Source organism: Caloenas nicobarica, chromosome 28, assembly GCF_036013445.1.
Source record: "Caloenas nicobarica isolate bCalNic1 chromosome 28, bCalNic1.hap1, whole genome shotgun sequence".
NCBI lineage: Eukaryota > Metazoa > Chordata > Aves > Columbiformes > Columbidae > Caloenas > Caloenas nicobarica.
Window position 1 is genome coordinate 2,998,772 of NC_088272.1, and position 70,843 is coordinate 3,069,614.

General features: G+C 50.7%; 4 protein-coding genes across 4 annotated transcripts; 2 read left to right on the forward strand and 2 right to left on the reverse strand.

Annotated features, from left to right (window-relative positions):
- The first annotated feature begins 1,593 nt into the window (after positions 1 to 1,593).
- LOC135999312 (olfactory receptor 14J1-like) lies at positions 1,594 to 7,562 on the forward strand. Its single transcript, XM_065652872.1, has 3 exons — positions 1,594 to 1,608; positions 4,763 to 4,778; positions 6,565 to 7,562. The coding sequence occupies exons 1-3, from the start codon at positions 1,594 to 1,596 to the stop codon at positions 7,560 to 7,562; spliced, it is 1,029 nt and encodes a 342-aa protein (XP_065508944.1).
- A 15,778-nt stretch (positions 7,563 to 23,340) lies between these two features.
- LOC135999376 (olfactory receptor 14C36-like) lies at positions 23,341 to 24,276 on the forward strand. The gene has a single exon (XM_065652932.1). The coding sequence runs from the start codon at positions 23,341 to 23,343 to the stop codon at positions 24,274 to 24,276; it is 936 nt and encodes a 311-aa protein (XP_065509004.1).
- A 3,619-nt stretch (positions 24,277 to 27,895) lies between these two features.
- Positions 27,896 to 28,879, reverse strand: LOC135999534 (olfactory receptor 6E1-like). Its single transcript, XM_065653104.1, has one exon. It carries the CDS (start codon positions 28,877 to 28,879, stop codon positions 27,896 to 27,898), a length of 984 nt encoding a protein of 327 aa, XP_065509176.1.
- A 25,483-nt stretch (positions 28,880 to 54,362) lies between these two features.
- LOC135999559 (olfactory receptor 6E1-like) lies at positions 54,363 to 55,310 on the reverse strand. The gene has a single exon (XM_065653126.1). The coding sequence runs from the start codon at positions 55,308 to 55,310 to the stop codon at positions 54,363 to 54,365; it is 948 nt and encodes a 315-aa protein (XP_065509198.1).
- Positions 55,311 to 70,843: the final 15,533 nt, after the last annotated feature.

The following is a 70,843-nucleotide window of genomic DNA, read 5'->3' on the forward strand; positions in this document are numbered from 1 at the left end:
CTGTGGCACCTGAGATTCCCAGGAACACCCACCTCTTGGTCCAGAGTTGTGTGATTCCTCTTGCGGTGTCCTGGCCTGTCTCCTCACTCAAGTGGTGCTTTAGGCACCCACTTTTCTGACACATTCAGTCTTTATCAGGAGATTCTCTAGATCAATATTTATTGGAGATTGTTGATATCAGCTGTTCTGGAAATGAGGGCATTGGGAGGGGGACAGAAATATAAGAAATTTGGCTTAATTAGTATTTGTTATGGAAATGCTCTCTGTTTGGCTACAGTTCTGAAATCTCTCTAATCATCCACACCAGACCTGAAGCCTTTAGCAAAGTGCTGCAGAGAGCCTTGGCTTGTAAGCGCATTTTGGCTGTTAATGAGCCCTCTGCTGCCATGGTCCTGAACTGCAGCTACTGAAAGAATTAACAAACTCCTAATGAAGTGAAAGGCAGAAACAAACCCCAAGTTTCTGAGGGCGTTTGGGACCCCACGAGGGGCCATCGCTGACACAAGCAGTCCCTGTCCCTGGAGGCTGCTGAAGGAAAAGCCTGGAGACAATGGTCAGAGGTGGTAAAGGCGATGTGGAGGTGGCTCTGGTGCCCTGTCAGCCCTTCATGGTTGTTTAGCATCAGAATGGCCAAGCCCTGACCCCCAGGGCCTGGCAAAGGAGACCCTTTCAGTCAAATGTTTCTCAAGGCTCTGCCTGTGGTCACTGGGAGGGTATTTGTGTTTTGGGTGTGGGTTTGGTGCCAAGTGCTGTTGCTTTATCCACAGGGCTCTAGTTTTCTGAGGGTTTGGCAATGCCTGTGAGGTTCCCCAAGCCCATGCAGCTTCTTTCATAGACCTGGCAATGGTCACCAATCACCTGAGCTGTCCTGGTCCCAAACTTGCTTGAATCTGGTCTTTGGATCCATGCCCCAGCACTGAAAGCACACGTTCCTTCTTCTGCTGCCCTAAAATAAAAAAGAAAAATCAATCTATTCCACATTAGCACGATCAGCCAATGGTCTTTAGGTCTTCTTCTTCAACACACTTACTGCTACGCATAGACCCCTCTCTTCCTGCACTCCCATGTGTCTCACAAACCTTTCACTCTTGTCCTCCAGTAATGGGCCAACACTCCAGGAGGTTGGTGCTTCCTCCGGGCCCATGGATGATTCCTGAGGACCATCCAAGCATGGGCAGTGCAAGAGAGGAGCAGAGCAAGGTCAGCTCATGGGCCATGCCTGAGCACAGCCCCCCCAGCAGCAGCCATTCCCATCTCCCAGGCACAGCCATGCCCACAGCATGCAAATGTCGCTGCCATATATGATTAGCCCAAGAGAAGGCTGCCTTCTTTCCATAACCCCCTAAAAATCTTCCTCCTATTCCCCCTCCACCCACAAACATCAACCACATTCCACTTGCGGGGTTAAACATGGTTGTAAGGATTTGCTGAAGTCACCAGCCATCACCCTTCTCTACCTCACATCCCCTGACCCTCCCACACCACACATGGCCGCTCACTGCTGCTCAGGGCCTCTCACTATCAAGAAGAGGCCTTGAGCTTCTTGGTTTTTCCTGGTGCTTGTTATAAACTTCCTCACTCCCTCCAGAGCTCATGGGGAGCTCTCTTGTTCACGACAGGACCTTTGTAACCAACTCTTACAAAACGGTTGTCTTTCTGTGATCATCTGTGCAGAAGGAGTGATCACAGGAAAGCACCAAATATGTCAAATCCGATGCCCAGTGAAATGCAACAAAACCTTGTTGAGCCACCCCATTAGCTGTATTTTTCCAGCAAGGAGTTTCTCCTGAGAAAGTGATCCAGCCTCTGCCACTCTGCAGAGGCACATGAGCAGTGTCCATGCACCTGGGGACACAAAGGGTGACTTTTGCAAGACCACGCTTTATCTGAACCACTTAGATATGTACTTATGGATGGGGTATCAAGCCTTACAGTGCAGCAGAGACTGGAGTTCTGAGCTCCCTTTATCCACCCTGTTTGACACCATGTAAAATGAAAAGTTGGGTTTGATTCTCTTCACAGCCTGAAGGCCCACATGGGTCAGGAGACAAGCCAGGATACCCAACAAGGAATCACATGCTCTGCACTTAGAGTTCAGGTGTTCCCAGGAATCTCAGGAATGCCAATTGCTGGGTGCAAGGAGCTGGTCAAGAGCCTCATCTCCATTTCTGTAACGATGGCTTTGCTGCCTGGCTGATGTGCAGACTCTGTACATGGATGCTGACACCTGTTGAGCAACCTGCTCTGAAAGGATGAACGAGGTGGCCTGTTCTTTCTGGAAGGGTGTTAGGACAGCCAAAAAGAAGAACTTGGGTTGGGGCAAATGAAAAGGGATGCAAAAGTTGTGGTCAGGGCTGTTTAGGGTTACTTGTAAAGCAGCCCTGCACCTCATGTGAATTATTTCTGTTGTCAGGGAAAACCTGAGAGTTTAGTCTATTTTGAAAGCTGAAGGGTAAGGAAGGACAGCATCATTCAGGCTGGAAAGGACCTTGGAACGTGTCTTGACCAACCTCCTGCTCAAAGCAGGCTCAGACCAGATTACTCAGGGCTTTATCCAAACACATCTTGGACACTTTCTGGGACACTGTAAGTGCGCACTCCCGGGAAACAGCTTCCAGGGCTTGACTGTCCTCATGACTGGAAAGTTTCTCCCTTTATCTAGAGCCTTTCTAAGTCCAAGCATTCAGATTGGTTTTTACCCATCTACTTACACACTGACACAGATCATAATAGCCTACCTTGGACACAAGAATATTGTGGGGGATGATGCTGAATGCCTTGCTGACTTCCAGGTAACAGACCACCACTGCTCTCCCCACGTCCAGCAACCCTGTCCTTTCCTCACAGAAAGCAAAGAGGATGGACAGGCACAACCTGCCCTGGGTAAACCCCGTCACCTTCTCTTTCACACACCCAGAAGTGGGGTCTCAGTGGACATGCACAGCCCTTAGTTCCCCCGCTCACCCACTGGCCATTTTGAAAAGTGCACACACTGTGTGAGAGCTGCCAGTGGTCAGGGAGTCCCCCCAGTCTCCATGAGCTTTCCAAGAAGGTGGAGAGTGGCCTCACTGTGACATGGTCCTGCTGTCTCAGCTCCTGGGATGCTGCCCCTCCTGTCCCATAGACTGGAAAGGATTGTGTTAGTTCCAGTGACCCCTGACTTGATCCCCATCCATTGCTGGTGGTTCTGCCTCCAGTGACAGAGGCCTGGGAGAGCTGGCTGGTGAAGATGGAGGACCAGAGACACAGAGAATATCACTTCTCTCCCTTATTGAATTCATCAGTAACTACAAGTTGTTTGTTTCTCCTTTAACTGTTCCTGCAGTAGGAACAGCTCATTATGGGGTCCTTGAATTGCCTTACAGGTCTAGACTGAATTTTGCTCTGGCCTGTTGCTGTGCTTGGAGGCTTCTGTCCTTGCAGACCAGATGAACTAAGTTCTGCCACCCTGCCTTGGCAGTTTATTCCATTCGTGTCACAGCTCTGTCTCCAACACTGATAGCTCCAGCTCAGCCAGTCAGGTCCCTGGCTGAGGACATTGCCTCACATCTGGGCTGAACCACCCCAGCTGTGGCACCAGGAAACCACTGACCTGCCCCATGGAAACCTGGTACCAACTGTCCAAGACTCCATGCGTGCAAAGGCTTTGCTTCAGAGCACTAACATGACATGGCCAAAGATTGCTGAATGTCTCTCTAGACCTAGGAGTATAAACCCAGAATATAATGCCTAAATTCATTCCGGGGAACATATTCCTCCCCCAGTTTGGAAAAATTAGATCCTTTGCTGTAACATTCCTGGTGTCCTGCCTAATAATGGGACAAGAAAAGGTGATTCCCATACCAATTTATTTTTTAATACAAAGAACACAATGCTGGCAAGAAGTGTCACTGCTGAAGAGAGAGAATCAACATCACTGATTACTTGAGGTTGTTTCAAAGGATGTGCCCCTGGAGCCCCAGGGACAGCTGGAGGGAGCCCAGAGGGGACAGAGGAAAGGACATCATGGGCTGCTCCTGTGCTGCTGAGCTGGGCTGGGCTCCTGGGACAGAGGGAGCTCATGGCAAGCGGCAGCGCTGCAGAGAGACAGCTCTGCCCAGGAGCAGCTCCTCTGCAAAGCGCAGCAGGGCTGAGGGCTCTGCCTGCAGCACCGAGGGCAGAGGAGCCAGGGTGACAGGGGAAACGCAGTCTGGGGTGGGAGGACAGATGAGAGCTCACTTGGAGAATAATCCTCACAGCCCTTAGCATGTTAAGTTTCTGGCTCCAGGGCAATGCAGTTGCAGTTCCTGGAAAGATCTAAAGCTGGTACCTCTTACAGTTTATGAGACTTTTCAGGAGGGCTCTCTCAGTGTCTCTAATATTGAGGAGGATGTTCCCCAGAGCAGGGCTTCCCTGCTGCACCATCGGAGGGACAGGACATGATGGCTTCTTTCTCCCAGGGATGGTTGTAGAGATGTGCATCTGTAGAGCAGGGTCCCTGCACCCCAGGGCTGTGCCGGGGCAGGGACTCTGCCGCCTGCCACGGTCAGCGCTCAGCCTGCCCGGGGAGATCCCCACGGTGCTGTGGAGAGAAGCTGTGGGGGAAGTAGTGACCCCTATCAGGGCAGGAAAGGTGCTTGTGCTGTGGAGAGGCTGCTGTGTGGGTCAGGGCTCCTCACAGCTCCAGATCACCCACAGGAGTTTTCCAAGGGGATGCCCCAAGGACAAGATCAATGCAAGGATTAGCAGACAGATAAGGAGCTTTCCTGAGCCTGCCTTTCAGTTTCTTATCCCAAGGGGTGGGGTGTGCAGTAAAGGATAAAATGAAAATGAGCCCTCATGCTTAAACAAGTCATTGAGACTCCTGAACTGCAAATTTGAGTGATGAGTACGTCTGCCAGAAGGCTGATAACATCCCTTCACCATCCCTCTGCCTATGGACAGCACTTGCATCACCTTTGCTGCACCCCTCAGCCTTTATCTGACTTGTCCTATTTCCCAGCCTGCAAACAGGAAGATGCCCCAAGGCAGTGCCCTGTGAACAGGCAGGATCTGTAGGGCCAGCCTGAGGGCACAGAGCATGGGATGATCTGTGAGCACTAACAGGGAAGAGACATGGACAGTGAAACACCTCCCAGGAGGAAAATCTCCAGACAGCAGAGATGTGATAAGGGAAGAAGAAACCAAAACCAGAAATGTTGTGGGAGGGAGAATTCAGAAATCTTTGTATGATCCCCTGCAGTGCAGATGCCTCCTGTGAGCAGCCCCCTCACCTCCTCTCCCACCCAGCAAAGCCTCTGCCCTCAGGGCCGGGGGCTCCAAGGCATGAAGCAGCTCCTGTGCAGCCAGAGCTCCAGTTCCCTCTGCAGAGCACAGGGGCTGAGAGCAGCTGCCCGGCAATGCTGGTGTGTGGGAGGTGGCTGCACAGCTGGGGAAGGGTGACGCTGTCTGAGTGCCCGGCTGCCTCTGCCCTGGCCTCTCTCACACCCACCCTCACCGCAGTTTCCTTCTTGCTCCACTGCTCTGGGTCACTGCTGGTGTGATCTGGTTCTTGCTGTCAGGCTCTCTGGGGATGGGAGTTTCAGCTGCAGAGTCACAGCCTGATCTTGTGGGTCCTTTCCTGCAGCTGTGTCCATGGGAACACGTGTCCCAGCTTTGCTCTGACCTGTGGGGCTGTGGGCAATGCAGTGTGTGGGGCTGGGGAATGAGCTGAGTCTCCCTGAATCAAATGCCATCGTCAGGACACTTGGCTGTCTCATTGAGGTTTTCTTCCAATCCTGTCCTATAGCAGCTTTGTGTTATCTGAAACCCCTATGGAGAAACAGAGAGATGCTGTGACAGATAAAATGCTGTTGAGTTTGTGAAATGAGCCGTGTGTATCCTGGGCTAGAAGTGGAGAGCTGCAACCTTTAGGAGAGGGTGAGACATGTCATGGTCTGAGGTGGATCCCTCTGCTCTCAGCAATGCCTGGTGGCTTTTCAGGGTAACATGGCAGTGTGATCAGCCTCCATCTCAGAAAGGTGCCAGCCCAGGGCAGCTGGAGCAAGACAGAGGGACAGAGCAGCTGCCCTCACTCTGCACTGACCCACAGGCATCCTCTGGTCTCGCAGGACTCGCTCTGTTCTCCCTGAGTGCAGCAGAAATGCTGAGGGTTTCTGACACCCAACAACACTCTCCAGGGGAGTTGAATGATTGGACTAGATGATCTTTCAAGGTCCCTTCCAATCCCTAATATTCTGTGATTCTGTGAAGCTGTCAAAACCCCAAGCATTTCTAACTTCATTTTACCATCCTGTTCCATTCTCTGTGACAGTGCAGATGCTGACAGTCCCTTCTGCACCAGGAACGGGTCCATCTGACACAGCTGAATCCCAGGACTGGACCCTGTTCCCCCATTCCCATGACCCCTGCTGCAGAGCAGGGCTGACTCCTGGGCAGCCAGCGGGCACAGGCCCTGCTCCTCACGGCACCTCCAGCCAGCAGCACCCAGGGCTCAGCCACGGACCCGAAGGAAGGTCTGGAAAAGGACAAGGGGTGTGGAGCAGGGGGAAGGCATATGTGAAATGGCTTTGATTTTGCTTAGAGAAGTCTCCCCTAACGTGTCGCTTTTATTCCCTCTTGTGACAGTGCCCCATGCCCAGAGACAGCAAATGTCCAACAGCAGCTCCATCACCCAGTTCCTCCTCCTGGCGTTCACAGACACACGGGAGCTGCAGCTCTTGCACTTCTGGCTCTTCCTGGGCATCTACCTGGCTGCCCTCCTGGGCAACGGCCTCATCATCACCACCATAGCCTGTGACCAGCACCTCCACACCCCCATGTACTTCTTCCTGCTCAACCTCGCCCTCCTCGACCTGGGCTCCATCTCCATCACTGTCCCCAAATCCATGGCCAACTCCCTCTGGGACACAAGGGCCATCTCCTACACAGGATGTGCTGTACAGCTCTTTTTGTTTACATTCTTGATAGAAGCAGAGTATTATATACTCACCATCATGTCCTACGACCGCTACGTTGCCATCTGCAAACCCCTGCACTACGGGACCCTCCTGGGCAGCAGAGCTTGTGTCCACATGGCAGCAGCTGCCTGGGCCACTGGGTTTCTCAGTGCTCTGCTGCACACGGCCAATACATTTTCACTGCCACTGTGCAAGGGCAATGCCCTGGACCAGTTCTTCTGTGAAATCCCCCAGATCCTCAAGCTCTCCTGCTCAGATGCCTACCTCAGGGAACTTGGACTTATTGTGGTTAGTGCCTGTTTAGTTTTTATGTGTTTTGTGTTCATCGTGCTGTCCTATGTGCAGATCTTGAGGGCTGTGCTGAGGATCCCCTCTGAGCAGGGACGGCACAAAGCCTTTGCCACGTGCCTCCCTCACCTGGCCGTGGTCTCCCTGTTTGTCAGCACTGCCATGTTTGCCTACCTGAAGCCTCCCTCCATCTCCTCCCCATCCCTGGACCTGGTGGTGTCTGTTCTGTACTCAGTGGTGCCTCCAGCAGTGAACCCCCTCATCTACAGCATGAGGAACCAGGAGCTCAAGGATGCCCTGTGGAAACTCATATCTTACTGTTTTCTGAAACAATAAACTGCCCATCTGCTTCTGAATAGGAATTGTAATGTAACTAATTAGAGATACAGCCTGTCATCTGTATTATATGTTATTGATTGTTTTTTTATTGTGATAATGTTGTCATCCCCTTTCTAATTCTCTGTCTGCTTTTCTTTCATAACCACTAGTGTAAATCAGGAGCCATGCTCTCTTTCCCTTTAAACAAAATAAATGTGTCTGTAGTGACTTGTTTTTCATTATATCCTTCCTGCAAGGCCTGTTTGGTGCTGCAGGGACAGTTCCTGTGTGCATGGGAGGAGGGGAAAAGAGTCCAGCCTGGCAGCACTGCCAGGGAGCAGCAGCGCTTGGCCTTCCAGAGCTGTTCTCGTTCCACTCCCACACTCTCCTTCTCATCCCTTGTGTTGGTGCAAGGCCTGAGTGCTCTGGCAGCCTGGTCACCGTCCTGCTGTGTGTCAGTCCTGTGAGCGCAGGCAGGGACAGGCCATGGGCACTGCTGTGACAGAGCTGGCCTCTGTAACAGTACTTCTATAAAGAAGAGTGATCTCCTCAGGGCAGTGGCGGAAGGCTTAGGTCTTCTTACAAACCTTCTCTCAAAAACTTGCCTACGAAAATGGCCACAGATGCAAACACCAGTGTACAGCTGCACAGTGTGTGTGTGCAGGGCTGGGCACACAGCAGTGTCCTCTCACAGCCAGGCCTCCTGCCAGAGACCTGCAGGACCAGCAGAGCAGGGGCTGGGCTGTGCCCCTGTGCAATGGACACCCTGAGGAAGCTGCCCCAGGGCATCGTCATGCACTGGCCCCTCACAACCACCATTGCCAGCCCTGGCCTCTCACCCACAGAGGGACACGGAATGAGTAGGTCAGAAATCCCTGTTTGCATTGTAGACATCAGATGTGAGCACACACATCATGTATGTGATGTGACATAAACGCAAGTGAGCACAAACACTATCAACTATTCCTTGAGGTTCCATGAAGGCCTGTGGCACAGTGAGGTCTTGAGGTCACTTCATGGTAGGAAGAACACCCCATAGGAAATCACCCGAATGCAGCACTGGGATGTTCTTCCTTGAACTGAGGTCCCCGTGTCCATTCCTCATGACGTGGGACATCTCAGATGAGTGCAGAGCAGGGTGACACACCACAGGGCTGAGGTGCCTCCCATCCCTCGGGAGTGACAACAGGAGGCCAGAGTGACACTGTGACTCCTGCCTCTGTGTGCGAAAGGGACAGACTCTGTCTCTGAACATCCCTGGGTGCATAAGGAGCCCACGAGGCCGGCTCAGATGTGGACACCTGACAGAACCTGACATTTCTGTGTGTGACTCCAGGAACAAAACCCACTGGCCCAGGCAGATCAATCTCACGTGCTCCTGTCTGCTATGTCATCCTTACCTGTGAGTCTGAATTGTGGTCTGAAACCTGCCAGAGCAATCAGAGGGGTTCTGAGGTCCTTGGAAAAGGCAGTTGTCAAACCTGTCTTCAAGAAGGGCAGCAATGAGAACTGTGGGTTAGCGAGAGCTGTTGCCTGGGCCTGAGGCCTGTATGCTAGCTTGTTGCAAAATCGAGTGTTGCAATAGACAAGGAACGCAGCGTGCCCAGACAAGGCCCAGGAACAAGGAATTTGTGGTTATCAGCAAACGCCTACGCCCAAGGACAAAGAATAACCCGTGACCACAGGTGGCCGACTGATAGTCGCGGGAACATCTCCTAATCAACAAACTCTGTTTAAATAGTCTATTGTTTAAATAGTCTTGCTAGTCTTGCGCATGTGCTAGAATGATTAGCCAGTCACCTTAAGACACGCTTAACTTAGAACATATAAATGTATGTGTGTTAGCTCAATAAATCGGACATCTTGCTTGCATCAAGCTGCGTCCCCGTCTCTCAATCGCGACAAATTGGTGACCCCGACGTGATCGCCTACGGTGAGACCGCCGAGGAATGAAGAACCGCCTATCTGGTGGCAGGTCGCGAGTCCCGCAGGACGTTGAATGAGCTGCTGAAAGGAAGCAGGATAAGCCGGCCGGCTACTTAATCCCTCCATCTGGAACGAGAGGTGAGCTGCGGGAAACTAAAGAAATGGGGAATCAAGCGTCTTCCCCTGAGAGAGACGTTTATGAGCTAATGAAAGCGTTGCTTAAAAAGCATGGGAAGAAGACCCTCTCAGGGCAGGATCTTAAGTTAATGCTCAAGTGGGTGCAGGTGAAAATCCCCACAGTAACTGCCTCTTCGATTTTTACACGTGAGCTTTGGGACGATGTGGGGGTTAAATTATGGGATGCGGCTACGGCGGGGGACGAAGAGTCGCAACGTATGCTCCCTAGATGGAGAACTGTTTTTGAGACTGTGAAAGCACAGGAGCAAATGCAACGGGGCTCCTGCGAGGAAGAATCAGCGCCTTCCCAGTTACCCTCTGCCTGTCCCGTAACCTCTCCCGATGCTGCTAATGGGGTGAAGCCTTCTGCGCCACCATTAGCTTGCGCCGCAGGGTATCCCCCTGAAGGTGATCCCTTTGATCCGGGGCCTATCGACCCCGAGAAGGAGCCTGACTTATTTCCCCCTGACCCTCATGATGTTTGGGGAGAAATTAAGCGCCAGGCGTTGAAGGAAGGGGAGCTGGAAGTAGCGAGAACTATAGTCGCTCCTGTAATATATCGGGGGCGGAGGGGGGCCCAATGGGAAGCACTCCTTCTCGGTTATCAAAGAGTTACGCCGTACTGTTACCGAGCACGGGCTATCCTCTCCCTATTTTGCGAGTCTTTTGTCTTCGGTATTTGACACATATGTTATGACCCCACACGATCTGAAGTCTCTTGCGCAGTTGTTATTGACTCCGAATCAGTATACGATGTGGGAATCTCAATGGAGAACAGGATTGCAAACAATTTTGCTGGGGTATGTGGGGCATGCTAATGCTGCTTTAGCTGCGTTGACCATAGAACATCTTACAGGGACGGGACGGTTCTCGGACCCTGTCGCTCAAGCTAGGGATATCCCTCGAGAAGCTTTAGAAGCATTCCGAGAGGAAGCGAAAAGGGCTCTGCTGAAAGTTCCTGATTCAGGCAGACCCCAGAAAGCATTTACTACTATAACCCAAGAACCTCGTGAACCGTATATGCAGTTTATAGATAGATTAAAACAAGCCCTAGAAAGGCAGATTGATAATACGGAAGCCCGAGAAATTCTACTCCTTAAGTTAGCCGTAGAAAATGCTAACGCTGACTGCAAAAAACTCTTAAGGTCTCTCCCGAATCAGAATCCTACCCTAATCGAGATGGTGGAAGCCTGTAACAGGATCGGCACCATGGACCATAAATTTGAGGTTATGGCTGCCGCGTTCGCGGCCATGCGTGGGCAAGTTAACCCCACTCCACCGCCCCGAAACTGTTATGGCTGTGAGAAGCCGGGCCACCTTAAGAAAGATTGCCTCGCTACGAGTGCGAGTGCTTGGAGGCGTCCCCAGATACCCGGGATCTGCCCTAAATGCCAGAAGGGACGGCATTATGCTAATCAATGCCGGTCCAAGTATGACTCTCAGGGACGACCGATACAGGGAAACCGGTCACAGAGCGCAGGGCCGCGGCGCGTGCAGACACAAGTTCCGCGGATGGCACCCCCGCGGGCGCAGGGGGTGGGGGCAGCAGCGTTGCCGACCTCTGCCCAGCAACAGCAGGAAGTGCCGGCTTGGACCTGGCAACCTCCTATGCAGTAACGCTACTTGATTCCTCAGTCCATCTGTTGCCCACTGGTATTGTCGGCCCTTTACCACCCGCAACGCAGGCATTGTTGTTAGGAAGGTCGTCTACGACGCTATCAGGGCTTTTTGTATTACCTGGGGTAATAGATGCTGACAGTTCTCAAGAGATTAAAATCATGGCTTGGACTCCGTTTCCTCCTTGTATTATACCAAAGGGAAGTCGGATTGCACAACTAGTTTTAATGCCCAAAGTTGATAATTCTCTGCCTAGTGACCAGTTAATGCCACAGAGGCAAGGAGCTTTTGGCTCCACAGGAGAACCGCAGATTTTATGGGTCCAATCTATCACGCAGAAACGCCCCACATGTCGATGTACTCTCATTCGTGGGAATCAACGGGTTGTACTGTGCGGAATTATTGACACGGGTGCGGATGTTACTGTCATTTCTCAAGCCAAATGGCCTCTCCAATGGCCCCTAGCAGATGTTTCCCAAGCGTTAGCTGGGATAGGGGGATATGGAGCTAGTCGACAGAGCTTAGAACTAATTCAGATACAGGATGCAAGCGGCCAGACAGCATCTGTCAAACCGTTTGTTTTACCTGTCCCCATGGTTTTGTGGGGGCGTGACGTGTTATCCCAATGGGGTATGTCTCTTCAAACTACCCAGGCACATTTTTAGGTGGGGCCATTGAGGGGCGTGAGACCCTAAAATTAATCTGGAAAACTGAAACTCCTGTTTGGGTCGATCAATGGTCCCTACCTATAGAAAAACTTCACGCCCTCCAAGAACTAGTTGCAGAACAACTATCGAAGGGACATATTGTGTCTTCTAACAGCCCCTGGAATTCGCCGGTTTTTGTTATCAAAAAACACACTGGCAAGTGGCGCCTGCTCCATGACCTCCGGAAAATTAATGACGCTATGGAAAGCATGGGAGCCCTACAACCAGGACTTCCATCACCTACTATGATTCCTCGTGATTGGCATTTAACAGTCATTGACCTTAGAGATTGCTTTTTTAATATTCCCTTGCATCCAGATGATGCCCCTAAATTTGCCTTTTCTGTACCAAGCGTCAACATGCAAGCCCCATTACAAAGGTACCACTGGGTTGTGCTGCCACAAGGAATGAAAAACAGTCCCACAATATGTCAATGGTATGTAGCTAAGATACTTAGTCCAATTAGAACCATGATGCGCCATGTCTTACTGTACCATTATATGGACGACATTCTAGTAGCAGCAGAACACCATGAAGTCATGGAGGAAGCCGTAGCCCTTGTCATGGTTGCCATTAAATCGGCAAACCTCTGTATTGCCCTAGAAAAAGTACAACGGACGCCAACGTGGAAGTACTTAGGGTGGCGCATACGAGCCCAAACTGTGGTTCCTCAGCCTTTACAAATAGCCACAGAGGTAAAAAACTTACATGATGTACAAAAACTGCTAGGAACAATCAATTGGGTCAGACCCTTGCTTGGCATTACTAATGCAGACCTAAGCCCATTATTTGAAATGCTCAAAGGAGGCTCAGATCTCTGTGCCCCACGGAATCTTAATCCTGAGGCTGTTAACGCCCTACAGAAAGTTGCCATGGCAATTACCAACAGACAAGCGCATCGATGGGCACCTGAGTTACCTTTTCAACTCATCATTTTGAATCCTTCACGGCAACCTCATGCGCTGATCTTTCAGTGGGATAGCCAGAAACCGGACCCTTTGCTGATTATTGAATGGATTTTTTTACCCAACCAAGCCACAAAAACTATTTCGACACAGCATGAAATGTTTGCATCCCTTGTCGTCAAAGCTCGACAAAGACTGTTGACTTTAGCAGGAACAGACTTTACCCTTATCTGTCTACCAGTAACAGCTGTTTATTTGCAATGGCTATTACAACAATCGGACGCATTAGGGACAGCTCTAGTCAATTATACGGGCCAACTTACTTCGCATCCACCTTCTCATAAACTGTTACACGCTGATTTTCACCTTCTGCCAATGCCAAAAAGAAGCGATCAGCCTCTACAGGCCTTTACTGTTTTCACAGATGGATCGGGTAGAACCCACAAGTCCGTTATCCTTTGGTGGGACAATAAGTCTGGACATTGGGACTCTGATGTAGAAACTGTACAGGGCTCTCCTCAAATAGCAGAATTGTCAGCCGTGGTTCGCGCCTTCCGGAAATGGTCTATCCCTCTCAATGTAATTACTGATTCTGCTTATGTTGCAGGAATTGTTCAACGAGCAGAAGCCTCAGTGCTCCGTGATGTTTCTCATGCAGTCTTGTTTACCTTGCTACAGGAGCTTGTCTTTCTCTTAGATTCTCGCCATCATTCCTATTTTATTATGCATATTAGATCCCATACCTCTTTACCTGGGTTTATGGCCGAGGGAAACCGACAGGCTGATATGCTTACGCTACCCGTGCAGGTATTACCTGATCGTGTGGCACAAGCTCGACTTAGCCATTCCTTTTTTCATCAAAATGCTGGAGGTTTAAAACGACAATTTAACCTCACCACGCAGCAGGCAAAAAATATTGTTGCCGTGTGTCCTGATTGCCAAAGACATTCTTTTATATCCGTTGCCGGAGGAGTTAACCCAAGAGGGTTACAGAGTCTCCAGCTTTGGCAAACAGACGTTACGCATTTTCCTGAATTTGGTCGTTTGAAGTATATACATTCTTCTATCGACACCTTTTCGGGTGCATTGTTTGCCTCTTGACATGCAGGAGAAAGAGCGCGAGATGTTCAAAGGCACCTGACGCGAGCCTTTGCCACTTTAGGAATACTCTCACAGATTAAAACTGACAATGGCCCTGCCTATGTCTCTTCATCAATAAATTCCTTTTTAAATTCTTGGGGAATCTCACACACCACCGGCATTCCTCACTCCCCCACAGGCCAATCCCTAATAGAGCGCTCGCACCAATCCCTCAAGTGTTTGTTACAAAAACAAAAAGGGGGAGTAGTAGGGACTGCTACTCCAGAAGAGCGATTACAGAAAGCCTTATATGTCTTTAATTTTTTGAATTGTTCTCTGTTGGACAGTAATCCTCCCATAGTTCGACATTTTAGTACAAACACCCTCTTGGAACCCAGAATCAAGCCACCGGTGCTAATTCGGGACCCTGAAACAGGTAAAGTAATGGGACCCTATCCCCTCGTTACATGGGGTAGAGGCTATGCTTGTGTCTCCACAGAAAGAGGCCCCCGTTGGATCCCAGCGAAAAATGTGAGGCCCTTTCGAGAGGCACTACAGCAGCAGCCCTCTGACGACATCTTGAATCCAGATTCTACGCCCGGTGAAGAGGACACCGCCCTCGAATGAACTCTGTTTTAGAAGCTACTAAATGGGAGCTTAAATGCCCCCAGTGTACAAATTGTTACCCATGGATCTGCAGGATTTGTGCTAACTGTGGTAAATCACAGTGGCTGAACCGCCACACGGTGGGACGTTGGTGTCATTATTGTCTTGAAAAAGAGTGGCAAAAAGTAGATAATTTATCTGACCACTCCAGAAGTATCCACCAGCGAATTGCAGAGTTGCGAGAACAACTCCATAAGATAAAAGAAGTGGACGGGTTCGATGGGTGGCTAGCATCCTAGGGTATTTCGGGATGGATGAAAGATTTGTTTAAACAAGGGCTTTCTATCCTTCTAATGATTTGTGTGTTGTTGATAGTAATTCCATGTATATTACAATGTTTGCAAAAATCAATAGGGAACCCTGAAAACCCCTAGTATGGAAATGTTAGTTAGAGAAGATGTTCTTGAGTTAGTTGGTCATCGACCTTGGGATAGCCAAAATGTTAATTAAAACAGAAAGGGGGAGATGTGGGTTAGCGAGAGCTGTTGCCTGGGCCTGAGGCCTGTATGCTAATCGAGTGTTGCAATAGACATGGAACACAACATGCCCGGACAAGGCCCAGGAACAAAGAACTTGTGGTTATCAGCAAACGCCTACGCCCTAGGACAAAGGACAACACGTGACCACAGGTGGCGACTGATAGTCGCGGAAACATCACCTAATCAACAAACTTTGTTTAAGTAGTCTTGCTAGTCTTGCGCATGTGTTAGAGTGATTAGCCAATCACCTTAAGACACGCTTAACTTAGAACATATAAATGTATGTGTGTTAGTTCAATAAATCGGACATCTTGCTTGCATCAAGCTGCGTCCCCGTCTCTCAATCGCGACAAACCCATGGACCACCCAGGCCAGGATGTCCCATCCCTGGACACTTTGGGCCACCAAGACCTAAACTGTCCCATCCCTGGACACTTTGGGACATCCAGGCCTAGATGTCCCATCCCTGGACACTGTGAGGACATCAAGACCCACGATATCCCGTCTCTGGACCCTTTCGGCTACCGAGATCAGGATGTCCCATGTCCAACCATCTTGGGACACCAAGACCAAGATGTCCCATCCCTGGACCACCTGGGCCACCCAGACCCAGGATATCTCATCCGTGGACTCAAATTGTCCCATCTCCAGCCTCCTTGGGCCATCAAGAGCCAAAATTTCCCATCCCTGTATCCTCTGGGCTACGCAGAGCAGGATGTCCCACCCCTGGACCCCTTAGGCCAACGAGACCTAGAATATCCCATCCCCGGACACTTTGGGCCACCCAGGCCAAGATGTCACATCCCTGGACCCTGTGAAGCCATCAAGACTCAGGATGTCCTATTCATGGACACTTTGGGGACACCAAGTCTTATAATGTCCCATCTCCAGCTCCATTGTGCCACCCAGGCCCTGATGTCCCATGTCTGGACCCCTTGGGCCAACCAGAACCTCAACATCTCCCCCAACTTCGTCCCACCTTATGTGGAGAGTATTGAACTCCAAGACCTCAAAACTTCTCCCCAAACTTACCCCCTCCTCACCTGGGGATGTTCAGCCCCAACCATCTCCCTAACTTCACCGCACCTCATCTAGAGGATGTTGGACCCCAAGACCAAACATCTCCCCCAACTTCACACCACCTCACCCGGAGGAGGTTGAACTCCAGCTGAGACCAAACATCTCCTCCAATGTTGTCCCATCTGGGGAATAGTGAACCCAAGACCACAAACACCTCTCCAACTTTGTCCCACCTCATCTAGCCGGTGGAGAACCCCAAGACACCAAACATCTCCCGCAGTGTTGTCCCACGTCATCCAGAGGATGTTGAACCCCAACATCTCACTCAATTTTGTCCCACCTGGAGGATATTGAACCCCAAGACCCCAAACACCTCCTCAACTTCATGCCTTCTTCACCTGGAGGATGTTGAACCCCAACCAAGACTCCAAACATCTTTGCCAACTTTGTCCTACCTCATCTGGAATGTGGAGAACCCAGGACTCCAAAACATCTCCCGCAGTGTTGTCCCACCTGGGGGATGGAGTATCCAAGACCCAACCATCTCCCCCAACTTCATCTCTCCTCATCTAGCCGGTGGAGATCTCCAAGACCCCCAACATCTCCCTCAGTGTTGTCCCACCCGGAGGATGTTGAACCCCAACCAAGACCCGCAAACATCTCCCCAAATTCATCACTCTTCCCCTGGAAGGATGGAGAACCCAAGACATAAACCATCTCCCTCAATGTTCTCCCACCTCACGCTGACAACGTTGAACTCCAAGACTCCAAGATCTCCCCAACTTTGTCCCACCTGGAGGATGTTGAACCCCAACTGAGACCCCCAAACATCTTCCCAACTTCATCCAACCTCATCTGGAGGATGGAAAACACAAGACCCTAACATCTCCCGCGAACTCCTCCTGATTGGTGAGTGGAGGGGGTGGGGTGGGGTGGGGTCTGTGGGTGGGGCCTGCCAGGGGCAGTGGCCACTGCTGCTCTCCCAGGAAGTTCATCTGGATCCATTTTGGGGCCACCAGGAAGTTGGTGTCACCCAACAAGATGTGTGAGCGGGCGGAGGGCCCAGCAGGGGGCATCTAGTTGGCCGGCGTCTACTTGTCCATCATCCATCTGTCCATCCATCTGTCCCTCCACATGGCCATCCCTCCATCTCCTCATCCCACCACCCACCTGACCCTCATTCTCCATCTCCTGGTGTCTCCACCCTCATCTGTCCATCTGTCCATCCCCATCTTCTCACCCACCTCCTGGTCCCTCCATCTCCATCTCCTGGTGTCTCCATCACCTCGTGTCTCTGTCCATCTGTCCATCCCGAGCTCCTCACCCACCACCCACCCGACCCTCCCTCTCTTGGTGTGTCTATCTCCTCACCCATCCATCTCCTCACATCTCCCTCTCCTGGCCTCTCCATCTCACAGAATCACAGAAATCAGGGATTGGAAGGTATAAGAGTCGGTCCGAAGAACAGTACTTGCCCGAACATCACCATCAGGGACTTGGAGAACAGATGCCCCGATAGAAAGAATTGGACAACGACTTGGAGAGAGGCCTGACGAAAAAGGTTCTGTTATACAGGTCTCTCTGACCCGGGGGCTACAGGTAACAATGGCTGCTGTACGGATTCCACCTGCTGCCGCAGCCAGACTTGCCCCCACCTCCTAAAAGGAATTGTGTTCTACAGGTCTCTCCCACCTGGGGACTATAGCTGCTGTGCAGAAGATGGATTTTCACCTGCTGCCTCAGCCATACTTGCCCCCACCTCCTCCCTGCTACTAAGGCCAGTGAAGAAGAGCATGCGCAGAGGCTTGACGAAGGTCTTGAGGTCACCCAATGGACCAGTAAGAGACCCCTGAACCGAGGCGATGGAGGCACAGACGGGTTCTGGGAAGCGAAGCGGGGACTTTTCAGGCCTGCGCAGTTCAGCCTGGATTGCGAAACAAAGGCAGAGATTGGCCTCAATCCATGGGAGCGAAGCGGGGTGAAGAAGCATGAAAGACGATTCCCGAGGGGACATCGTTGAGCTCTCCCCACCAAAGGATCACGGATCACAACGGAGAACCGGCAGGACACTGTACGGGACCTGAGACCATAGGGACACCTTTGGAACTCGTGGTGGTAGCCAACCCTTTTTCCCCCTTTCTTTCCTTTCCTTTTTCTCCACTCTCTCTATCGTGTGCCGCTTTACAATCAAAATAATAAAGTAACACTGTTTGATTGAATTATAACTGCTTGGCATTTTGGTTGCCTTAATTTTGCACTTCAAGATCAAGGTAAATGAACCTTCACGAGTCCATCACCGAATGGACCGTGACAGGCCTGGAGCACAAGTCTTATGAGGAGCAGCTGAGGGACCTGAGGCTGTTTAGCCTGGAAAAAAAGAGACTGAGGGGAGACCTTATCGGTCTCTACAACTACCTGACAGGAGGTTGTAGCGTGGTGGGTGTTGGACTCTTCTCCCAAGTAGCAAGTGATAGGATGAGAGGAAATGGTCTCAAGTTGTGCCAGGGAAGGTTCAGGTTGGATATTAGGAGGCATTTCTCCATGGAAAAAGTTGTGAAGCAGTGGAACAGGCTGCCCAGGGAAGTGGTGGAGTCACCATTCCTGGAGGTGTTTAGAAGACATTTAATTGGGTTTCTTAGGGACATGGTTTAGTGCTAGAGTTGGGTTATGGTTGGACTCCATGATCATGAGGGTCTCTTCCAGCTGAAATTATTCTATAAATCGATTGACAAATCAAATTCAGGGCAGTTATTCCCTTATAGTGCCAGTTACAGGCCTGCAGTGTTACGTGAGGTGCCAAGGCTCTCACACACCCCTACATGCATTGGGCAGGGACAGCGATGGTCCTGTCCAGGGCAGCCATCCCCATCCACAGCGAGTGTGGGACAGACACCCCAGACAGCACTGCAGACAGATTCGGTGCCTTTGTGCAAGAAACTCATTCCCACCTCTGAAGCATCGCAAGATCTGTCCCTTCTCTATCCAGTAGATGTAGGGCAGCCCTGGATAGGAAGCTAGACTGTGCTAGGGAAATTGGAAATTATTTCTTTTTTCTTGAATAAACTCTTGATGGAACCCTGCTATTGCTGCCATTTTAGTGGCCACGTTCTGGGCTCAGGAGAGTTCTGGAGGCCAGGGCCCCTTTTCTTTAGGGGGCACCGGGGGCTCCCCGGGCGAGTGGTCCCTGCCCTGGCTGGAATTGGAGGGAATGCGGCTGCAGCAGTCCAGGAAGAGTCCAGACCTTGAGAAACTTTGGGGTTCCACCATCAGGAATCTCTGAAATTTCAAAAGGAGAAGCGGCCAGTCCTGTATCGGGGCAGGAGAATAACCCCATCCATCAGGACAGAGCAGGACCTGACACGCTGAGCAGGGACCCTGAGGAGAAGGGCCTGGGCACTACAAGGGCCGCCACACAAGCCCGTGCTGCACGCTCACCATGAACACGGCAGCTGCACACGGGGCTGCATGAGGAGGAGCGTGGGGACCCAGACACCTGGAGTTCTCATCCCATTCGGTTCAGCACTGGTGTGACCCCACACACACGGGTGTGTGCCAGTGTGCGGCTCCCAGTTTGGAGAAGCAGGGAGGAACTGGAGAGTGCAGGGCTGTGCCAAGGCAGGGGTCAGGACCTTGTGCACATGGTGTGGGATGCTGAGGGACCTGGGCTGCTCTGGCCCAGCAGCGCTGGGGAGGCTGCAGCAGTGTAGGAGCTGCCTGAGAGTGCTGGAAGGGTGGTTTCAGAGATGGTGGAGGTTTTCTTCATAGTGGGAAACAGCATGAGAAAGAAATAATGGCACACAGTGCAGCTGGGGAGGTCCAGGCTGGACATGAGGAGAAAGGAATGTGAGTGGAAGGGCAGTGCTGTGGTGGAGCAGGTCACCCAGAGGCAGTCTGCATCAGCCCAAGGCTTTGTGCTTCAAGGAACAGCTGGGGAGGATGGAGAGAGATCAGCAAAGGAAGGAAGATGCTCAGACAAGAGCAAGGTGGGGCAGCAGGGGGGATGTCTCCAGCCTGCAGGGAAAGAGGTGCAGGGGATGCCACAGCATAGGACACGCTGTCGTGGAGATGATCAAGGGATGTAAAGAGGCCGAAAGCCCCAACAGACATGAGCTCCTTCTCCCCTTGGCTATGGCTGTTGTCTCCACCTCTGATGCCTGTGAGGAGACACCTTGTCCTTACAGCACAGGGGCCTCATGGCCTCCTTGTCCCCAGCCAGGAACCTGGGAGGTGTGGGACCATAGTCCTGCCCTTGGCCTGGCACAGCCCCACATCACACTGTCCCAGGAAGGGCCCTGGGCAACGTGGGAGGGACAGGATCTGCCTTCCCAGGGCTGGGGGTCAGGGCTTGGCCCTTTGATTAATGAAACACATCCAGGTTTACTGATCATCAGAGAGACCTTCACCTTGCTTGTCCTGACCTGTCATCACTGTCTCCAGTTTTCTTCTCTAACCAGACCCTGGGGTCAGTTCCTCAGTAGTGTTCCTCAGTGGGATGCATTAACATTACAAGAAACTTTGCAGTGTGATTCTGACTTGGACTTCTTGAGAAGTTTCTTCAACTTCCCCTCAGGGCTGATGTTCATGGACTCAGCACCAAACCCACCAGAGGGGTCATTAAAGCGCCTTGGGCTGCTCCTGTGCTGCTGAGCTGGGCTGGGCTCCTGGGACAGAGGGAGCTCATGGCAAGCGGCAGCGCTGCAGAGAGACAGCTCTGCCCAGGAGCAGCTCCTCTGCAAAGCGCAGCAGGGCTGAGGGCTCTGCCTGCAGCACCGAGTGGAGAGGAGCCAGGCAGAGAGAGGGAAACGCAGTCTGAGGTGGGAGGATGCTGAGAATTCAAAGGAGGAATCTTCACTGTCCTTGACATAGCAAATCTCTGGCTACAGGGGAATGAAGCTGCAGTTCCTGGAGGGATCTCCTGAAGCTGGCACGTCATGCAGCAGATAAGATCTGGCAGGATGGCACTGTCCTTTTCTTAGTTGTGAAGGAATATGTGCTCCTCCTAGGGAGAGATTCATTCTACACCATCAGAGACCCAGGACAAGACAGCTCCTTTCTCCTGAATCAGTTGCAGCTGCATGAAGGTGGGTGAGCAGCCAGAGTTGCCCAGAGCTGTCCTGCAGAGCAGGATCCCTGCACCCCAGGGCTGTGCCGGGGCAGGGACTCTCCCGCCTGCCAGGGTCAGCGCTCAGCCTCCCGGGGACATCCCCATAGTGCTGTGGGGAGAAGCTGTGGGTGGAAGGAGTGACCCCTATCAGGGCAGGAAAGGTGCTTCTGCTGTTGAGGGGGTGCTGTGTGGGTCAGTGCTGGACACAGCTCCAGATCACCCCCAGGATTTTTCCAGGTGCATGCCTCAAGCAGAAGGTCAATGCAAGGATTACCAGACAGATAGGGAGCTGTCCTGAGCCTGTCTTTTCAGTTTCCTATCCCAAGGGTTGGGGAATGCAGGAAAGGATAAAATGAAAATGAGTTCACATGCTTAAACAAGTCACTGTGACTCCTGAACTGCAACTCCGATCAATCACTGCATCTTCCAGAATCCTCATTAACATCCCTTCAGCTGCTGCTCTGCCTGTGCACAGCACCAGCATCACATCTGCTGAACCCGTCAGCCTTAGTCTGACCTGTCCTGTTTTCCAACCTGCAAACAGGAAGATGCCCCCAGGCAGTGCCCTGTGAACAGGCAGGATCTGTAGGGCCAGGATGAGGGCACAGAGGGTGGGATGGTCTCTGTGTGCTGACAGGGAAAAGACATGGACAGGGAAACACCTCCCAGGGGGAGAATGTCCAGGCAGCAGGGAACTGATCAGAAATGAGAGGAAACTAAACCTGGAATTGGTATGGGAGGGATAACAGAGAAAACTCTGTATGATCCCCTGCAGTGCAGATGCCTCCTGTGAGCAGCCCCCTCGCCTCCTCTCCCACCCAGCAAAGCCTCTGCCCTCAGGGCCGGGGGCTCCAAGGCATGAAGCAGCTCCTGTGCAGCCAGAGCTCCAGTTCCCTCTGCAGAGCACAGGGGCTGAGAGCAGCTGCCCGGCAATGCTGGTGTGTGGGAGGTGGCTGCACAGCTGGGGAAGGGTGACGCTGTCTGAGTGCCCGGCTGCCTCTGCCCTGGCCTCTCTCACACCCACCCTCACCGCAGTTTCCTTCTTGCTCCACTGCTCTGGGTCACTGCTGTTGTGATCTGGTTCTTGCTGTCAGGCTCTCTGGGGATGGGAGTTTCAGCTGCACAGTCACAGCCTGATCTTGTGGGTCCTTTCCTGCAGCTGTGTCCACGGGAACACGTGTCCCAGCTTTGCTCTGACCTGTGGGGCTGTGGGCAATGCAGTCTGTGGGGCTGGGGAATGAGCTGAGTCTCCTTTAATCAGATGCCATCATTAGGACACTTGGATATCTCCTGGGGGTTTCCATAGATGCTCTGAACTACCCTCCAGGATGCAAACCTGTCCTACAGCATCTGTTTGTTATGTGAAAGCCCCATGGAGGAGCACAGAGATGCTGTGACAGAGAAAATGCTGTTGGGTTTGTGAAATCAGTGGTTTCCGGGATAAACGTGGGATACTGAAACCTTAGGAGAGGGTGAGACATGTTGTGGTCTGAGGTGGGTCCCTCTGCTCTCAGCAGTGCCCAGTGGCTTTTCAGGGTAACATGGCAGTGTGATCAGCCTCCATCTCAGAAAGGTGCCAGCCCAGGGCAGCTGGAGCAAGACAGAGGGACAGAGCAGCTGCCCTCACTCTGCACTGACCCACAGGCATCCTCTGGTCTCGCAGGACTCGCTCTGTTCTCCCTGAGTGCAGCAGAAATGCTGAGGGTTTCTGACACCCAAGAACACTCCCCGGGGTAGGAGGGGACATAGAACTGTAGAAACGCCAAACCTCTCAAACTCAGTTCCTCAGCCCTGCGGGTAGAGATGCTGACAGTCCCTTCTGCACCAGGAGCGGTTCCATCTGACAAAGCTGAACCCCAGGACTGGCCCCTGCCCCACCCCATCACACAGGGTCAGGCTGACTCCTCAAGAGCCCCCGGGCAGAGACCCTGCTCTTCATTGCACACTCATCAAGCACCGACGAGGGCTGCAGACAGGATGTTCTCCTGGAAAAAGAAAAGGGTCTCTTTGTGGGAGGGTCTGTGGGAAATGGCTTTGATTTTTCCCAGACAAGTCTCATGTAAACCGTCACCGTCTTTTCCTCCTTGCACAGGTCCTCATGCCCACAGGCAGCAAATGTCCAACAGCAGCTCCATCACCCAGTTCCTCCTCCTGGCGTTCACAGACACACGGGAGCTGCAGCTCTTGCACTTCTGGCTCTTCCTGGGCATCTACCTGGCTGCCCTCCTGGGCAACGGCCTCATCATCACCACCATAGCCTGTGACCAGCACCTCCACACCCCCATGTACTTCTTCCTCCTCAACCTCGCCCTCCTTGACCTGGGCTCCATCTCCACCATTGTCCCCAACTCCATGGCCAATTCCCTCTGGGACACAAGAGCCATTTCCTCTCAAGGGTGTGCGGCACAGCTATTTTTGTTTCTCTTCTTGATCACAGCAGAGTTGTATCTGCTCACCGTCATGTCGTACGACCGCTACGTTGCCATCTGCAAACCCCTGCACTACGGGACCCTCCTGGGCAGCAGAGCTTGTGTCCACATGGCAGCAGCTGCCTGGGCCACTGGGTTTCTCAATGCTCTGCTGCACACGGCCAATACATTTTCACTGCCACTATGCAAGGGCAATGCCCTGGACCAGTTCTTCTGTGAAATCCCCCAGATTCTCAAGCTCTCCTGCTCAGATGCCTCCCTCAGGGAACTTGGGCTTATTGGGCTTAGTGTCTGTTTAGGATTTGCATGTTTTGTGTTCATCATGCTGTCCTATGTGCAGATCTTGAGGGCCGTGCTGAGGATCCCCTCTGAGCAGGGACGGCACAAAGCCTTTTCCACGTGCCTCCCTCACCTGGCCGTGGTCTCCCTGTTTGTCAGCACTGTTATGATTGCCTATCTGAAGTCCCCTTCCATCTCCTCCCCAAGCCTGGACCTGGTGGTGTCTGTTCTGTACTCAGTGGTGCCTCCAGCAGTGAACCCCCTCATCTACAGCATGAGGAACCAAGAGCTGAAAGTGGCACTGAAGAAGCTGATTCAATCATTTTTCTCTCAGCAGCCGTAAGTTACCCATGTCTCTTCAGAAGTGACTTCCAGCTCATCTCAGGAACCTCCTGGGCATTGAGCATTTTATCTGTGATAACCATGTTTGTCAAGGAATTTCTTCACCCATGGCACTTCTGCAGAGCCATGACTCAGAGGCCTGTCTACCTGTTTCTGGGACCCTGGTACAGCTGGTGTCCTGTGTCACATCTCTGTAATACAGGGTGTTTCAAAAGAATGGACCCATTTTGAAATCACTGTATCTCTGAAACTGGGACCATCTTTTTGAAATACCCCATAAAAGGGGATTTCCTCAGTTTCAGTATTTGGAGCTTGGGCTTTTCTTCCAAAGCTGTGGTCAGCCTGAATACATTTCCCCCACAAGGCCATGCTGCTGTGCTTGGGTTTTTCATGGGCTCAGGGGAGGACACGGGGCAACATGTTACGTCATGGTGCTGCTTTGAGTGTTCATCTGTGGGTGCCCAGTGTTCCTGGAGATGGTGAAGGACCTTCAGTGATCTGCCTTGGACTGCCTCGCTGTGGTTTTCTGGCACCACAGCCTGCTCCCACTGCTCTGTGTTTCAACAGGGGAATAAATGACCCACAGAAACGTATTTCTGCATTCCCCAGCTCAGGGCAGGCTGCTCTGTCACTGCGGTAGCAGGAGCAGCATGAAGAGCTCCTGGGCCAGGAGTCTTGTGCTGGTGAGAGGGGCTGGCACAGGAGGGCTGCCAGCAATGGGTGTAAAGGATCTCTTGAAAACAAGAGCAGGGGACAAAGGGGGACTGGCCTTGCTTCCATCATGCCATGGCTGGCTGATAAGGAGGCTGATCCTTCACGCGGTCCCAATCCATCCATCCATCCATCCATCCATCCATATCAGTACTCCATCTGGGTGAGCTGCCCAACCATGTTTCTCATCCCAATGAGATCATAGAATCATTTAGGTTGGAAGAAACCCTCCAGATCACCGAGTCCAACCATGAACCCAACTCTGGCACTAAACCATGTCCCTAAGAACCTCATCTATATGTCTTTTAATAAACTCCAGGGATGGTGACTCAACCACTCCTTGGGCAGCCTGTTCCAATGCCTCACAAACTCTTCCACGAAGAAATCTTTCCTAATATCCAAACTGAATCTTCCTGGGTGCCACTTCAGGCTGTTTCTTCTCCTTCTACCACTTGCCACATGGGAGAACAGACCAACACCCTCCATGCTACAACCTCCTTTCAGGTAGTTGTAGACAGCGATAAGGTCTCCCCTCAGCCTTCTTTTCTCCAGGCTAAACAGCCCCAGCTCCCTCAACCGCGCTCCATCTGACTTCTTTTCCAGACCCCACCCCAGCTTTGTTGCCCTTCTCTGAACTCACTCCAGCACCTCAAGGTCTTTCTTGTAGGGAGGGGCCCAAAACTCAACACAGGATTTGAGATACGGCCTCACCAGTGCCAAGAACAGAGGGATGATCACTTGCCTGGTCCTGCTGGCCACGCTATTCTTGATGCATGCTGGGACGCTGGTGGCCTTCTTGGCCACCTGGGCACACGCTGGCTCATGTTCAGTCACTGTCCATCAACACCCCCAGGTCCTTTTCCGTTTGGCAGATTTCCAGCCGCTCTTCCCTGAGCCTGTAGTGTTGCGTGGAGGTATTGTGAGCCAACTGCAGGACCCAGCACTCGGCATGAAATTGAACAAGTCCAAGTGCTGGATTGTTCTACCTGGGATAGAGTAACACTGAGTGCAAGTGTAGATTGGGAGAGAGTGGCTGGAGAGCAGCCCTGCAGAAAGGGATCTGGTGTGATGGTTGGCCACAGGGTCAACAGGAGGCAACACTGTCCCCCAGCAGCCAAGACAGTAAACCGCATCCTGGGGTGCATCAAACACAGCACGGCCATGTGGTCAAAGCAGGTGACTATGCTGCTGTATTCAGCGTTGGTGCGGCCTCGCCTTGAGTGCTGTGTGCAGTTCTGGGCCCCACATATTATTACAACAAGGATGTGAAGGTCCTTGAATGCGTCCAGAGGAGAGCAACAAACGTGGTGAAAGGGTTGGAAGGATTGTCCTCTGAGGAGCGGCTGAGGACTTTGGGCTTCTCTAGTTTGGAGAAAAGGAGGCTGAGGGGCGACCTCGTTGCTCTCTACAGCTTCCTGAGGAGGGGACATGGACAGGGAGGTGCTGAGATCTTCTCCCTGGTGTCCAGCGATAGGACATGTGGGAATGGTTCAAAGCTTGGCCAGGGGAGGTTTAGACTGGTTATTAGGAAACATCTCTTTATCAAGGCTGGTCAAACACTGGAACAGACTTCCTAGAGAGGTGGTCAATGCCCCAAGCCTGTCAGTGTTTAAGAGGCCTTTGGACAATGCCCTTGATAACATGATTTATTTTTTGCTCAGCCCTGAATGTGTCAGGTATTTGAACTAGATGATCGTTGTAGGTCCCTTCCAACTGAACTCTTCTAGTCTAGCCCAGTCTATTTTATGTATATACCCGTTCAGGGTGGATTCTTCCAGCAGCGGGGCTCAAACACTCAGTCTGCTCAGTAAACTCTCCAGGACACCGGCCTTGCCAGTTGCAGACACCAGGACACATGAGCCCCCAGGGCCGCAGCCCCATTCCAGATACTGGTACAGACCCCCCCAGTCACACACATGCGCGCACACTCTTATGTCCAGTCACTCTGGTCTCTCAGTTGCTGGCACCAATGACATACAGGCTGTCTGACCCCCTGGTCCTGCTCCAGTTGATACACTCACACCCCCACGCTCACACGTTCACGCAGAGAAGAGATTTGCTCACATAGCAAAGACTTAGAAATTCAGTTTAATGAGAAGATAGGACAGACTGCACTGGTTGGGGTCCTTCTCCAAACTTCCCATGGTAAGTCCTGTGTAATCCAAAGATGCTCTTCCCCTGCATCCCACCATGTGTCCTGCACCCCTAGGCAACAATCCCATTAGTCTAAATGGTGATCCAGAGAGCTGCTCTCAGTGGCTCCTCTTGATGGGCTTCACACCTGGACAATGAGGCTGAGGGCTCTCCCAGGGTAGCCTTGGGACAAGATGTTCATTCCCCAGAGCCTGTAATTTGGGTTCCCACTTGCCAATGAGCCTCTGTGCTCTTCTTGGTTTTGGAGATGGGCTCCTGATGAGCTGGTGGCTCCCCAGTGATGGGGCTGAGAGCAGCTGGGGCAGGGTATTAACTGAATTACTCCTCCTGCCATTGTTAGTGCCTTCTTTGTGTGTGCAGAGGAGTTTTTTATCACTTAACACAATGCAACGAGATAGGACAAGAGGAAACGGCCTCAAGTTGCACCAGGGGAGGTTTAGATTGGATATTAGGAAAAAATTCTTCCTGGAAAGGGTTGTTGGGCATTGGAACAGGCTGCCCAGGGCAGTGGGGGAGTCACCATCCCTGAAGGTGTTTAAAAGGTGTTTAGACGAGGTTCTCAGGGACACGATTAAGTGCTAGAATTGGGTTGTGGTTGGACTCGATGAACCTGAGGGTCTTTCCCAACTGAAAGGATTCTATGATTCTATCAATCTCCTGAGGTATCTCTGTCTGGAGGTTACATACCTATGCATTGGTATTATTTAACATATGATAGCAGATCACTGGAATTGCTGTCCAGAAATGCCTCATGATTAGGGGAAAAGCTGTGTTCTTGTACGGGCAACGGCTTCATTCAGGGCCAGTATCACAGTCTTGTTTCTGAGACTGTAGATGAATGGATTTAAGAAGGGGTACAGAACGGTGTTCAGCAATGCTACAAATCTGCTGTTCTCCAAGGAAACACCTACTGAAGGACACACGTAGAGAGCAATGCAGCTCCCGTATGCAATTGCCAAGGTGGTGAGATGGGAAGAACATACGGAAAAAGCTTTTTTCCTCCCAGAGGCTGCTGGAAGATGTAGAATACAGAAAAGGATGCACATGTAAAATGCCAGAGTTAAACATAAGGAACCCAGAATGACAAATGATAAGAAAACAGAGTCTATTTTCCAAAGCAGGCTGGTGTCAGAGCAGGACAGTTTGAATAAGGGGGAGTTGTCACAGAAAAAGTGGTGGATCTCATTTGAGCCACAGAAAGTCAGCTGGGAGAGGATGACCAGGCGGTAACTGAAGAGTGTGAAGCCTGTGACCCAAGTAGCAACAACCAGGTGGATGCAGAGCTGAGGCTTCATGATGGCAGCATAATGCAAAGGTTGGCAGATGGCAACATAGCGGTCAAAGGACATGACAACAAGTAGAACAAACTCTGTACAGCCCAGGGCAAAATAGAAATAGGATTGGGCAAAGCAGCTGCTTAGTGAGATTGTTCTCCTCCCAGAACCCAGGATAACAACCAACTTGATGCTTGTGGAGGATGTAAACCAGATTTCCAGGAAGGCCAGATTGCCAATGAAAAAGTACATGGGGGTTTGAAGGCGGTGATCCGCATACACGAGGAAAGTGATGGTGGCGTTGCCCATCACTGTTGTCAGGTATATGAGCAGAAAGACCAGAGAGAGTAAGAGCTGTAGTCTTTGATCAAGCCCTGAGAAACCCTCTAGGATGAACTTGGTAACTGCAGTTTCATTTTCTGGTCCCACGTTGAATTTCAGTTCGTCATGCCGAGACAGGAACATGGCAAAAAACAAGTGTGATAATTCCACAGTCTGGGCGAAAGGCTCCCCAAAACTCTCTGCTTCTTTCCTTTCTTGCAGTCTTCCTATAGTACACAGATAGAGGACTTCAAGCACTTCTCATACCCTGATTTTTCTGTATCAAATTTCATTTGGAGTTCTCAGAGAATTTGTTGTCTTCTTTCTACCTTTTTCAAACACTTGTAAAGAATTCTTCCTTCATGACAGAGGATTTTAAAGTCTGTTAGCGATTTTATCCCATTCCTGGCAAATTCCAAATTCACGCAGGTCTTTTCCAAACATCTGTCACACCTATGTGCCTAAGTCATCTCTTTTATTGCACAAATGCCAAACTATTACATCAAATCAAGTCAAATCAAATCAAATCAAATCACATCAAATCAAATCAAATGTATGTTGAAAGCTTTTCTTTCTACTTTTCAGTACTTGCCTTTTTGGACTAGGAATCCTTGAGTATCTATTGATTTCAGAATAAGCAGTATCAAGCATCTCTTTCGTAATCCCGTGCTTTCTTCCACAGCTTTGTGCTCTTTGTTTCTTCAGGAAAGGGGAGGGGAGGGCAGAATAGGGACTAAGTATAACTCATCTTCTTTAGTACTCTAAATAATGACTGAAATTTGTTATGGTTCCACCCGGTCTCATCTGACATCCATCTGCACCGAAATGCAGTTACTTCCAAACAGTTGCTCATCGCTATTACTATCAAATGTCCTGACCTAAGTGCAGACCAGGAGAATAGTGACTGGAAGAGATCTGTAACTTTTCTTTTGTGTGCCAGCTATAGGTTGGGAGGACCCAGCCTTGAGAGTTTTCTCCTCTCTCCATTGATTATACAGGGAGCCTTGGGAAAACAAATTCTCACAGGCACCTGTTGTGAAGCAGGTGAAACTCACTATTCAAGTCTCAAATCTCCCATTCCTAAACTTATTTTGTTTTTTAAATCAAACTACACATGTAGGAGAAAGAAGGACAAAAAAATCCCACATATACAATAAAGACTGGTGTTTATCCCTTCATCTTTCCATTTGTTTTCAGACATAGAAAGGAGTAGAGCAGATGGCTCCAAAACCAGAATAATTCAAAATGCAAGGGGAGAAGAGGGAGAGGAGGAGATGGTGGGTTTGAGGCGGTGAAACAAAGTTGTGTGGGTGTGCAAGCAGAGCTCTTCAGTCATTAGTCACCTGGGTGCTCCAAGGACTTTCCCATCTCATCGTCCACAGAGACAGCAGCAGAAACTGGTCTGAGACAATGGATCAACTTGAAACCAAGTGATTGAGTTCAGTCAACCTCCTCCAATACCATCCACCTCCAAAATAAGCAAAAATTAGTCACCTTCAAATTAAATGTTGGCCTGACTTGTGTGGGATTTCTCCAGGTGGGTTTCCAGACAGTGCTGGAGACGGGCAGATCCTGCTGTGCCTGGGCCTGTTTCCTGTGCATACAGGTAGTTATTAACATCCTGGGTGAAGAACCTGACTGTTTCAGAGATCCCTGTAGCAGTTTCTCATGCAAAACTGAATAAAATTGAGTAAACAGTAATTACTTAACTTGCTTGCACATGCCAGAGAGGATGTGCAGGACAACAGGCTGGCCAATTATAAGAACTCAGCAGAACTGTTGTACGGGGAGCCTCACTTGACCCAGTTCAAGACACTCTTGCAAAGATCCTTGCAAAGGAGTCTCTCTCAATCTATGGTATTCCATAATTCAATTAATCTTTTCCTCAGAGAGCTCTTCAAAGAATAGGCAAGGAAGTAAATGAGACAGAGGAAAAGAATTAGAGATACAAAATGTGCCAATGCAAATTAAGAAGATCCTCTGAACAGTGTTTCTCAACTCAAACCATTGGTAGGCAATGTATTTTGGGAAATGGCTGCATAAAAACATTCACATAGAGATACAGTGTTTAATTAGCTTGCTGACACTTGCCCATGGTACTGTCAAAACAAACTAACTGACTATGAAGAGTTTCACAGAAATTAGTTTAAAAATACTAGCAGTTGTGGAAAGGAAGACTTTTTCAGCTATTACATAGAAGTCTTTTCTGCAGAGGGCTCAACTATTCCCTGAAGTCTCCGTTCAGGGGTTGATTCAGTTGTTTGCACAGAGGTGGCCACTGCCTCCAACATACCCTGGGGCAGCTGAAGCACCATGTGAGACTGGGAAAAGTCTCCCCGGACCTATGGCAGCTGTTCTGGAGCACGAGCTGGTAGGCGTGAGCTGAGGTAGGGGACCTTAGGGGTGGTGCAGGGCTGCTGGGTGGGCTGAGCAGGGACCTCAGCAGCACAGCAGCCCATTGTGTCCCGTTGGATGCTGCTGTGAGGTCACTTCTGTCACAGGAACTGGCTGACCAGCAGCGGGAAGGCAAATACTCAGAGGTCATGAAGGCCATCAGAAAGCTGCTCCCAAGATGATGACAGATTTGGGAAGGTCAAGGGGAACTGGGACAAGAGAGACTGGAGATGTGGGGGAGGAAAGAATGGCTTGGCCAACAGAGACGAAAGATTTGGAGAGTTTCAGGTAATGGTGATGCTGCCGTGACATTGACTGTGAAAACATTCATGTTAGGCCCTTACCTGTGTTCTAAGCAGTAATCTTAAACTTTAACTTTACCCCTAAATGCTAGTCCTCACCCTGACAGTAATGCACTACTTTAAACCCAAACCTCAAAATTTACCTCTAAGCCAAATCTCAAGCCCATAACCCCTCATTCTTAGTCTTATGCTTTTACTCACTTTAATCCCTACCCTGTATCCCTAACCTTAAATTACCAGCCTTAACATTAGGCCTCACCACAACCCTAAAAAAACCGCCTAACTCACAAAGATAGCTCATACCCTTAACACTAACCACACACCTAAGCAGATTGCCAGATGCCTAAATCCTAACCCGGAACAGCGAGCTCTAATCCTTAATCCCTGAATTGAACACCTCATCCCCAAAGCTCTCATTGCCGTGCTCAACCCCCATCACCTCCAACCCCTCTCCCTACCCTACTTCAGCAGTTTGGCCCCTTGGGGCAAGCCAGGGTTATTCTGGAGCAGCCACGGGGCATCTGAAGAGGGATGTGAGGTTACAGGTTCCTGACCAGGTGTCAGGCCCAAGGAGGAGATGGGCAGGATTGCTGGGACCAGGTCTATGGTGCCTCAGGGACTCATGGGCCAGCAAGGGGCACACGGCTGTGAGGTCACTTCCACCTGAGTACCTGTCAGGCCAGCTTCAGGCACATGACTGGTCTATGTGCGTGTCCTTGAAGCTGTGCCTAAGGAATTGAAAAGCCACCAACATGCACGTACCTTGAATGTTGTTTGCAAGGTCTCTGCTGCCGTAGCGCCTTGCAGGACTGGCATGGACATGCACCTGGCAGTCAGAGAAAGACCACCAGCAGGTGCATGGGCTTGGCGGGTGACAATAATTTTACTTTTATCTGCAGCAGGCACATGCCTTTAGTCTTGTCCAGCAAGCTGAAAGGCCAACAGCAGGCGTGTGGCTTGGAAGATCATGGTGAGGATACTTCTTTCTGGTCAGCTGAGAGACCACAAGCAGGCTGACGGGCTGGGTCAAAGACTTTAAGGGTGGATTCTGAGATCATGGAACTTTGCTTGATAATGGGAAAGAGCAGAAGAAAGAGAGAAACTGCTGCAAAGTGCTGCTTGGAATGTGGAGACGGGGCACGACGAGATAAAAATGTCACTTGAGGGCTGCACTGTGGTGCAAGAGGTCACCCAGAGGGAGTCTGCGATCAGCCCGTGGCTTTGTGTTTCACGGAACAGCCAGGGAGGGTGGAAAGACATCGGTGAAGCATGGAAATGCCATGGCGAGAGCAAGGTGGGGAAGAGATGGGTGTCTACAGCCATGGGGAGAGAGGGGCAGGTGTGGGACAGTGGTGGTGGAGATGGCCAAGGGCTCTGGTAGGGCTGGAAGGCACCCACAGAACAGAGATCTCTGTCCACTTGGCCATGGCAGTTGTCTCTGCCACAGACCTGCGAGGATGCACGTCCTCATGGCACAGGGGCCTCATCGCAGCCCCACAGGGAGGTGTCAGGCTGTTGTTCTTCACTCAGCATCACACCCACATCCCACTGCCCCAGGAAGAGCCACGCAGGAGGGACAGGATCTGCCTTGCCAGGGGCTGGGCTGAGGGCTTGGCCTTTCTGCCTCATAAATCGAACCAAAGGTTTTCTCAGCATCAGAACCGTCTGTACGTGAGCTTTGCCTATCTGCCATCGTGGCCTCCAAGTATCTGCTCTAACGACTCCATCAGGAGAGTTTGTTGGCAATTGCCGTCAGTTGGGCCAAGTAACGCTCCCAGACACTTTGGCATTTGCTTCTGACTTTACGTCCTTGAGAGGTTTTGTCAGTCTCCTCTCAGTATCTGAGGTTCATGGACTCAGCACCAAATGCACCATGGGGCTCATAGAAGTGGAGGAAGCCCTAAGGATCCGTATCTCTACCATGATGTTTTTAAAGTCTTCAAGACTTGTACAGTAAATTAGAGAGCTCTTAGGAGTCTAGTTAAAGATTTCTATAAGCACTTAATAATTGTTATTTTCATATTTAAGGAAATTTTAATTATCTTTCAGTTTATGGAAGAGATGATACCAGCATTTTCTAACTGATATTGATCCAGGCTGTCTCCTAAGGAGGTCTGGACACATTGGAAAAGTAGTCCCTTGAGGTCTGACACTGTGTGGACAACCTTGCTCCTCACCTCCCAACACCACTATTTCTGTCATCGGACCTTAAAGCCCCTTTCCATGAATTTCCACCTGCTCTCATTAGAGAACTGGCTACAAACAGGCACAAAAAGGTTTTGCTTGGTTTTGAACACACAAATTCAAATGTGATTAGATCATCAAAAAGATAAAACACAGGCCTCAGCTCTATGCCAAGTCCAAGCTGGCTCCAATGGGTTCCACCTTCCAGAAGGGAGAACCATGCAATAAATATTTTTGAGAGATAGATAGGAAATTATAAATAGAAACACAATTAAAAGACATGGTGCATTTCTTCAGGCCAGGAGGAAATAACCGGAATGTGAGGGAGATGAAACACACGGAGTAAGAGATAGAGTACTGGTGATGCAAAGACAAGGAAAAATCAATATTTCTTCTCCTGCTGTTAATACACATCCTGAAAAATTCTCAGTTAGAAATCAAGGGAAAAGCTCAGACATTTTACTGAATGTACTCAATCATTTAAGTTGATTTAAAGGTTCTCATAAGATTTGAAATTTCTCAGGATTGCAGTCACTGTCCAGCCATGAGCACAGAACCTGCAGGAGACCAGAGGCCCTTGGGAGCTGCAGGCGGAGTTCCATCTGAACTGGGGGAGCCACCAGTGATGCCACTGAAGTCCCAGAGGACCTGGACAATGGCATCCAAACTATCAAACTTGAGTACAAACGGAGAAAACCTGAGACCATTGGGGAAAAAGTAACTGATGATAGTTGTGAACTGGGGAAGAGAGTCGGGCAGAGAAAGGGAGGGATCAAGGTGGACTGTGGAAGAAGCAGCCTGTGGAAGAGTGGGGAGGAGAGGGATTCGAGGGACCAGCTGCCCGTGGGGAGGTGGCTGGTCAGTGCTGGTCTGGCCAAACCCCCTGCCTCATCACCATGGTCTGTCCTGCTTATTAGGCTGGTTTCAGTTGGGGTAGAGTTACTTATCTTCATAGTCACTTGTACGGGGCTGTGTGTTAAATCTGTGATGGAAACAGTGTTGATCACAGCCCAATATTTCAGTCATTGCTGAGCAGTGCTTGCACAGTATCAAGGTCTTTTAAGCTCCTCACGCTGAGAAGTGAGAGGAGGCAGGGGGTGTCCAAGAAATTGAGAGGAGACGCAGCTGGGACAGCTGACCCCAACTGACCAAAGGGGTCTTCCATACCATATGTAGTCATGCTCAGCAATAAAATCTGGGAGGAGAAGGGAGGGGAGAACACTCAGAGTGATGGCGTTTGTCTTCCCAAGTAACTGCTCTGTGTGATGGAGCCCTGATTTTCTGGAGATGGCTGAACACCCACCTGTGAACGCAAAGCAGCGGGTGAATTCCTCATTTTTCTTTGATTGCACACACAGCTTTTGGTTTACCTATTAAACTCTCTCTTTTGGGTACCGCTGGCTGCTGCTCCCTCATTTTCCCCCTCTTATCACTTTCCTCCTCTTTATCTCAATCCACGAGTTTTCTTTTACTTTTCTTATCCTTCCCCCCATCCTGCTGTGGGGGAGCGAGCGACCGACTGTGTGGTGCTGAGCGGATGACCAGGGTTAAACTACGACATTTCTTAAAGTCCCCTCCTGGCTATTTGCTGTGTGAGTGGGTTCACTGTTGCGTGTGGTTTTGGTCAATTCTAAGTGAGGGTAGCAAGGAGGAGGAGGACACCAGGATGTGAAGACACCCAGGGTGGAATGGCCAAATGGGTAATATCTCTGAGTCTGGGCAAACACACAGCCCAGGTCCACAGCTGGGGGAACAGGAGCGTGTGAGACAGTGCATAAGTTCTGCCCAGGATGCACGGACCACTCGTGCAACCTTCACACCAGAGCAGTCTGAGAGGGGCAACAGGACAGGGTCAGATGTGTTGCTCATGGTAGTGTAAGTGCTGCTGTTGGTGTGGTGGCTGTGAGGGTGCTGTTGCCTGTTGGAGCTGGTCTGTATCAGACTGTCTGTGTTCGTCTTTGTTTCCCTGCAGATACCTGCATTTAGTGCTTTCCCTTTGATGACTCCACCTTGGGCCATGTCTCACTCTGTGGGGTCCTGTCACTGCCCACCTCAGGCACAGCCGGTCCGTGTGTATCTCATGGGCTCTCGGGCAGCTCCAGATTCCTCTCCGCGAGGATTGTCCTCTGCCCCATCATGCACTGGGACGGTGCATATCTCAGTGACCATTCACCATCTCCACTGTCAACAGACAACAAGGGATGTGTCCTGCTGCATCCTGCTGTTGCCCTTGCCCATGGATCCAGCGAAGCAGCAGCCCGAATTCGCAGGTGTCAGAGAGGGAGCGACCACTGAGTTGCCCATGGGCAGCCCCAAGGCCACCAGGGCTGCTCCTCCATGGGGCAGCATTTGCCTCCCGGACCCTCCTGTGTCCTGGGGCTGCTCCCCCAGTTCCAGAGGAGTGTGAAGAGATGGGACCTGAGACAAATTGTTTTCTGCTGCTTCATTTATTGAGTTTATCAAAAACTAAGGAGCGCATATACATATGTACATGAGGTCTTTGGTTCAAGAAAAGACAAGCAGGAGGCCAAGAATTATATTATTACAGACATGAGGCAAAAAACAAAGCCCAGCAAAAGCACTATGGAAAAATATAGACACATAAGAAGAAAAGTTAGTCCTGGCTATTTCTCTTGCAGCACTAGTGACATAGTGTGAACCTTAGTAACCTAAAGTAGTGAGTATTGAAATAGTTTCCTCAGGGCATCCTTGAGCTCCTGGTTCCTCATGCTGTAGATGAGGGGGTTCACTGCTGGAGGCACCACTGAGTACAGAACAGACACCACCAGGTCCAGGATGGGGGAGGAGATGGAGGGGGGCTTCAGGTGGGCAAATATGCCAGTGCTGACAAACAGGGAGACCACGGCCAGGTGAGGGAGGCACGTGGCAAAGGCTTTGTGCCGTCCCTGCTCAGAGGGGATCCTCAGCACGGCCCTCAAGATCTGCACATAGGACAGCATGATGAAAATAAAACATCCCAAAACCAGAAAACCAATGAGAGCAAGAAGCCAAATTTCCCTGAGGTAGGAGTGTGAGCAGGAGAGCTTGAGGATCTGGGGGATTTCACAGAAGAACTGGTCCAGGGCATTGCCCTTGCACAGTGGCAGTGAAAATGTATTGGCCGTGTGCAGCAGAGCACTAAGAAACCCAGTGGCCCAGGCAGCTGCTGCCATGTGGACACAAGCTCTGCTGCCCAGGAGGGTCCCGTAGTGCAGGGGTTTGCAGATGGCAACGTAGCGGTCGTACGACATGATGGTGAGAAGAGAATACTCTGCTGAAATGAAAAAGAGAAACAAAAATATCTGTGCAGCACATCCAATATAAGAAATGGCCCTGGTGTCCCAGAGGGAGTTGGCTATGGATTTGAGAACAATGGTGGAGATGCAGCCCAGGTCGAGGAGGGCGAGGTTGAGCAGGAAGAAGTACATGGGGGTGTGGAGGTGCTGGTCACAGGCTATGGTGGTGATGATGAGGCCGTTGCCCAGGAGGGCAGCCAGGTAGATGCCCAGGAAGAGCCAGAAGTGCAAGAGCTGCAGCTCCCGTGTGTCTGTGAACGCCAGGAGGAGGAACTGGGTGATGGAGCTGCTGTTGGACATTTGCTGCTGATGGGCATGGGGACCTGTGGAAGGAGGAAAAGACAGTGACGGTTCAGATGAGACTTCTCTGGGAAAAACCAAAGCCACAGACCCTCCCACAAAGAGACGCTTTTCTTTTTTCTGGAGAACATCCTGGCTGGAGCCCTGGTCGGTGCTTGATGAGTGTGCAATGAAGAGCAGGGTCTCTGCCCAGGGGCTCTTGAGGAGTCAGCCTGACCCTGTGTGATGGGGTGGGGCAGGGGCCAGTCCTGGGGTTCAGCTTTGTCAGATGGAACCGCTCCTGCTGCAGAAGGGACTGTCAGCATCTGTACCCGCAGGGCTGAGAAACTGAGTTTGAGAGGTTTGGCGTTTCTACAGCTCTATGTCCCCTCCCACCCTGGGGAGTGTTCTTGGGTGTCAGAAACCCTCAGCATTTCTGCTGCACTCAGGGAGAACAGAGCGAGTCCTGTGAGACCAGAGGATGCCTGTGAGTCAGTGCAGAGTGAGGGCAGCTGCTCTGTCCCTCTGTCTTGCTCCAGCTGCCCTGGGCTGGCACCTTTCTGAGATCGAGGCTGATCACACTGCCATGTTACCCTGAAAAGCCACTGGGCACTGCTGAGAGCAGAGGGACCCACCTCAGACCATGACACGTCTCACTCTCTTAAGGTTTCAGTATCCCACGTTTATCCCGGAAACCACTGATTTCACAAACCCAACAGCATTTTCTCTGTCACAGCATCTCTGTGCTCCTCCATGGGGCTTTCACATAACAAACAGATGCTGTAGGACAGGTTTGCATCCTGGAGGGTAGTTCAGAGCTTCTAAGGAAACCCCCAGGAGATATCCAAGTGTTCTAATGATGGCATTTGATTTAAAGGAGACTCAGCTCATTCCCCAGCCCCACACACTGCGTTGCCCACAGCCCCACAGGTCAGAGCAAAGCTGGGACACATGTTCCCGTGGACACACCTGCAGGAAAGGACCCACAAGGTCAGACTGTGACTCTGCAGCTGAAACTCCCATCCCCAGAGAGCCTGACAGCAAGAACCAGATCACAACAGCAGTGACCCAGAGCAGTGGAGCAAGAAGGAAACTGCGGTGAGGGTGGGTGTGAGAGAGGCCAGGGCAGAGGCAGCCGGGCACTCAGACAGCGTCACCCTTCCCCAGCTGCGCAGCCACCTCCCACACACCAGCATTGCCGGGCAGCTGCTCTCAGCCCCTGTGCTCTGCAGAGGGAACTGGAGCTCTGGCTGCACAGGAGCTGCTTCATGCCTTGGAGCCCCCGGCCCTGAGGGCAGAGGCTTTGCTGGGTGGGAGAGGAGGCGAGGGGGCTGCTCACAGGAGGGATCTGCACGGCGGGGATCATACGGAGTTTTCTCTGTTATCCCTCCCATAACAATCCCGGGTTTAGTTTCCTCTCATTTCTGATCATATCCTTGCTGCCTGGAGATTCTCCTCCTGGGAGGTGTTTCCCTGTCCGTGTCTTTTCCCTGTCAGCACTCACAGACCATCCCACCCTCTGTGCCCTCACCCTGGCCCTACAGATCCTGCCTGTTCACAGGGCACTGCCTGGGGGCATCTTCCTGTTTGCAGGTTGGAAAACAGGACAGGTCAGACTAAGGCTGACGGGTTCAGCAGATGTGATGCTGGTGCTGTGCACAGGCAGAGCAGCAGCTGAAGGGATGTTCTGAGGCTTCTGGCAGATGCACTGATTACTCAGAATTGCAGTTCAGGAGTCTCAGTGACTTGTTCAAGCAGGAGGGCTCATTTTCCTTTTCTCTTTTCCTGTACACCTCACCGCTTCGGATAGGAAACTGAAAAGAAAGACTCAGAAAAGCTCCCTATCTGTCTGGTAATCCTTGCATTGATCTTCTCTTTGAGGCATCCCCTCGGAAAAATCCTGGGGGTGATCTGGAGCCATGAGCAGCTCTGATCCACACAGCACCCCCTTAGCAGCAGAAGCACCTTTCCTGCCTTGATACGGGTCGCTCCTTCCCCCCACAGCTTCTCCCCACAGCACCATGGGGATCTCCCCGGGCAGGCTGAGCGCTGACCCTGGCAGGCGGCAGAGTCCCTGCCCCGGCACAGCCCTGGGGTGCAGGGACCCTGCTCTGCAGGACAGCCCTGGGCACCCCTGGGTGCTCACCTGGCTTCACAGCTGTTCAAAATTGCCTGACAAGAGCCCCCTCCTTACTGATCCCACAAGCTGTGCCTGTGCTAACTTGAGGAGATGCCTCCAGGAGCTGCAGCTGCATTGCCCTGCACCCAGAGACTTACCATGGCAAGGGCTGCAAAGATTTCTCCTCCAGTGAGCTCTCAGTCATCCTCCCCATCCTGACCACCTTTCATCTCTCTCTGCCTTGCTCGTCTCCCTGAGATCCCCAGGCAGAGCCCTCAGCCCTGCTGCGCTTTGCAGAGGAGGGCAGACCTGTCTCTCTGCAGCGCTGCCGCTTGCCATGAGCTCCCTCTGTCCCAGGAGCCCAGCCCAGTTCAGCAGCACAGGAGCAGCCCAAGGCGCTTTAATGACCCCTCTGGTGGGTTTGCTGCTGAGTCCATGAACTTCAGACCCTGAGGGGAAGTTGAATAAAACCTCTCAAGAAGTCCAAGTCAGATTCAAACTCCAAAGTTTCTTGTAACGTTAATGAGTCCCACTGAAGGACACTATTGAGGAAATGACTCCAAGATTTGGTTAGAGAGGAAACTGGAGGCAGAGATGACAGGTCAGGAAAATCAAGGTGAAGTTCTCTCTGATGATCCGAAAACCTGGATGTGTTTCATTAATCAAAGGGCCAAGCCCTGACCCCCAACCCTGGGAAGGCAGATCCTGTCCCTCCCACGTTGCCCAGGGCCCTTCCTGGGACAGTGAGATGTGGGGCTGTGCCAGGCCAAGGGCAGGACTATGGTCCCACACCTCCCAGGTTCCTGGCTGGGGACAAGGAGGCCATGAGGCCCCTGTGCTGTAAGGACAAGGTGTCTCCTCACAGGCAGCAGAGCTGGAGACAACAGCCACAGCCAAGGGGAGAAGCAGCTCATGGCTGTTAGTGTTTACATGCAGACGGTTTATCCTGATGAGGGTGTCTATCCCAAGATAACATCATGAGGAGTTACAGGACACTACGAATATCACCTGCAGGAGAAACTTTGCGGTCTTGGGGGGCTAGTGCTCGTAATGCCAGAGGTCTGGACTTAGAGGGGAAGTTTCCCTTCATGTGGGAGAACATCAGGAATGTGTGGAGCTCTGCCTGGGGACAGAGAATATCAGCTGAAAGTTGAGGACTCAGCGTGAGAGGGCAGAACAACATGGGCAATATTGTGGTGGGTGGACATCAGCTGCTGACTCACTGATGAGGAGGAGGAATTAGATGAGGCCTCCTTCAGACAAATGAAAGAAGCCTCGTGTTTCCAGGGCCGTGTCCTCATGGCAAACCTAAGATATCCCAATATCTGCAAGGTACCAGCCATGCAGGAGGGGTTTGGAGCTCATGGACAACATTTTCCTGACACGGGTGGCTGAGGAGTCAGTGAGGTGAGGTGCCCTGTGGGACTTCACACTTACAAACCAGAAAGGGTTGGTCAGGGATGGAACAGTCAGGGATGGGAAAGTGGAGTTGAGGCTCCTGGAAGATGCTAACAAGGCAAAGAGCAGGATTTCAGGAGAGCAGGCTTTGGCCTGCTGAGAGACCTGCTTGGGTCCCATGGGATATGACCTTGGTGTTTGCAGCGATTTTTCTCTCACATTTCCTCCCTGCTCTCTCCCACCTGCTGTTGTGCAGCGTTTTTTACCCTTTCTCAAATACAATATCACAGAGGTGCTGCCAGCATCCCTGAGTGGCTCAGATTTGGCAAGGAGTGGGTCCATCTTGGAGCCAGCTCATATCGGCTCTGTCTGACATCAAACTCCTGTTGTCTTCCCAGAGAGGTGACAACTGTAGCACGCCCACCCTCACCCCCAGTTCCAAGACTTTGCCATGTAAACCCAATACAGGGTGATAACGTGTTGGGTGTTACAAACTTCTTGATCATGGAGAAGAAATGGAAAAGATCTTCTGTTAGTAACCTGAGGAAGTCACAAGTCAATGAGTAGGTTCCTATGGGAACTGTAATTGCCCTGGCAATTAATTGCACTGGCCAGGCAAAGCAGCAGGTGCCAACAGTCCAGAGGATCTTGGGCCAACTTCTTAAACGTGGCTGCCTGCTGGGCCAACAAGGGTGATGCTCACCTGGATCTGGAACTGGGAGACAAAGAAGAGCTGGTGAGGGATGTGAACATCAGTGTCCACCTTGGCTGTGGTGACCAGGGAACAGTGGGATTCCAGGCACCAGAGGGGAGGGAGGAAGGCCAGCAGCAGAGCACAGGCTGGTGGGCTCCAGAGGAGAAGACACGGACATACTGGGGGACGGCGGCCAATAAAGGTGGTGACATGGAAGTAGGTCTGAAGGGTGAAGGAGCTCAGGAAATCTGAGAAGCCTCACAGGACAGCCTGCTCCAAGCACAAGAATGATCTCTCCAAGTACCTATGAAAAGAAGACTTTATGTCATGAGGCTGCTTGTCTGAACTGACAGAGCTCCAGGGCAAAAAGGCAGCACATGGGAGGTGGAAGCAGGTCAAGCTGTATAGGAGGAATTTAGAATCCTTGTCCATGGATGTGGGGATGATGCCAAAGCTGCCCTGGACTTGATACCTGCAGGGGAGGCTGAGGGCAGCAGGATGAGCTGACGTTGCTTCCTTACAGTAAAAGAATAGACAGGGCGAACGTGGGCCTGCTGCTGAACTTCATAAGAGTAGAATCAGACAGGACCGATGTACTTCATGGCTTCTTTGCCTCCATCTTCACCAGCAAGGTCTCCTGGGACTTTGTTCCTGAAGGCAGGAGTCTGGAGAACAGCCAGGAGTGGATGGGGCTCAAGTCAGGAGTTACCTGAGCAAACTCAGACACCATTACAGAAAAGGAGATGGGTCACTTGACCGGCTCCCTGAACACAAGTATCGCTGTGCTGTGGCACCTGAGATTCCCAGGAACTCCCACCTCTTGGTCCAGAGTTGTGTGATTCCTCCTGAGGAGTCCTATCCTGTCTCCTCACTCAAGTGGTGCTTTAGGCACCCACTTTTCTGACACATTCAGTCTTTATCAGGAGATTCTCTAGATCAATATTTAGTGGACATTGATACCAGTTGTTCTGGCAATGAGGGCATTGGGAGGGGGACAGAAATATAAGAAATTTGGCTTTATGACTACTCATTAAGGAAATGCTCACTGTTTGGCTACAGTTCTGAAATCTCTCTAATCATCCACACCAGACCTGAAGCCTTTAGCAAAGTGCTGCAGAGAGCCTTGGCTTGTAAGCGCATTTTGGCTGTTAACGAGCCCTCTGCTGCCATGGTCCTGAACTGCAGCTACTGAAAGAATGAACAAACCTCTAATGAAGTGAAAGGCAGAAAAAAAACCCAAGTTTCTGAGGCTGTTTGGGACCCCATGAGGGGCCATCGCTGACACAAGCAGTCCCTGTCCCTGGAGGCTGCTGAAGGAAAAGCCTGGAGACGATGGTCAGAGGTGGTAAAGGCGATGTGGAGGTGGCTCTGGTGCCCTGTCAGCCCTTCATGGTTGTTTAGCATCAGAATGGCCAAGCCCTGACCCCCAGGGCCTGGCAAAGGAGACCCTTTCAGTCAAATGTTTCTCAAGGCTCTGCCTGTGGTCACTGGGAGGGTATTTGTGGTTTGGGGGTGGCTTTGGTGCCAACTGCTGTTGCTTTAACCACAGGGCTCTAGTTTTCTGAGGGTTTGGCAATGCCTGTGAGGTTCCCCAAGCCCATGCAGCTTCTTTCATAGACCTGCAATGGTCACCAATCACCTGAGCTCTCCTAGTCCCAAACTTGCTTGAATCCTCAATTCAGATCCATGTCCCAGCACTGAAATGCACACGTTCCTTCTTCTGCTGCCCTAAAATAAAAAAGAAAAATCAATCTATTCCACATTAGCACGATCAGCCAATGGTCTTTAGGTCTTCTTCTTTAACACACTTACTGCTATGCATAGACCCGTCCCTTCCTGCACTCCCATGTGTCTCACAAACCTTTCACTCTTGTCCTCCAGTAATGGGCCAACACTCCAGGAGGCTGGTGCTTCCTCCGGGCTCATGGATGATTCCTGAGGACCATCCAAGCATGGGCAGTGCAAGAGAGGAGCAGAGCAAGGTCAGCTCATGGGCCATGCCTGAGCACAGCCCCCCCAGCAGCAGCCATTCCCATCTCCCAGGCACAGCCATGCCCACAGCATGCAAATGTCGCTGCCATGTATGATTAGCCCAAAAGAAGGCTGCCTTCTTTCCATAACCCCCTGAAAATCTTCCTCCTGTTCCCCCTCCAGCCACAAACATCAACCACATTCCACTTGCGGGGTTAAACATGGTCGTAAGGATTTGCTGAATTCATCAACCACCACCCTTCTCTACGTCACATCCCCTGACCCTCCCACACCACACGTGGCCGCTCACTGCTGCTCAGGGCCTCTCACTCTTCAGAAGAGGCCTTGAGCTCCTTGCTTCTTCCTGGTGCTTATTATCATCTTCCTCCCTCCCTCCAGAGCTCATGGTGAGGTTTCTTGTCCATAACAGCACCTTTATGACCATGTTTACTAAATGGGTGTCTTTTTGTGAGCATTTGTGCAGAAAGAGTAGTTAGAGGAAAAAACCAAATATATAAAAACTGATGCCGAGTGAAATGCCATGAAGACCTGAGGAGTTACTCCCATTGCTGTGTCTCTCCTGGAAGGAGTCTGTCCCAGGAAGGGGATCCAGCTTCTGCCACTCCCTGGAGAGGCACATGAGCAGTGTCCGTGCACCTGGGGAGGAACAGGGTGATTTTTGCCAGACCACCCTTCATCTGAACCACTTAGATGTGTACTTATGGATGGGGTGTCGTGCCTTATACTGCAAATACCTATTGGATTGGCACTGGCCGTGGGGCTACCACAGATGCAGACTGCTGTGTTACAGATATTTACTGGTTTTAATACTGACACTCTTAGAGAAATTACACAAAGACTTGAATGATTATTGATGCCTCTTAACATGATTATCCACAGAAGGCCCAGCAGCTTTGCATCTCAAGAAAAGGGATGCCAGAGGGCAAGGGCAGGATGGCTTGGGCTCTGTCCTGGCATCTGGAAACTGAAGTGTGCGCCCATCTCCCAACACCCGCCCTGCTCAGTGAAGGGTGTGAGAAACTCTGAAGTCACAGCCATGACAGGTATCTTATGTGTAACTGCAGACAGTGTTGTCCTGCCAGCTGAGGATTGGAGCTTCCATCCCTGAAGGTATTGAAAAGATGTGTAGACATGGCGCTTAGGGATATGGTGTAATGGGTGGACTTGGCAGTGTCATATTTACGATTGGACTTTATGACCTTAAGGGTCTTTTCCAACCTAAATTATGATTTGAGTCAAAACCATTTCAATTCCCATCACCCCCAGCTTCCCCCGAGGTCGGCTGTCGTGTGGCACAACTGGCCTGGCTCTCCAGGCAAGTTGGGCACTGGTTTGGTGCCTGCATTGGGAGTTTTCCCCTTTCTGGGGTAAAAGATCTTCGATGAGAGACAGTTGTAGAGATCTGAGTTGCAGAGATTTCAAGCAGTCCTTTCAAAATCTGAGCAGGCTCAGTTTTGGAGCCAGCGAAAAATAGAGACAATCTCAAGGATGTTTTTGAAAAGTGGTACAATCACTAATAAGAATAACAGGGAGTTCCTTATTCCTGATGATGATGATGAACTAAAGTTTTTTAATTTCATTCCTATCAGTCATTCTTGCTTCTCAAAACAGCTGCTACATCTCAGTAGCTGACCTCTTGCATGGAGTTCTTTTTAAGAGCTTTTTCTCTCACTTCTACCAGATTTATGATTTAAAAAGTACTTCCTAGGACAGAATTGCTCTTAAATCACCCCTCGTTCATAATTTTTCCCCCTTTTTTTCTGGTGTGAGGGAAGGTGACATAGGGCAGTTTTATTTCTTTTTTAGCCAAAGAAGGCCAAGGAACAGATCCCAGGTCAGTGCAAAGGCAGAAAGGCATCCAGAATGTTTATGTGGTGTGCACTGACACACACCGTCACCTGCATTTCCAGTCTCTGAAGTCCCAACGGTGCAGCAGAGTCTGGAGTTCTGAGCTCCCTTCATCTGCCCTGTGTGACACATGTAAAATGAAACTACCCCAGCCAAAGAGTTGGTTTTGATTCTCTTCACAGCCTGAAGCACCACATGGGTCAGGAGACGAGCCAGGATACCCAACAAGGACTCACATGCTCTGCACTTAAAGTTCAGGTGTTCCCGAGAATCTCAGCAGACAAGTTGCACCTGGGTGCAAGGAGCTGGGCAAGAGCCTCGTCTCCATTTCTGTAACAATGGCTTTGCTGCCTGGCTGGTGTGCAGGCTCTGCACACGGATGCTGACACCTGTTGAGCAACCTGCTCTGAAAGGATCAACAAGGTGGGCATGAGGACAGCAAAAAGATGAACCTGGGTGGGGGCAAATGAAAAGGGATGCACAAGATGTGGTCAGGGCTGTTTGGGGGCACTTGTAAAGCAGCCCTGCACCTCATGTGAATTATTCCTGTGGCCAGGGAGAACTTGAAAGCCGTCCCTAAATTGAAAACATGAAGGGAATGAAAGGACAGCATCATTCAGGCTGGATGGGACCTCGGGAGGTGTCCTGACCAACCTCCTGCTCAAAGCAGGGTCGGACCAGATTACTCAGGGCTTTATCCAAACACATCTTGGTCACTTTCTGGGGTAGAGTGGATGCGCACCCCTGGGAAACAGCTTCCAGGGCTTGACTGTCCTCAGGATTGGGAAGTTTCTCCCTTTCTATAGCACCTTTCCAAGCCCAACCATCCAGAATGGTTTTTACCCATCTACTTACACACTGACACAGACCACAATATCCTTCCTTGGACACAAGAATATTGTGGGGGATGATGCTGAATGCCTTGCTGACTTCCAGGTAACAGACCACCACTGCTCTTCCCACATCCAGCAACCCTGTCCTTTCCTCACAGAAAGCAAAGAGGATGGACAGGCACAACCTGCCCTGGGTAAACCCCGTCACCTTCTCTTTCAGACACCCAGAAATGGGGTCCCAGTGGACATGCTCTGGGGCACAGCCCTAGGTTCCCCTGCTCACCCATTGGCCATTTTTGAAAAGTGCACACAATGTGTGAGAGCTGCCAGCGGTCAGGGAGTCCCCCCAGTCTCCATGAGCTTTCCAAGAAGGTGGAGAGTGTCCTCACTGTGACATGGTCCTGCTGTCTCAGCTCCTGGGATGCTGCCCCTCCTGTCCCATAGACTGGAAAGGATTGTGTTAGTTCCAGGGACCCCTGACTTGATCCCCATCCACTGCTGGTTGTTCTGCCTCCAGTCACAGAGGCCTGGGAGACCTTGCTGGTGAAGATGGAGGACCAGAGACACAGAGAATATCACTTCTTTCCCTTATTAAATCAATGAGTGGCCACAAGGTGTCTTTGTTTCTCCTTTAACTGTTCCTGCAGTAGTAACAGCTCATTAGGGTGCCCTTGAATTGCCTTACAGGTCTAGACTGAGTTTTGCTCTGGCCCGTTGCTGTGCTTGGAGGCTGCTGTCCTTGCAGACCAGACAAACTAACTTCTGCCACCCTGCCTTGGCAGTTTATTCCATCCGTGTCACAGCTCTGTCTGCAACACTGACAGCTCCAGCTCCCCCAGTCAGGTCCCTGGCTGAGGACATTGCCTCACATCTGGGCTGAACCACCCCAGCTGTGGCACCAGGAAACCTCTGAGCTGCCACAAGGAAACCTGGTACCAAGTGTCCAAGAGCCCATGTGTGCAAAGGCTTTGCTTCAGAGCACAGACATGACATGGTCAAAAGATTGATGAATGTCTCTCTAGACCTGAGTGTATAAAAGCAGAATATAATGCCTAAATTCATTCAGATGAAGAGATTCCTCCCCTAGCTTGGAGAATTTAGATCCTTTGCTGTAATATTCCTGGTGTCCTGTCTAATGATGGGACAAGAAAAGATGATTCTCATACCAATTTATTTTCTAATAGAAAGAATACAATGCTGGTAAGAAGTGTCTGTGCAGAGGAGAGAGAATCAACATCACTGATTACTTCAGTTTGTTTCAAAGGATGTGCCCCCGGAGACCCAGGGACACCTGGAGAGGGCCCAGAGGGGACAGAGGAAGGGACATCATGGGCTGCTCCTGTGCTGCTGAGCTGGACTGGGCTCCTGGGACACAGGGAGCTCATGGCAAGCGGCAGCGCTGCAGAGAGACAGCTCTGCCCAGGAGCAGCTCCTCTGCAAAGCGCAGCAGGGCTGAGGGCTCTGCCTGCAGCACCGAGGGGAGAGGAGTCAGGCAGAGAGAGGGAAAATGCAGTCTGGGGTGGTGAGACAGCTGAGAGCTCACTGGGGGAGAAATCTTAACAGTCCTTAACACAGTAAGTCTCTGGGTGCAGGCTGGTGCAGATGAGGATCCTGCAATTAACTCGCAGAGCTGGCACATCCCATGGCTGGTGTGGAGAAGAAGGATCTGCCTTCTCCCAGCTGCAGGGTGTGAAGCTGGGTGAGCACCCAGGGGTGCCCAGGGCTGTCCTGCAGAGCAGGGTCCCTGCAGGGACTCTGCTGCCTGCCAGAGTCGGCGCTCAGCCTGCCCGGGGAGATCCCAACAACACTGAGGGGAGAAGCTGTGGGGGGAAGGAGCGACCCCCAGCAGATCAGGGTCCTTCTGCTGTTGAGAGGGAGCTGCGTGGGTCAGGACAGCTCACCGCTCCAGCTCAACCCCAGGACATTTGCAGATGTTCCTTCTGAAGGACACTGAGGAAGTATTTATCTGATAGGGATGATTTTAAGTTTTGAGTTTTTTCCACTCTTGGTTGGCTGGGTGGGCAGTGGGACATGGGAATTTATTTCTCTGCCCTGGAGAAGGTGCTGAGACCCCAGTTCTCGTTAGGACTTGTCAGAGCTGCTCCTGAGCCCCTGCACACACAGAGCTGCCCCTGGGCAGTGCCCGGTGCCAGGAGGTGTGAGCAGGACAGAGCTGAGCATGGGGGAGGGGCTCTGGGACACTGACAGGGAGCAGACCCAGGGACACAGAAACAGCTCCCAGCAGGGACAGCTCCAGGCAGCAGAGACATGGGCAGGGAGAGGGAGCTGGGACCAGAAATGCTGGGGAGGGGATTCGGGAACCCCCCTGCCATCCCCTGCAGTGCAGACACATTTCCCAGTGCAACCCCCTGGTCTCCTCTCCTCCCCAGCAGAGCCTCTGCCCCAAAGCCATGGGGTCCAGGTAACGAGCCTCCACCTCAGCAGCTGGACCTCCAGGTGAAGGGTTTCTGGAACGTGGTACTCAAAAAAGGTGCTAAAAGTACTTGCTGTACAGTGTCATCATGTGAGTGGCAGCAGCACAGCCAGGTAAGGAGAAGGTTTCACATCATGCCCGTCTGCCTTTCTGTCCTTGCTTTATTTTTCAGGAGCACTGCAGTGCTCTTCCCTATTTCTCCACCTGTCCCTGGTGCTCTGACTTTCTGGACTTGGGGTGGGAATGTGGGTCCATTTCAGTTCTGACACCAACCCAGGGGGTCTTGCCCCAAAGGTGCATTCATGGAAACTAGGAGCCCAAGCTGCATTTTAAGCTGTGATGACCCATGTTTGTCATTTGGTGGAAAAGGAGAATTAGCTGACACATGCCTCCATCAGGGATGAGGTTTTTCATGAGAAATGGCATGTTAATTTTGCTCAGAGAAGTCTCCTCTAACTTGTCTGGGCAGGAACAACCCCAGGTTCCAGTACAGGTTGGGGAATGACCTATTAGAGAGCAGTGTAGGGGAAAGGGACCTGGGGGTCCTGGTGGACAGCAGGATGACCATGAGCCAGCACTGTGCCCTTGTGGCCAAGAAGGCCAATGGCATCCTGGGGTGTATTAGAAGGGAGGTGGTTAGTAGGTCGAGAGAGGTTCTCCTTCCCCTCTACTCTGCCCTGGTGAGACCTCATCTGGAATATTGTGTCCAGTTCTGGGCCCCTCAGTTCAAGAAGGACAGGGAACTGCTGGAGAGAGTCCAGCGCAGGGCCATGAAGATGATTAAGGGAGTGGAGCATCTCCCTTATGAGGAAAGGCTGAGGGAGCTGGGTCTCTTTAGCTTGGAGAAGAGGAGACTGAGGGGTGACCTCATCAATGTTTATAAATATATAAAGGGTGGGTGTCACGAGGATGGAGCCAGGCTCTTCTCGGTGATGACCAACAGTAAGACAAGGGGTAATGGGTTCAAGCTGGAACACAAGACGTTCCACTTAAATTTGAGAAGCAACTTCTTCTCAGTGAGGGTGATGGAACACTGGAACAGGCTGCCCAGGGAGGTTGTGGATTCTCCTTCTCTGGAGACATTCAAAACCCGCCTGGACGCCTTCCTGTGTAACCTCACCTAGGTGTTCCTGCTTCGGCAGGGGGATTGGACTAGATGATCTTTCGAGGTCCCTTCCAATCCCTAACATTCTGTGATTCTGTGATTCTGTGACTGTCACTGTCTTTTCCTCCTATGACAGGTCCTCATGTTCACAGGCGGAGCAAATGTCCAACAGCAGGTCCATCACCCAGTTCCTCCTCCTGGCGTTCCCAGACACACGGGAGCTGCAGCTCTTGCACTTCTGGCTCTTCCTGGGCATCTACCTGGCTGCCCTCCTGGGCAACGGCCTCATCATCACCACCATAGCCTGTGACCAGCACCTCCACACCCCCACATACTTCTTCCTCCTCAACCTCGCCCTCCTTGACCTGGGCTCCATCTCCACCATTATCCCCAAATCCATGGCAAATTCTTTATGGGACACCAGGGCCATCTCCTACATAGGATGTGCTGCACAGCTCTTCTCATTTGCCTTCTTGGCAATAGGAGGGTATTGTCTCCTCACTGTCATGTCCTACGACCGCCACGTTGCCATCTGCAAACCGCTGCACTACGGGACCCTCCTGGGCAGCAGAGCTTGTGTCCACATGGCAGCAGCTGCCTGGGCCACTGGGTTTCTCAATGCTCTGCTGCACACGGCCAATACATTTTCACTGCCACTGTGCAAGGGCAATGCCCTGGACCAGTTCTTCTGTGAAATCCCCCAGATCCTCAAGCTCTCCTGCTCAGATGCCTCCCTCAGGGAACTTGGGCTTATTGGGCTTAGTGTCTGTTTAGGATTTGGGTGTTTTGTGTTCATTGTGGTATCCTATGTGCAGATCTTGAGGGCCGTGCTGAGGATCCCCTCCGAGCAGGGACGGCACAAAGCCTTTGCCACGTGCCTCCCTCACCTGGCCGTGGTCTCCCTGTTTGTCAGCACTGTTATGATTGCCTATCTGAAGTCCCCTTCCATCTCCTCCCCAAGCCTGGACCTGGTGGTCTCTTTTCTCTACTCAGTGGTGCCTCCAGCAGTGAACCCCCTCATCTACAGCATGAGGAACCAGGAGCTGAAAGTGGCACTGAAGAAGCTGATTCAATCATTTTTCTGTCAGCAGCAATAAGTTACCCATGTCTCTTCAGAAGTGACTTCCAGCTCGTCTCAGGAACCTCCTGGGCATTGAGCATTTTATCTGTGATAACCATGTTTGTCAAGGAATTTCCTCACCCATGGCACTTCTCCAGAGCCATGACTCAGAGGCCTGTCTACCTGTTTCTGGGACCCTGGTACAGCTGGTGTCCTGTGTCACATCTCTGTAATACAGGGTGCTTCAAAAGGATGGACCCATTTTGAAATCACTGTATCTCTGAAACTGGGGCCATCTTTTTGAAACATCCTGTAAAAGGGGATTTCCTCAGTTTCTGTATTTGGAGCTTAGGCTCTTCTTCCAAAGCTGTGGTCAGGCTGAATACATTTCCCTCACAAGGCCATACTGCTGTGCTTGGGTTTTTCATGGGCTCAGGGGAGGACACGGGGCAACATGTTACGTCATGGTGCTGCTTTGAGTGTTCATCTGTGGGTGCCCAGTGTTCCTGGAGATGGTGAAGGACCTTCAGTGATCTGCCTTGGACTGTCTCGCTGTGGTTTTCAGGCACCACAGCCTGCTCCCAGTGCTCTGTGCTTCAACAAGGGAATAAATGACCCACAGAAACGTATTTCTGCATTCCCCAGCTCAGGGTAGGCTGCTCTGTCACTGCAGTAGCAGGAGCAGCATGAAGAGCTCCTGGGCCAGGAGTCTTGTGCTGGTGAGAGGGGCTGGCACAGGAGGGCTGCCAGCAATGGGTGTAAAGGATCTCTTGAAAACAAGAGCAGGGGACAAAGGGGGACTGGCCTGGCTTCCATCATGCCATGGCTGGCCCCAGCCCTTGGGCTGATAAAGAGGCTGATCCTCCTCTCTGTCCCAATCCATCCATGCATCCATCCATCCCTCCATCCATCCATCCATCCATCCATATCAGTACTCTGTCTGGGTGAGCTGCCCCACCATGTTTCTCATCCCAATGAGATCATAGAATCATTTAGGTTGGAAGAAACCCTCCAGATCATTGAGTCCAGCCGTCAACCCAACTCTGGCACTAAACCATGTCCCTAAGAACCTCATCTATATGTCTTTTAATAACCTCCAGGGATGGTGACTCAAACAATACTTGGGCAGCCTGTTCCAATGCCTCACAAACTCTTCCACGAAGAAATCTTTCCTAATATCCAAACTGAATCTTCCCGGGTGCCACTTCAGGCTGCTTCTTCTCCTTCTACCACTTGCCACATGGGAGAACAGACCAACATCCTCCATGTGACAACCTCGTTTCAGGTAGTTGTAGACAGCGAAAAGGTCTCCCCTCAGCCTTCTTTTCTCCAGGCTAAACAGCCCCAGCTCCCTCAACTGCTCCCCATCTGACTTCTTTTCCAGACCCCTCACCAGCTTTGTTGCCCTTCTCTGAACTCCGTCCAGCACCTCAAGGTCTTTCTTGTAGGGAGGGGCCCAAAACTGAGCACAGCGTTCAAGGTGCGGCCTCACCAGTGCCAAGAACAGAGGGACGATCACTTGCCTGGTCCTGCTGGCCACACTATTCTTGATGTATACTGGGATGCTGGTGGCCTTCTTGGCCACCTGGGCATATGCTGGCTCATGTTCAGTCACTGTCCATCAACATCCCCTGATCCTTTTCTGTTTGGCAGATTTCCAGCCGCTCTTCCCTGAGCCTGTAGTGTTGCGTGGAGGTATTGTGAGCCAACTGCAGGACCCAGCACTCGGCATGAAATTGAACAAGTCCAAGTGCTGGATTGTTCACCTGGGATAGAGTAACGCTGAGTGCAAGTGTAGATTGGGAGAGAGTGGCTGGAGAGCAGCCCTGCAGAAAGGGATCTGGTGTGATGGTTGGCCACAGGGTCAACAGGAGGCAACACTGTCCCCCAGCAGCCAAGACGGTAAACCACATCCTGGGGTGCATCAAACACAGCGTGGCCATGTGGTCAAAAGAGGTGACTATGCTGCTGTATTCAGCGTTGGTGCGGCCTCGCCTTGAGTGCTGTGTGCAGTTCTGGGCCCCACATATTATTACAACAAGGATGTGAAGGTCCTTGAATGCGTCCAGAGGAGAGCAACAAACGTGGTGAAAGGGTTGGAAGGATTGTCCTCTGAGGAGCGGCTGAGGACTTTGGGCTTCTCTAGTTTGGAGAAAAGGAGGCTGAGGGGCGACCTTGTTGCTCTCTACAGCTCCCTGAGGAGGGGACATGGACAGGGAGGTGCTGAGATCTTCTCCCTGGTGTCCAGCGATAGGACATGTGGGAATGGTTCAAAGCTTGGCCAGGGGAGGTTTAGACTGGATATTAGGAAACATCTCTTTATCAAGGCTGGTCAAACACTGGAACAGACTTCCTAGAGAGGTGGTCAATGCCCCAAGCCTGTCAGTGTTTAAGAGGCCTTTGGACAATGCCCTTGATAACATGATTTATTTTTTGGTCAGCCCTGAATGTGTCAGGTATTTGAACTAGATGATCATTGTAGGTCCCTTCCAACTGAACTCTTCTAGTCTAGCCCAGTCTATTTTATGTATATACCCGTTCAGGGTGGATTCTTCCAGCAGCTGGGCTCAAACACTCAGTCTGCTCAGTAGCCTCTCCAGGACACCGGCCTTGCCAGTTGCAGACACCAGGACACATGAGCCCCCAGGGCCGCAGCCCCATTCCAGATACTGGTACAGACAACCCCAGTCACACACATGCGCGCACACTCTTATGTCCAGTCACTCTGGTCTCTCAGTTGCTGGCACCAATGACATACAGGCTGTCTGACCCCCTGGTCCTGCTCCAGTTGATACACTCACACCCCCACGCTCACACGTTCACGCAGAGAAGAGATTTGCTCACATAGCAAAGACTTAGAAGTTAAGTTTAATGAGAAGACAGGACAGACTGCACTGGTTGGGGTCCTTCCCCAAACTTCCCATGGTAAGTCCTGTGTAATCCAAAGATGCTCTTCCCCTGCATCCCACCATGTGTCCTGCACCCCTAGGCAACAATCCCGTTAGTCTAAATGGTGATCCAGAGAGCTGCTCTCAGTGGCTCCTCTTGATGGGCTTCACACCTGGACAATGAGGCTGAGGGCTCTCCCAGGGTAGCCTTGGGACAAGATGTTCATTCCCCAGAGCCTGTAATTTGGGTTCCCACTTGCCAATGAGCCTCTGTGCTCTTCTTGGTTTTGGAGATGGGCTCCTGATGAGCTGGTGGCTCCCCAGTGATGGCACTGGGAGCAGCCGGGGCAGGGTATTAACTGACTTACTCCTCCTGCCATTGTTTGTGCCTTCTTTGTGTGTGCAGAGGAGCTTTTTATCACTTAACACAATGCAACGAGATAGGACAAGAGGAAACGGCCTCAAGTTGCACCAGGGGAGGTTTAGAGTGGATATTAGGAAAAAATTCTTCCTGGAAAGGGTTGTTGGGCATCGGAACAGGCTGCCCAGGGCAGTGGGGGAGTCACCATCCCTGAAGGTGTTTAAAAGGTGTTTAGACGAGGTTCTTAGGGACATGGCTTAGTGCTAGAATTGGGTTGTGTTTGGACTCGATGATCCTGAGGGTCTCTTCCAACTGAAAGGATTCTATGATTCTATCAATCTCCTGAGGTATCTCTGTCTGGAGGTTACATACCTATGCATTGGTATTGTTTAACATATGATAGCAGATCACTGGAATTGCTGTCCAGAAATGCCTCATGATTAGGGGAAAAGCTGTGCTCTTGTACGGGCAACGGCTTCATTCAGGGCCAGTATCACAGCCTTGTTTCTGAGACTGTAGATGAATGGATTTAAGAATGGGTACAGGATGGTGTTCAGCAATGCTACAATGCTGTTAGTCTCCAAGGAAATATATTCTGAAGGACATTCATAGAGAACAATACAGCTCCCATATGCAATTGCCAAGGTGGTGAGATGGGAAGAACATGTAGAAAAAGCTTTTTTCCTCCCAGAGGCTGTTGGAAGATGTAGAATACAGAAAAGGATGCACAGGTAAAATGCCAGAGTTAAACATAAGGAACCCAGAATGGCAAATGATAAGAAAACAGAGTCTATTTTCCAAAGCATGCTGGTGTCAGAGCAGGACAGTTTGAATAAGGGGGAGCTGTCACAGAAAAAGTGATGGATCTCATTTGAGCCACAGAAAGTCAGCTGGGAGAGGATGGCCAGCCGGTAACTCAAGAGTATGAAGCCTGTGACCCAAGTAGCAACAACCAGGTGGATGCAGAGCTGAGGCTTCATGATGGCAGCATAATGCAAAGGTTGGCAGATGGCAACACAGCGGTCAAAGGACATGACAACAAGTAGAATAAGCTCTGTACAGCCCAGGGCAAAATAGGAAGAGGATTGGGCAAAGCAGCTGCTTAGTGAGATTGTTCTCCTCCCAGAACCCAGGATCACAACCAACTTGATGCTTGTGGAGGATGTAAACCAGATTTCCAGGAAGGCCAGATTGCCAATGAAAAAGTACATGGGGGTTTGAAGGCGGTGATCTGCATACACGAGGAAAATGATGGTGGCGTTCCCCATCACTGTTGTCAGGTAAATGAGCAGAAACACCAGAGAGAGTAAGAGCTGCAGTCTTTGATCAAGCCCTGAGAAACCCTCTAGGATGAACTCAGTAACTGCAGTTTCATTTTCTGGTCCCATGTTGAATTTCGGTTCGTCATGCTGAGACAGGAACATGGCAAAAACCAAGTGTGATAATTCCACAGTCTGGGTGAAGGGCTCCCCAAAACTCTCTGCTTCTTTCCTTTCTTGCAGTCTTCCAATAGTACACAGATGGAGTACTTCAACCACTTCTCATACCCTGATATTTCTGCATCAAATTTCATTTGGAGTTCTGAGAATTTGTTATCTTCTTTCTATATTTTTCAAACACTCAGAAAGAATTTTTCCTTCAAAACAGAGAATTTTAAAGTCTGTTAGCTATTTTATCCCATTCCTGGCAAATTCCAAATGCACACAGGTCTTTTCCAAACATCTGTCACACCTATGTGCCTAAGTCATCTCTTTTATTGCGCAAATGCCAAACTATTACATCAAGTCAAATCAAATCAAATCAAATCTAATGTATGCTGAAAGCTTTTCTTTCTATTTTTCAGTACTTGCCTTTTTGGACTAGGAGTCCCTGAGTATCTACTGATTTCAGAATAAGCAGTATCAAGCATCTCTTTCGTAATCCCGTGCTTTCTTCCACAGCTTTGTGCTCTCTGTTTCTTCAGGAAAGGGGAGGGGAGGGCAGAATAGGGACCAAATATAACTCATCTTCTTTAGTTATGGTTCCACACAGTCTCATCTGACATCCATCTGCACTGAAATGCAGTTACCTCCAAACAGCTGCTCATTGCTATTACTATCAAATGTCCTGACTTAAACACAGACCAGGAGAATAGTGACTGGAAGAGATCAGTAAAATTTCTTTTGCGTGCCAGCTATAGGTTGGGAGGACCCAGCCTTGAGAGTTTTCTCCTCTCTCCATTGATTACACAGGGAGCCTTGGGAAAACAAATTCTCAAAGGCACCTGTTGTGAAGCAGGTGAAACTCACTATTCAAGTCTCAAATCTCCGATTCCTAAACTTATTTTGTTTTTTAAATCAAACTACACATGTAGGAGAAAGAAAGACAAAAAAATCCCACATATACAATAAAGACTGGTGTTTATCCCTTCATCTTTACATTTGTTTTCAGACATAGAACGGAGTGAGCAGATGGCTCCAAACCCAGAATAATTCAAAATGCAAGGGGAGAAGAGGGAGAGGAGGAGATGGTGGGTTTGAGGCGGTGAAACAAAGTTGTGCGGGTGTGCAAGCAGAGCTCTTCAGTCATTAGCCACCTGGGTGGTCCAAGGACTTTCCCATCTCATTGTCCACAGAGACAACAGGAGGAACTGGTCTGAGACAATGGATCAACTTGAAACCAAGTGATTGAGTTCAGTCAACCTCCTTCAATATCAACCACCTCCAAAATAAGCAAAAATTAGTCACCTTCAAATGAAATGTTGGCCTGACTCGTGTGGGATTTCTCCAGGTGGGATTCCAGACAGTGCTGGAGACGGGCAGATCCTGCTGTGCCTGGGCCTGTTTCCTGTGCATACAGGTAGTTATTAACATCCTGGGTGAAGAACCTCACTGTTTCAGAGATCCCTGTAGCAGTTTCTGCTGCAAAACTGAATAAAATTGAGTAACAGTAATTACTTAACTTGCTTGCACATGCCAGAGAAGATGTGCAGGACAACGGGCTGGCTGAATTATAAGAACTCAGCAGAACTGTTGTACGGGGAGCCTCACTTGATCCAGTTGAAGATGCTGTTGCAAAGATCCTTGCAAAGGAGTCTCTTCCAATCTATGGGATTCCATAATTCAATGAATCTTTTCCTCAGAGAGCTCTTCAAAGAATAGGCAAGGAAGTAAAAGAGACAGAGGGAAAGAAGTAGAGATACAAAATGTGCCAATACAAATTGAGAAGATCCTCTGAACAGTGTTTCCCAACTCAAACCATTGGTAGGCGATGTATTTTGGGAAATGGCTGCATAAAAACATTCACATAGAGACACAGTGTTTAATTAGCTTGCTGACACTTGCCCATGGTACTGTCAAAACAAACTAACTAACTAACTGACTATGAAGAGTTTCACGAAAATTGGCTTAAAAATACTAGCAGTTGTGGAAAGGAAGACTTTTTCTGCTATTACACAGAAGTCTTTTCCGCAGAGGGATCAACTATTTCCTAAAATCTACGTTCAGGAATTGATTCAGTTGTTTGCACAGAGGTGGCCACCACTACGACCAACATACCCTGGAGTAGCTGAAGCACCATGTGGGACTGGGAAAAGTCTCCCAGGACCTATGGGAGCTGTTCTGGAGCACGAGCTGGTAGGCGTGAGCTGAGGTAGGGGACCTTAGGGGTGGTGCAGGGCTGCTGGGTGGGCTGAGCAGGGACCTCAGCAGCACAGCAGCCCATTGTGTCCCGTTGGATGCTGCTGTGAGGTCACTTCTGTCACAGGAACTGACTGACCAGCACCGGGAAGGCAAATACTCAGAGGTCATGAAGGCCATCAGAAAGCTGCTCCCAAGATGATGACAGATTTGGGAAGGTCAAGGGGAACTGGGACAAGAGAGACTGGAGATGTGGGGGAGGAAAGAATGGCTTGGCCAACAGAGACGAAAGATTTGGAGGGTTTCAGGTAATGGTGATGCTGCCGTGACATTGACTGTGAAAACATTCATGTTAGGCCCTTACCTGTGTTCTAAGCAGTAATCTTAAACTCTAACCTTAGCCCTAAATGCTAGTCCTCACCCTGACAGTAATGCACTACTTTAAACCCAAACCTCAAAATTTACCTCTAAGCCAAATCCCAAGCCCATAACCCCTTATTCTTAGTCTTACGCTTTTACTCATTTTAATCCCTACCCTGTATCCCTAACCTTAAATTACCAGCCTTAACATTAGGCCTCATCACAACCCTAAAAAACCCCTTAACTCACAAAGCTAGCTCATACCCTTGACACTAACCACACACCTAAGCAGATTACTAGATGCCTAAATCCTAACCCAGAACAGCGAGCTCTAATCCTTAATCCCTGAATTGAACACCTCATCCCCAGAGCTCTCATTCCCATGCTCAACCCCCATCACCTCCAACCCCTCTCCCTACCCAACTTCAGCAGTTTGGCCCCTTGGGGCAAGCCAGGGTTATCCTGGAGCAGCCACGGGGCATCTGAAGAGGGATGTGAGGTTACAGGTTCCTTCACCAGGTGTCAGGCCCAAGGAGGAGATGGGCAGGATTGCTGGGACCAGGTCTATGGTGCCTCAGGGACTCGTGGGCCAGCAAGGGGCACACGGCTGTGAGGTCACTTCCACCTGAGTACCTGACAGGCCAGCTTCAGGCACATGACTGGTCTATGTGCGTGTCCTTGAAGCTGTGCCTAAGGAACTGATAAACCACCAACATGCACGTAGCTTGAATGTTGTTTTCAAGGTCTCTGCTCCCGTAGCGCCTTGCAGGACTGGCATGGAGATGCACCTGGCAGTCAGAGAAAGACCACCAGCAGGTGCATGGGCTTGGAGGGTGACAATCATGTTACTTTCATCTGCAGCAGGCACATGCCTTTAGTCTTGTCCAGCAAGCTGAAAGGCCAACAGCAGGCGTGTGGCTTGGAAGATCATGGTGAGGATACTTCTTTCTGGTCAGCTGAGAGACCACGAGCAGGCTGACGGGCTGGGTCAAAGACTTTAAGGGTGGATTCTGAGATCATGGAACTTTGCTTGATAATGGGAAAGAGCAGAAGAAAGAGAGAAACTGCTGTGAAGTTCTGATTGGAATGTGGAGATGGGACATGATGAGCTCAAAATGTCACTTGAGGGCTGCACTGTGGTGCAAGAGGTCACCCAGAGGGAGTCTGCGATCAGCCCATGGCTTTGTGTTTCACGGAACAGCCAGGGAGGGTGGAAAGACATAGGTGAAGTATGGAAATGCCATGGCGAGAGCAAGGTGGGGAAGAGATGGGTGTCTACAGCTATGGGGAGAGAGGGGCAGGTGTGGGACAGTGGTGGTGGAGATGGCCAAGGGCTCTGGTAGGGCTGGAAGGCACCCACAGAACAGAGATCTCTGTCCACTTGGCCATGGCAGTTGTCTCTGCCACAGACCTGCGAGGAGACACGTCCTCATGGCACAGGGGCCTCATCGCAGCCCCACAGGGAGGTGTCAGGCTGTTGTTCTTCACTCAGCATCACACCCACATCCCACTGCCCCAGGAAGAGCCACGCAGGAGGGACAGGATCTGCCTTCCCGGGGGCTGGGCTGAGGGCTTGGCCTTTCTGCCTCATAAATCGAACCAAAGGTTTTCTCAGCATCAGAACCGTCTGTACGTGACCTTTGCCTATCTGCCATCGTGGCCTCCAAGTATCTGCTCTAACGACTCCATCAGGAGAGTTTGTTGGTAATTGCCGTCAGTTGGGCCAAGTAACGCTCCCAGACACTTTGGCATTTGCTTCTGACTTTACGTCCTTGAGAGGTTTTTTCAGTCTCCTCTCAGTATCTGAGGTTCATGGACTCAGCACCAAATGCACCATGGGGCTCATAAAAGTGGAGAAAGCCCTAAGGATCCGTGTGTCTACCATGATTTTTGAAAAGTCTTCAAGACTTGTACAGCAGAGAGGTTTTAGAAGTCCAGTTGAAGATTTCTATAAGCATTTAATAATTTTTATTTTCATATTTAAGGATTTTTTCATTACTTTTCAGTTTATGGAAGAGGTGATACCAGCATTTTCTAATTGATATTAATCCAGACTGTCTCCTAAGGAGGTCAGGACACATTGGAAAAGTAGTCCCTTGAGGTCTGACACTGTGTGGACAACCTTGCTCCTCACCTCCCAACACCACTATTTCTGTCGTCGCACGTCTGGGACTTACATCACTTTTCCTTCCATCAGACTTCTCCACTGGAACTGGCTGTTAAAGCCACTTTCCATGAATTTCCACCTGCTCTCATTAGAGAACTGGCTGCAAACAGGCACAGAAAGGTTTTTCTTGGTTTTGAACACACAAATTCAAATGTGATTAGATCATCAAAAAGATAAAACACAGGCCTCAGCTCTATGCCAAGTCCAAGCTGGCTCCAATGGGTTCCACCTTCCAGAAGGGAGAACCATGCAATAAATATTTTTGAGAGATAGATAGGAAATTATAAATAGAAACACAATTAAAAGACATGGTGAATTTCTTCAGGCCAGGAGGAAATAACTGGAATGTGAGGGAGATGAAACACACGGAGTAAGAGATACAGTACTGGTGATGCAAAGACAAGGAAAAATCAATATTTCTTCTCCTGCTGTTAATACACATCCTGAAAAATTCTCAGTTAGAAATCAAGGGAAAAGCTCAGACATTTTACTGAATGTACTCAATCATTTAAGTTGATTTAAATGTTCTCATAAGATTTGAAATTTCTCAGGATTGCGGTCACTGTCCAGCCATGAGCACAGAACCTGCAGGAGACCAGAGGCCCTTGGGAGCTGCAGGCGGAGTTCCATCTGAACTGGGGGAGCCACCAGTGATGCCACTGAAGTCCCAGAGGACCTGGACAATGGCATCCAAACTATCAAACTTGAGTACAAACGGAGGAAACCTGAGACCATTGGGAGAAAAGTAACTGATGATAGTTGTGAACTGGGGAAGAGACTCGGGCAGAGAAAGGGAGGGATCAAGGTGGACTGTGGAAGAAGCAGCCTGTGGAAGAGTGGGGAGGAGAGGGATTCGAGGGACCAGCTGCCCGTGGGGAGGTGGCTGGTCAGTGCTGGTCTGGCCAAACCCCCTGCCTCATCACCATGGTCTGTCCTGCTTATTAGGCTGGTTTCAGTTGGGGTAGAGTTACTTATCTTCATAGTCACTTGTACGGGGCTGTGTGTTAAATCTGTGATGGAAACAGTGTTGATCACAGCCCAATATTTCAGTCATTGCTGAGCAGTGCTTGCACAGTATCAAGGTCTTTTAAGCTTCTCACGCTGAGAAGTGAGAGGAGGCAGGGGGTGTCCAAGAAATTGAGAGGAGACGCAGCTGGGACAGCTGACCCCAACTGACCAAAGGGGTCTTCCATACCATATGTAGTCATGCTCAGCAATAAAATCTGGGAGGAGAAGGGAGGGGAGAACACTCAGAGTGATGGCATTTGTCTTCCCAAATAACTGCTATGTGTGATGGAGCCCTGATTTTCTGGAGATGGCTGAACACCCACCTGCGAACGCAAAGCAGCGGGTGAATTCCTCATTTTTCTTTGATTGCACACACAGCTTTTGGTTTACCTATTAAACTCTCTCTTGGGTACCGCTGGCTGCTGCTCCCTCATTTTCCTCCTCTTATCACTTTCCTCCTCTTTATCTCAATCCACGAGTTTTCTTTTACTTTTCTTATCCTTCCCCCCATCCTGCTGTGGGGGAGTGAGCGACCGACTGTGTGGTGCTGAGCAGATGACCAGGGTTAAACTACGACATTTCTTAAAGTCCCCTCCTGGCTATTTGCTGTGTGAGTGGGTTCACTGTTGCGTGTGGTTTTGGTCAATTCTAAGTGAGGGTAGCAAGGAGGAGGAGGACACCAGGATGTGAAGACACCCAGGGTGGAATGGCCAAATGGGTAATATCTCTGAGTCTGGGCAAACACAAAGCCCAGGTCCACAGCTGGGGGAACACAGGAGCGTGTGAGACAGTGCATAAGTTCTGCCCAGGATGTACGGACCACTCGTGCAACCTTCACACCAGAGCAGTCTGAGAGGGGCAACAGGACAGGGTCAGTTCTGTTGCTCATGGCTGTGTAAGTGCTGCTGTTGGTGTGGTGGCTGTGAGGGCGCTGTTGCCTGTTGGAGCTGGTCTGTATCAGACTGTCTGTGTCCATCTTTGTTTCCCTGCAGATACCTGCATTTAGTGCTTTCCCTTTGATGACTCCACCTTGGGCCATGTCTCACTCTGTGGGGTCCTGTCACTGCCCACCTCAGGCACAGCCGGTCCGTGTGTATCTCGTGGGCTCTCCGGGCAGCTCCTGATTCCTCTCCTGGAGGATTGTCCTCTGCTCCATCATGCACTGGGACGGTGCATATCTCCGTGACCATTCACCATCTCCACTGTCAACAGACAACAAGGGATGTGTCCTGCTGCATCCTGCTGTTGCCCTTGCCTATGGATCAAGTGAAACAGCAGCTCCGATTCGCAGGTGTCAGAGAGGGAACGACCACTGAGTTGCCCATGGGCAGCCCCAAGGCCACCAGGGCTGCTCCTCCATGGGGCAGCATTTGCCTCCTGGACCCTCCTGCATCCTGGGGCTGCTCCCCCAGCTCCAGAGGATTGTGAAGAGATGGGACCTGAGACAAATTGTTTTCTGCTGCTTCATTTATTGAGTTTATCAAAAACTAAGGAGCGCATATACATATGTAGATGAGGTCTTTGGTTCAAGAAAAGACACGCAGGAGGCCAAGAATTATATTATTACAGCCATGAACCAAGAAACAAAGCCCAGCAAAAGCACTATGGAAAAATATAGACACATAAGAAGAAAAGTTAGTCCTGGCTATTTCTCTTGCAGCACTAGTGACATAGTGTGAACCTTAGTAACCTAAAGTAGTGAGTATTGAAATAGTTTCCTCAGGGCATCCTTGAGCTCCTGGTTCCTCATGCTGTAGATGAGGGGGTTCACTGCTGGAGGCACCACTGAGTACAGAACAGACACCACCAGGTCCAGGATGGGGGAGGAGATGGAGGGGGGCTTCAGGTGGGCAAACATGGCAGTGCTGACAAACAGGGAGACCACGACCAGGTGAGGGAGGCACGTGGCAAAGGCTTTGTGCCGTCCCTGCTCAGAGGGGATCCTTAGCACGGCCCTGAAGATCTGCACATAGGACAGCATGATGAAAATAAAACATCCCAAAACCAGAAAACCAATGAGAGCAAGAAGACAAATTTCCCTGAGGTAGGAGTGTGAGCAGGAGAGCTTGAGGATCTGGGGGATTTCACAGAAGAACTGGTCCACAGCGTTGCCTTTGCAGAGTGGCAGTGAAAATGTATTGGCCGTGTGCAGCAGAGCATTGAGAAACCCACTGGCCCAGGCAGCTGCTGCCATGTGGACACAAGCTCTGCTGCCCAGGAGGGTCCCGTAGTGCAGGGGTTTGCAGATGGCAACGTAGCGGTCGTAGGACATGATGGTGAGAAGAGAATACTCTGCTGAAATGAAAAAGAGAAACAAAAATATCTGTGCAGCACATCCAATATAAGAAATGGCCCTGGTGTCCCAGAGGGAGTTGGCTATGGATTTGAGAACAATGGTGGAGATGGAGCCCAGGTCAAGGAGGGCGAGGTTGAGCAGGAAGAAGTACATGGGGGTGTGGAGGTGCTGGTCACAGGCTATGGTGGTGATGATGAGGCCGTTGCCCAGGAGGGCAGCCAGGTAGATGCCCAGGAAGAGCCAGAAGTGCAAGAGCTGCAGCTCCCGTGTGTCTGTGAACGCCAGGAGGAGGAACTGGGTGATGGAGCTGCTGTTGGACATTTGCTGCCTGTGGGCATGAGGACCTGTGCAAGGAGGAAAAGACAGTGACGGTTCAGATGAGACTTGTCTGGGAAAAACCAAAGCCATTTCCCACAGACCCTCTCACAAAGAGACCCTTTTCTTTTTCCAGGAGAACGTCCTGTCTGCAGCCCTCGTCGGTGCTTGATGAGTGTGCAATGAAGAGCAGGGTCTCTGCCCAGGGGCTCTTGAGGAGTCAGCCTGAGCCTGTGTGATGGGGTGGGGCAGGGGCCAGTCCTGGGGTTCAGCTTTGTCAGATGGAACCGCTCCTGCTGCAGAAGGCACTGTCAGCATCTGTACCCGCAGGGCTGAGAAACAGAGTTTGAGAGGTTTGGCGTTTCTACAGCTCTATGTCCCCTCCTACCCTGCGGAGTGTTCTTGGGTGTCAGAAACCCTCAGCATTTCTGCTGCACTCAGGGAGAACAGAGCGAGTCCTGCGAGACCAGAGGATGCCTGTGGGTCAGTGCAGAGTGAGGGCAGCTGCTCTGTCCCTCTGTCTTGCTCCAGCTGCCCTGGGCTGGCACCTTTCTGAGATGGAGGCTGATCACACTGCCATGTTACCCTGAAAAGCCACCAGGCACTGCTGAGAGCAGAGGGACCCACCTCAGACCTCGACATGTCTCACGCTTTCGTCAGGTCTCAGCTCCCCACTTCTATCCCAGGACACACACGGCTCATTTCACAAACCGAACTGCATTTCCTCCATCATAGCATCTCTGCACTTCTGCGTGGGGAATTCAGATAATGCTGAAATGCTATAGGACAGGTTTGCATCCTGGAGGGAAGCTCACAGCTTTGAAGAAAAACTCAAGGAGACAGCCAAGGGTCCTAATGATGGCATTTGATTCAGGGAGACTCAGCTCATTCCCCAGCCCCACACACTGCATTGCCCACAGCCCCACAGGTCAGAGCAAAGCTGGGACACGTGTTCCCATGGACACAGCTGCAGGAAAGGACCCACAAGATCAGGCTGTGACTCTGCAGCTGAAACTCCCATCCCCAGAGAGCCCGACAGCAAGAACCAGATCACACCAACAGTGACCCAGAGCAGTGGAGCAAGAAGGAAACTGCGGTGAGGGTGGGTGTGAGAGAGGCCAGGGCAGAGGCAGCCGGGCACTCAGACAGCGTCACCCTTCCCCAGCTGTGCAGCCACCTCCCACACACCAGCATTGCCGGGCAGCTGCTCTCAGCCCCTGTGCTCTGCAGAGGGAACTGGAGCTCTGGCTGCACAGGAGCTGCTTCATGCCTTGGAGCCCCCGGCCCTGAGGGCAGAGGCTTTGCTGGGTGGGAGAGGAGGCGAGGGGGCTGCTCACAGGAGGGATCTGCACTGCAGGGGATCATACAAAGATTTCTGAATTCTCCCTCCCACAACATTTCTGGTTTTGGTTTCTTCTTCCCTTATCACATCTCTGCTGTCTGGAGATTTTCCTCCTGGGAGGTGTTTCCCTGTCCATGTCTCTTCCCTGTCAGTGCTCACAGATCATCCCATGCTCTGTGCCCTCAGGCTGGCCCTACAGATCCTGCCTGTTCACAGGGCACTGCCTGGGGGCATCTTCCTGTTTGCAGGTTGGGAAATAGGACAAGTCAGATAAAGGCTGAGGGGTGCAGCAAAGGTGATGCAAGTGCTGTCCATAGGCAGAGGGATGGTGAAGAGATGTTATCAGCCTTCTGGCAGACATACTCATCACTCAAATTTGCAGTTCAGGAGTCTCAATGACTTTTTTAAGCATGAGGGCTCATTTTCATTTTATCCTTTACTGCACACCCCACCCCTTGGGATAAGAAACTGAAAGGCAGGCTCAGGAAAGCTCCTTATCTGTCTGCTAATCCTTGCATTGATCTTGTCCTTGGGGAAAACTCTTGGAAAAAACTCCTGTGGGGAGTTTTCATTAAAACTCTTGGGGAAAATCCTTGGAAAACTCCTGTGGGTGATCTGGAGCTGTGAGGAGCCCTGACCCACAGAGCAGCCTCTCCACAGCAGAAGCACCTTTCTTGCCCTGATAGGGGTCACTACTTCCCCCACAGCTTCCCCCCACAGCCCCGTGGGGATCTCCCCGGGCAGGCTGAGCGCTGACCCTGGCAGGCGGCAGAGTCCCTGCCCCGGCACAGCCCTGGGGTGCAGGGACCCTGCTCTGCAGATGCACATCTCTACAACCATCCCTGGGAGAAAGAAGCCATCATGTCCTGTCCCTCCGATGGTGCAGCAGGGAAGCCCTGCTCTGGGGAACATCCTCCTCGATATTAGAGACACTGAGAGAGCCCTCCTGAAAAGTCTCATAAACTGTAAGAGCTACCAGCTTTAGATCTTTCCAGGAACTGCAACTGCATTGCCCTGGAGCCAGAAACTTACCATGCTAAGGGCTGTGAGGATTATTCTCCAAGTGAGCTCTCATCTGTCCTCCCACCCCAGACTGCGTTTCCCTTGTCACCCTGGCTCCTCTGCCCTTGGTGCTGCAGGCAGAGCCCTCAGCCCTGCTGCGCTTTGCAGAGGAGCTGCTCCTGGGCAGAGCTGTCTCTCTGCAGCGCTGCCGCTTGCCATGAGCTCCCTCTGTCCCAGGAGCCCAGCCCAGCTCAGCAGCACAGGAGCAGCCCATGATGTCCCTTCCTCTGTCCCCTCTGGGCTCCCTCCAGCTGTCCCTGGGGCTCCAGGGGCACATCCTTTGAAACAACCTCAAGTAATCAGTGATGTTGATTCTCTCTCCTCTGCAGAGGCACTTCTTACCAGCATTGTATTCTTTCTATTAGAAAATAAATTGGTATGAGAATCATCTTTTCTTGTCCCATCATTAGACAGGACACCAGGAATATTACAGCAAAGGATCTAAATTCTCCAAGCTAGGGGAGGAATCTCTTCATCTGAATGAATTTAGGCATTATATTTTGCTTTTATACACTCAGATCTAGAGAGACGTTCATCAATCTTTTGACCATGTCATGTCTGTGCTCTGAAGCAAAGCCTTTGCACACATGGGCTCTTGGACACTTGGTACCAGGTTTCCATGGGGTAGGTCAGAGGTTTCCTGGTGCCACAGCTGGGGTGGTTCAGCCCACATGTGAGGCAATGGCCTCAGCCAGGGACCTGACTGGCTGAGCTGGAGCTGTCAGCGTTGCAGACAGAGCTGTGACACGGATGGAATAAACTGCCAAGGCAGGGTGGCAGAAGTTAGTTCATCTGGTCTGCAAGGACAGCAGCCTCCAAGCACAGCAACAGGCCAGAGCAAAACTCAGTCTAGACCTGTAAGGCAATTCAAGGGCCCCATAATGAGCTGTTCCTAGTTCAGGAAAGGAGAAACAAAGACACCTTGTGGCCACTCATTGATTTAATAATGGAAAAAAGTGATATTCTCTGTGTCTCTGGTCCTCCATCTTCACCAGCAAGGTGTCTCAGGCCTCTGTCACTGGAGGCAGAACAACCAGCAGTGGATGGAGATCAAGTCAGGGGTCCCTGGAACTAACACAATCCTTTCCAGTCTATGGGACAGGAGGGGCAGCATCCCAGGAGCTGAGACAGCAGGACCATGTCACAGTGAGGCCACTCTCCACCTTCTTGGAAAGCTCATGGAGACTGGGGGGACTCCCTGACCACTGGCAGCTCTCACACATCGTGTGCACTTTTCAAAATAGCCAATGGTTGAGTGCTGTGGTTTGCTTGCGGGGTGAAAATAAAACCGTGGCAGATGTATTGTTAACTCCCTCTTCCACCCCTTCCCCCTTCAGCCCCTCCCTCTCCCCTCATCCCACTAAGGACAGGCAATTGGGAGGAGGAAGAAGGACAGAGACAAGAGAGTTGGAAAAATTAAAAATGTTTTACTAATGCTACTAATATGAAATAGAGAAAATAATACAAAATATACAAAACCAATCTTGAAAGTCCCAGCAACTGCTCCGGCAGATGTGGGGCCGGCACCCGAAGTCCTGGGCTGGACACTGCAGCCAACCGGAGCTGGATTCAGTCTGTCACTAGCCCTCAGTTTGCAGGGACAACTCGCAAGGTCCTCTCCCAATGCTGGCCATAAGGAAAACAGGGACGAGATCCTCGTGATCCCCCACTTTTATATGAAGTATGACGTTAATGGGGTCGAATACTTTAGTTGGTCAATTTTCAGTTCACCTCCTGCTTGCACATCTCGCGAGATGCATCATTATCAGTGACCTTGCATTCCATTGCTATGTCTACCAAAACATGTATCTAACTTTCAGGAAAACTGCAGTTAGTAAGAAGACTTTAGATGACAGGGAAATTCACTAAAAGAGAAACTTGTTTCTGATAAAACCAGGACAGTGAGCAGGGTAACTAAAGGCTGTGTCCCAGAGCATGTCCACCCTGACCCCATTTCTGGGTGTCTGAAAGAGAAGGTGACAGGGTTTACCCAGGGCAGGTTGTCCCTGTCCATCCTCTTTGCTTTCTGTGAGGAAAGGACTGTGTTGCTGGATGCAGGGAGAACATTGATGGTCCGTTACCTGAAGTCAGCAAGGCATTCAGCATCATCCCGTGCAGTATTCTTCTGTATAAGGTAGGATAAAACCCTGAGTAATCTGGTCTGACCCTGCTTTGAGCAGGAGGTTGGTCAAGACACCTCCTGAGATCCCATCCAGCCTGAATGATGCTGTCCTTCCTTCCTCCTCATATTTTCAATTTAGAGAAATCTCTCAGGTTCCGTCTGATCACAGAAATACATCACATGAGGTGCAGGGCTGCTTTAAAAGTACCCAAACAGGCCTGACAACAACTTCTGCACCCTTTTCATTTGCCCAAACCCAAGTTCTTCTTTTTTGCTATACTCATGCCCAACTTGTTAACCCTTTCAGAGCAGGTTGCTCAAGAGGTGTCAGCATCCATGTACAGAGCCTGTACATCAGACAGATATCAAAGCCACCATTACAGACATGATGACGAAGCACTTGACAAGCTCCTTGAACCCAGGAATCAGCATGTCTTGTCTCCTGAGATGCCATTGAACACCTGAACTTTAAGTGAAGAGTATGTGAGGTTTTTTTGTGCATCCTGGCTTGTCTCCTAAGCCATGTGGTGCTTCAGGCTGTGAAGAGAATCAAAACCAGCCATTTGACTGGGGTAGTTCCATTTTACATGGTGTCACGCAGGGCAGATGAAGGAGCTCAGAAGTCCAGAGTCTGCTGCACAGTTGGGACTTTTGAGAATGGAAATGCAGGTAACAGTGTTGTGTCAGTGCACACTACATAAAGATTCTGGCTTCCTTTGTGCCTTCTTGCTGACCTGGGATCTGTTCCTTGGCCTTCTTTGTCTCAAAAAGAAACTATTCTGCTATGCCACCTCCACCTCACACCAGGGAAAAAAAAGGAGAAAAGTTATGAAAGAAGCATGATTTGGGGGTAATTCTGTCCAAGAGGTGTACTCTTTATACAATAGAAAAAAAAAAGAGAGAAAAAGCATTGTTTTAAGAACTTCTCTCAAGACAACTACTGAGGTGTAGTAGATGTTTTGAAAAGCAAGAATGACTGTTAGGAATGAAACTAAAGACTTTTAGTTCATCATCATCATCAGTGAGAATAAGGAGTTCCCTGTTACTGTTATTAGTGGTAGTACCACTGTTCTAAAACATCCTTCAGAGCATCTCGATTTTTCCTGGGCTCCAAAGCTCAGCCTGCTCAGATTTTGGAAGGATTGCTTCAAACCCCTGTGACCCAAATCTCTACAACAGTCTTTCCTCAACAGTCTTTTACCCCAGGAAGGGTAAAACTTCCAATGTAGGCACCAAACCAGTGCCCAACCTGCCTGGATAGCCAGGAGAGCTGTGCAAAGCAACAGCCGCACTCAAGGGGAGTTGGAGGTGATGGGAATTGAAATGGTTTCACCCCAAATCATAGAATCGTGGCATCATAGAATCATTTAGGCTGGAAAAGACCCTTAAGAACATGGAGTCCAACCATAAATCAAACACTGCCACGGCCACCACTAAACCATATCCCTAAGTGCCACATCTCCACATCTTTTAAATAATTCCAGGGACGGAAGCTCAAATCTTTAGCTGGCGGGACACCATTGGCTGCAGTTAGACATAAGATACTTGTCATGCCTGTGAGTTCAGACCTCGCTGGCAGAATGTCTCACACCCCTCACTGAGGAGAGCAGGGTGCTGGGGGGATGGGAGCACGTTTCAGTTTCCCAGGTCCCAGGACAGAGCCCAAACCATCCTTCCCTTCAACTCTCCCATCCAGTTTCTTGAGATGCAAAGTTGGTGGGCCTTCTGTGGATAGTCATGTGTAAAAGGCGTGAATAGTCCTTCAAGTGTTTGTGTACTTTGTCTAGGAATGTCAGTTTTTAAAGAAAAAAAAAAGTTTAACATGCTTACATTTAAATATCTGTAATATAGTACTCTGCGTCTGTGGTAGCCCCTCCAATGACAATTAAATAGGTATTTGCACTATAAGACCATACCTCATCCACAAGTACACATCTAAGTGGTTCAGATGAAGGCTGGTTTGGCAAAAGTCACCCTTTGTGTCCCCAGGTGCACGGACACTGCTCATGTGCCTCTCCAGGGAGTGGCAGAAGCTGGATGCCCTTCTCGGGACAGACTCCTTCCAGGAGAGACACAGACACAGAGGTAACTCATCAGGTCTTCATGGCAGTTCACTCAGCATCAGTTTTGACATATTGGGTGCTTCCTGTGACTACCCTTTCTGCACAAATGATGATAAAAAGACACCCATTTAGTAAGCCATGGTCATAAAGGGGCTGTTATGGACAAGAGAGCTCACCATGAACTCTGGGGAGAGCGAGCAAGTCTATAATAAGCACCAGGAAGAACCAAAGAGCTCAAGGCCTCTTCTGAAGAGTGGGAGGCCCTGAGCAGCAGAGATTGGCCATGTGTAGGTGTGGGAGAGGGACAGGGCATGTCAGGGAGAAGCAATGAGATGGCTGATGGTTTAGTGAAGCCTTACAGCCATGTCTGAGCCCAGAAATGGAAAGCAGTTGTTGTCTGCAGGTGGAGGAGGAATAGGAGGAAGATTTTCCTGGGAATATGGAAGGAAGAAAGGCCTCTCTTGGGCTAATCATATATGGCAGTGACATTTGCCTGCTGTGGGCATGGCTGTGCCTGGGAGATGGGGAATGGCTGCTGCTGGGGTGGCTGTGCTCAGGCATGGCCCATG

Excerpts from the sequence above, each read along its gene's own strand:
- LOC135999534 (XM_065653104.1), bottom strand. The coding sequence starts at position 28,879 with ATGTTCCTGTCTCGGCATGACGAACTGAAATTCAACGTGGGACCAGAA.
- LOC135999376 (XM_065652932.1), top strand. The coding sequence starts at position 23,341 with ATGTCCAACAGCAGCTCCATCACCCAGTTCCTCCTCCTGGCGTTCACA.
- LOC135999559 (XM_065653126.1), bottom strand. The coding sequence starts at position 55,310 with ATGGGACCAGAAAATGAAACTGCAGTTACTGAGTTCATCCTAGAGGGT.